The sequence below is a fragment of the Bos javanicus genome, chromosome 14 (assembly GCF_032452875.1).
Source record: "Bos javanicus breed banteng chromosome 14, ARS-OSU_banteng_1.0, whole genome shotgun sequence".
Lineage (NCBI taxonomy): Eukaryota > Metazoa > Chordata > Mammalia > Artiodactyla > Bovidae > Bos > Bos javanicus.
In genome coordinates this window covers 69,175,349-69,236,296 of record NC_083881.1, presented here as the reverse complement: position 1 = coordinate 69,236,296, position 60,948 = coordinate 69,175,349, and the positions used below count along the sequence as shown (strand labels likewise).

The following is a 60,948-nucleotide window of genomic DNA, read 5'->3' as shown; positions in this document are numbered from 1 at the left end:
GGCAGAAGAAGCCATAAAGATGCTGTGAAAGGCCTGGGAGGCCTTCATTATGCTCATTTGGTTTAAAGTCGACAGGAAGAGAAGGCTGGAGTGAGTGGGTGTTTTTGAAAGTTATTTCCACTTACATGAAAATAAAGCTAGACGTGTTTATATTTACTAGAAATAAGATAAAATGACAGCAGAGTAGGTTTTCACAGATTGAATGTTAGGGAATGAATAAATGTGATCAAATGCTTTACTGTAAGAAACATGTGGTAACAATTAATTTAGATAGAAGGAAGAAGAGTGAGAGCATTTATTAAGCACTTTTTCTGAACACCATACTATGTCATATCATTTTCACATGTATATAATTTAATCTTCACAACAAGCTTACAAAAGGGATATCACCATTCACAAAGATGAGGCAAATAAAGCCCCAAGGTTAAGTAGCTTTCCAAGGGACATGACTTCCAACTCTGATTTTGTAACACTTCATATTGTCACCCATCTTGGGGAAAGTCTGAAAAAAAATTTAATTATCAACCATACCTATATATTCCATGCCACACTTTAACATAGGGTACATCGGGTGTCACAAACCCAAATAAATGTGATACAATGTAAAACCTCAAAAGAGACTGTATATTTTGAAATTTTTCGTTCCTTTCAGAATTACCTTAAACAATACATAAAGCTAGTATGGTGGCTGATAGAGATTTCATTTAAAACCCAACATCTGAAAAAAAAAGTCAGCATTTGAGTTACTATTAAGCTTCATTACAATACTTATTAGATTTAAGACCCTTCCCTCCCACATTAAAAAATATCAGGTGAGTAAGAAAAGGAGGGAAAACCATTAAAAATCATAGTTTGATGCATTTCTTTGGCCCAAGAAAAGGAGAGGTATACAGACATCATCGTATGGGTCTGGATGGACACCAGCCACTGTCAGCAGGCTCCTTCCTACGCTCAGACCTGTTCCTCTGGCTGCCACGCTCTCTTACACGTGCACATACACACACATGCTTACACAGGCACTGAAACATGGCATGCTTCTCTTCCTCAATGCAGATAAATCCATTCTCTGTTCGACTGGACAGCTCAAAACTTTTTGTTGATATTTTAAAGGAAATTATCAAAATTATATCACATTAATCCCCATTTGAATATTTATTATACAACAAAAAAAATACACCTAAATACAGAGTAAAGCTACTTATTATTTATTTACTTCTGGGCAAGATAAAGGTATGTGAGTACAACAGAGTTCAAATAAAGTAGCTACCTGGCTTGATAAGAAACAGACACTTGCTGGGACCTTCCTGGTGCCCAGCAGTCAAGAATCCATGCGATGCAGGAGACTCAGGCTTGATCCCTGAGCCAGAAACGAAGAGCCCCCATGTTGCCAAGCACCGAGCCGGCACTAGGGCTCTACAACTAGATGAACAAGTGGGTTTGTTACATACTGTGTTTCAATAAAGCTTTAATTAAAAAAATAAGATACTTGAAGGAAGTAGAAAATTATTATAAATATTGAAAACAAATGGGCAAAACATCTTGAAAGTTTTATAGACTTTGCATTTAAAAATTATAATTGATTACAAGCTACACTCTTCTACATTGACAGTAAAGTAGCTGCGTTTTGGCTAATAAGATACAACTGGTACTAGTCTACTCATTTGTATATAAACATGTACTTTCTACATTTTAGATTAAAAATTATACAATATTAAAAAGCTTATAAAGTAAGTTGTCAACAAAAATATGAACTCATTTACACATTTCTGACATTGGGGAATTAATTATTATAACTATCATGTTACGGACTGCTAAACATGGGCAATATATCTAAGTTACAGAATAGTTATAATGAAATAATAAAAGCAAAAAATTAAAATCCATAATTTAGTAAATTTGCTCATTTAAATTAAAAAAAATATCACCATTATGACTAAATGTGCCAAATTCCATGAGGTCCTGAATGTGCGGATCTTGGTGCTCTGCTATTTTTTGCAATAGGCAATTCAACCCAGATCCTCCTATGTTTCTGATAAAATTTTAGAGGATAAAACACTTTTATTGAAAGATAAGATCTGTAAACATATCCTTAATATAAGAATGTGAGCATCTGCCAGTGAGAGGTATCCTATCAGAATACTAGACTTACTAGAGCAAGTTATACACATATGCAAAAGTGTCACGGTTAGGAAAAGGATTTTAATGACCAGATCTTTCTTTGCTTGCGTAAAATGGTTGGAACAGATTCAGTATAAGACTAAACAGATCATAACTGTGTTTGGTTACTCCCTTTAAGGAAGCCTTGTGTCACATATCTGAACTGCATAATAGACACATGGGGTGAAGAGCGTCTGGCAAACTGGAATCTCCTGATGAGGCTGGGAGCTGGTAATTTTGAGGTAACCGCTTTTCCAAATGTGCTGCTTTGTAGGATTCCTCAGGTCTTAGTCATATTAAGGAGCCCAACAGGTTACCTGCTGGTTCAGCTATGCTTTATTTCTCTTTTCATGTAGTTATCTAATGAACAGCATGTCAACCTGATCCTTCCAGAAAAATCAACAGGCTGCCTGAGAAAATATCTTACTTGCTGTTCTCATATCTTACTTGCTGTTCTCTTTACTTAATGGAGTTTTAGGGCATTAAAGGCAAGAAGGTACTTGGGAAATCCAGCAGTGATCTGTATCAGGATTTTTCCTTGTAGTTTTAGGTGTATCAAAACAACCTTTTTTATATAGAAATGAGTATTTGCTAAAACACAAACTAGATACCTTTTGATATCTAAATGAACAAAAGGGAACTGGTAATATATACTGACTGTTGTGCATAGAATTGCTTTGGGTTTGTGAAGTAAGATCAGACACAGGCAGTGTTTTCACCTACAATTTGCCCACACTCTTGAAAACCCTTTCATCAGTCACTGACTATATGGATTCTGACATGCCTAAATTATTATTTTTGCTAACAGCAGATCTGACCAGAGCAGGTGTTGTATACCCCTCTCAGTGACCTCTCTGCAGGGCCAGAGGTCTGCTTTATCCCCTTTAACTGCTATAATGAGGAATGCTCATGCTAAGTGTATTAGCAGTCAGGAGTATGGCAATTACTAGTGAATGGCTATATATCCGTATGAAACTCCAGGAGACAGCCTAGCAAAGAAGTATTTGGATAACCTGTTACCTTACTAAGTGAAATGCTCATATATCAAAAATGAATAATTCCAAAATGTTAAAGCACATTATCCTCCCAAGTCCATTTAGTCCTTGACAATTTGTACAGCCATTAAATGGAACTTTGTCTTTTCCCAAGGGCATGACACTATGTGCCTTTACCGAAACACTGTGGCGATGAATGGAGACTGCTCTCATGGGTGCAGCTGTCTGAATGTAGGACGTCTGGATCCTTAGTGTTTGCCACAAACCCAGCGAAGCTGATGGTCGGTCTGAAGGTCAGTCAGTTCTTCAACAGCTCTCCAGCTGCACTGGCAGGCGTATGCTCGTGTTCCTTTCTTCTTTACCAGCTTTGTTTTTAATTTGTGGAATTCTGGCATATTGTTCCTGTTGGTAAAACAAGAAGGTTTTAGTATAATAGTTTTGTTCAGTGCTTAATGACTTAAAAAAAAAAAAAAAGAAATCCTCATTGCTTTATTTTCCAATCTTTACAACATCCAAACACTAAACTACTCCGTGTTTTCACATGCAAAACAGAAGATACACTTTGGTGTTCTCTTTCTGAGGGTTTCAATATTTTAAAATGGTAATCCTTTATGTCTGTTTATTAGGGCTGCTGTAGAACACAGCGACGTAAAGAGCTGAAGAATCACTGATTTGTCCTATCAGAGACCACATGATGTAAGAACAGAGTGGAAAAGACAGTGGTTCATCTCCAACCTCAAACGCTCACCCGTGCCATATTTTAAAAGCTTGCACATGGAGGGCATGTAAGAGGCATAAAGGAACAGGTTTCTGATATGTTAACTATGGAAAATTTTCATTAATATAGAAAAAGTGCTTGTTATTTCTATGTGTTGAATTCATATTATATCTCATTTGTTTCAATTTGTTCTTATTCACTTATAGTATCAGGAAAAAAAAAAAGCCTATCCTGAAATAAATTTCAATAATTTTAACATAATTGAGTCAATGGGCAGAACTCATGAAAAATGATAACCATCTGACTTGGTGCTATTATAAAAAAGACTACAGAAGTTAAATTTAATTCATAGAAATTAACAGAAAATCAACTATGATTTTCACAGTTCATGTACTGAATTTATGTAATGTAACTATTCCATGGCAAAAGAAGATGAAAAAATTCAAAGTGGAATGATGAAAAAATACACAGTAAAAATGATGAAATACAGTACAAATTTAAAGAAAAAGGGCAGTGCTGTTATTTGACGTTTGCAAAGGAAAGCAGGATGTAAAGTGCCCTCTGGCGGCCAACGGGCACCACACGCAGCACCGCACAAAATTCAGGCACAAGTTTGACGCTGACAAAAACCCGAGAGGCCTTCCAAGGCCAAGGGTCTGACTTCAGAAAACTGAGACTTTGAGCAGCTGAACGACTCAGCTAAGGTTACAGTGAGATAGGGGAGGAATGAGTAAGTTTTATGGGAAAGAGAACAGCTGAACAAAACTAAATATGTTTGATTAAAACTAAATGGCTACGTGAAGAAGTGTCCTTTATTCAATCTATAACATATTTTGACAGACTTAACATCTGACACTTGATTGGATTGAATCCTTACAGAGTTCAGGAACAGGAATCATGGAAGCCAAGGAACTAATTAATTAATACATTTCAAGTAGTGCATTATTTTAAAAGCTTCGAAAGAAAATATCATTATTTTCCATAAAGGAAATACAATTTAATAGAAAAATAAGAGCATTTTATTTAGCTATTACGGCAGGATGGTCAAGTATAGCTTACACTTCTTTTAGACAGTTCTAGAACTTGTCAAAGCTACACTTACTTACTTACTTACACTTATTGCCCTCACTTGTAAGATAAGGACAATGAAACAACTAAATGGGTTTTTACTGTATAACCAACATACAGATTGGTACCACTAAAAACGAATGGTTCCCAATGTCCTGCTGGGCATTCAGGGATACTCTTAGAACTTTTACATTGCCTTCAGTCATCACCTACTTCTGGTTTCCCCAGTGAACATTTCCCATCCTCCTCAAGTGTTTCATCTCCCCTCTACTTCTCTACTTTCAAGCAGATCACATCTTCATTCACAAAACCAGGCAATGAGATGTGAAAAGGCTTCCGTTTCCTAGCTTTCCCCCCAAAAGCATCAGCATATGACCACCTTCTACCCAGGCACAGAGCAGGCCTCTTCCTACCCACAGCTCACTTCCATCAGCACTCTGCACCAAAGCCTCCAGGACCTTGCTACTCACATAACCTCCCCTTCCAATGTCTTCTCTCCCCTCCACAATAAAAACACCAAAGCATCTCCTATCTTAACTAAATAAGCCTTTAACTCTGCACTCACTGACAGGTTTCCAAATCACCTTTCTGGGTAACATCTTCCAGTCTCATGGTTCTGACTACCACTGTACAGACATTTCTTATCTGAGCTTCAGAGCCACAGGTTCATCAGCTCCCATAATGAACGTATAGACGCCTCCTTCAAAACTGTTCTTAAATTCTATCAATGGACTGTATCGTGGCCCATGTTAGTAAACCAAGACAGAAATCCAGGACCCATCCTGAGTGACATTTGTCTCTCATCTTCCAGTAAGGATTACCTCTAAAATAGCTCTTGAATCCATCTCTAGTCTATCCTCCCCACTGTCATAACTCAGATCCTCATTTCCTTCCCACTGGATTACCACAATATCCGCAATCAGTTCAGTTCAGTCGCTCAGTCGTGTCTAACTCTTTGTGACCCCATGAACCGCAGCACACCAGGCCTCCCTGTCCATCACCAACTCCCGGCGTTCACCCAAACTCATGTCCATCGAGTCGGTGATGCCATCCAGCCATCTCATCCTCTGTCGTCCCCTTCTCCTCCTGCCCCCAATCCTTCCCAGCATCAGGGTCTTTTCCAATGAGTCAACTCTTCGCATGAGGTGGCCAAAGTATTGGAGTTTCAGCTTCAGCATCAGTCCTTCCAATGAACACTCAGGACTGATCTCCTTTAGGATGGACTGGTTGGATCTCCTTGCAGTCCCAGGGACTCTCAAGAGTCTTCTCTAACACCACACTTCAAAAGCATCAATTCTTCGGCGCTCAGCTTTCTTTATAGTCCAACTCTCACATCCCTACACGACCACTGGAAAAACCATAGCCTTGACTAGACGGATCTTTGTTGGCAAAGTAATGTCTCTGCTTTTTAATATGCTATCTAGGTTGGTCATAACTTTCCTTCCGAGGAGTAAGTGTCTTTTAATTTCATGGCTGCAATCATCATCTGCAGTGATTTTGGAGCCCAGAAAAATAAAGTCTGACACTGTTTCCACTGTTTCCCCATCTATTTCCCATGAAGTGATGGGACCAGATGCCATGGTCTTAGGAATCGCTAATTCCTGTGATTCTAAACTGATCTGGTTCCCATAAATAGTGAACAATCTTTTATAAACTCAAATATTCAGATCTATCCCCTGATTAAAAACCTTCAGTGGTTATCCACTGCCTAAAAAAATTAAGTCCAAATTCCTCAGCACTTCTTCTATGCCTCTGCTCTTTTTGATCTCTTGCTCCTACTTCACCTCTTGCCAAGTTCTGCTCTTATATCCAAAACTCCACACAGTCCAAACTGCTTGGAAGTTGCCAAACACACCATGCGGTTTCACCTGTGTCTTTAAAAATATCCCCTAAAAGACCACCAGTGTCCACATGGCTTGCCAGGCAAACTCCTGGTTATCCTTCAAGGCTCTGAGGCTTTTTCTGATACCTCAGGGTGGAATGCATCCACCTTGCCCTGTGAAAGTCCTCTTTCACATTTATCACGTGATGTAACAGTGTCTGTCTCTCCTTCTCAAAACTGAGCACTGCTTGAGAGCAGGCACTGTGTCCTATTCATCTTGTGAGCCTGGTATTTAACAACGCTACAGACTAGGTCCTAAAGAAAGCCTGATGAAAAGAAATGCTAGTAAGCTCTACGGAGAAGGCAATGGCACCCTACTCCAGTGCTCTTGCCTGGGAAGTCCCATGGACAGAGGAGCCTGGTGGGCTACAGTCCATGGGGTCGCGAAGAGTCGGACACGACTGATGCGACTTCCCTTTCACTTTCATGCACTGGAGAAGGAAATGGCAACCCACTCCAGTATTCTTGCCTGGAGAATCCCAGGGACGGGAGCCTGGTGGGCTGCCCTCTATGGGGTCACACAGATCTGACACGACTGATGTGACCTAGCAGCAGCAGCAGCAGCAGTAAGCTCTATAGAATATCATATCGATGATCTATATCCTGATGGGGATTCACAGCCTCTCCTTTATTTGTTCCATTCATCTATTTTTAATAGTGTAATGAATCTTCTAGCTCTATCTAGAAGTCTGTAGTTTTTAAAAACCAGGCTGCTCATAGCTATGGGCTTCCTAGGTGGCGCTTGTGGCAAAGAACCTGCCTGTTGATGCAGGAGATGCAAGAAATGTGGGTCCGATCCCTGGCTTGGGATGATCTCCTGGAGTAAGAAATGGCAACCTGCTGCAGCATTCTTGCCTGGAAAATTCTGTGGACAGAGGAGCCTGGCGGGCTACAGTCTATGGGGTCACAAAGAGTAGGACATGACTGAGCGAGTAAGCACAACAACCACCAGATCTACAGTACACCAACTGCGACTGCTCTTGATAACTCGGAGACACTGAAAGCTCCTCAAGTACAACTACATCACCAACAAGCTTCCTTTATGCCTGTGCTCATTGACATTTTGATGGTATACACATTCTATTATACTAGTTTTATAAAAATTGGCGGTTCATCTTAGTGATATATGTGGACTATTCCCCATGCATTGTATCAACTAGAAGAAAGACTATAGCAGAGGGCTTAGATAAGTCAGAAAAGATGAAATGAATCTGAAATTAAAAGCTAACTTTTCCAACAATGGGATTAAAAAGTGGACTAACACAAATCCAGGTCAGGAATAAGGGCTCCTGACCTGGATTTGGGGATTACACTAGGCTTTTTTGGGGTTGGGGACCATGAAATCTCTCAAATTGTAATTTTTCTATGTATTTACATATTTGAGTTTTTCTTTGCATATATAGAGAGGATTCAAAGTTTTCACAAGATTTTCAGAACACTTTTTAATGTGAAAAGTTTAAAAACTCTTACATTAACACTAGAGGAGACTCCTATAGATCTACATGAGAACAGCTACCAGAAAGGTGTGAAGAAAGCCATTCACCCGTTTCCCATGCTACAGAAGAGTGCTCTAATAATTCTGATTACTTGTATCTGAAAATATAGTCTTTGTTTAGGCACAGGTCTGGGGGCCCCCAAATGCATGATGTATGTACTTTACTAATTTTTAGCCCTTAATTTTTACTTGAAAACGTGAAGGTATAGCTCAAATATATATATATATACACATATATTTTTCAAATATATTTTTATAACTTAAAAATATTAGGCATTCATGGAACTTCCCTGGTGGTCCTGTGGTTAAGACTCTGAGCTCCTAATTCAGGGGGCTCAGGTTTGATCCCTGGTCAGGGAACTAGATCCCACATGTCACAAGGTATAGCCAAAAAAAAAAAAAAAAAATTAGGCATTCAGTAAGTATTACAAAAACATGAGTAAAACATTATCTCAACCACAAGGAGGGAGTCAGACATATACCAACCTAAGAGTTTTTTAACCTTTTATTACAGTTAAGTACTGTAACAGGTACAAAGTGCTGTGGCCACATGAAAAAGGATGAGTTTAATTCCAAGTTGAGAGAGTGGTAAGGGAATCATGGAAAATGAGCAATGAATTGTACCGAGGGACATGTAGGGTTTAGGTAGATAAAATGGTGGGAAGATACCCCAAGAGGCGGAGAGTTTACACCAAGTCATAGGGAATGGGAGCACTGAGTGCTCTGACGTAGCTATAATCTTGTGAAGGTGAAGACTGTATGGTGGAAAGACAAACAAAGCTGGGTGACAGACAGATGGGGACTGACTCGTGGAGGGTCTCATATGCCATGCTAAGGAATTTAGACATTATTCTGTAAGCAGAGGGGTTTGGGGCAAGAGAATGGCATACTCAGAGTTATGCTTTAATTCTCAGCAAGTGAAGGGCGGTCTGGAAGAAGAGACTATACTCAGGAAAAATAGTGAGGAGGCTACGTCTGAGCTCTTGTCCAGAACTAACATGTCCTTAATTAGGCTGATAGCACAGATGGAAAGGAGATGATGCGAAAAATATCAAAGAGCACAGGTCACAGAGTCTGGCCAAAGGCACCAAGAGGCATCACAGCACAATAAGAAATATAAAATTGCATTAAGTACATTTTCACAGAGTGAAGTTTTTAGGAACATACCTGAAAAACAGGTAATCACATGATTTGTCCCACCTATAGTCATCGTAGCTTTCTACCCAGAAATCACAGGCTGTACAACGCAGATGGTCACATGCTCTGTTCAGAGAAAAAGAACTGTACATTAGAAATGATTGGTAAGTTTAAATTTGAAAAGTTTAAATCTGGGACCTCCCTGGTGGTCCAGTGGCTAAGACTCCATGATCCCACATGCTGCAGCTAAGACCTGGTGCAGCCGAATAAATAAATAAAATATTTTAAAAATGTGAAAATCTGCTGATTAATTCATAGACTATACCATACATTACAGATTACTGAGTAAACAACAGAAATACAAAAATGAATCTAAGTTTTTATACTAATGGACTGATTACCTATTTGAATTTTTAGGTTAAATTTCTGCATAAACCTACCTATTTTACTAAGATCTAACATACTGATATATATATATATATATATATATATATACGTACACATATATATTTACAGATTTAAAGAAAAAAACTGATGTGTAGACCTTTTAGTTTTTAAATTGCACCTGAGTAGATCTTCACTTAAGATAACTTTTTAAGTGTTTCCCTTCCTAATGAAATTTCAGGATGCCTCTATCACAGAACTGCCACACTGTATTGAAATGAATCTGTTTCTCCTGTAAGTGCTGGGACAATATCTTATTTGCTTCTGTTTCCCCACTACTTTGTATTAATGTATTCATTCACTCACTTAAAAAATATTTACTGAAAGCCTACTATGTGCTGGTGAGATTCTGTCCTCATATAGCTTAGATTCTAATTTGAGAATAAACAATATTTATAATAACTAATATACTATATTAGATGATAAAAACGCTTTAAATAAAATAAAAAGTAGAGTCGAGTCAATAAAACTGGAAGCACTGGGAGGAACTGTACTGTAATTTTAAATACAGTGGTCTGCATAGGTTTCACTGGGAAGGTATGTCTATATAAGCAGTTTCTTTAGATGAAGTGGTAGTTGTAAAGGAAGTGGGATTAAGAAATGCTTATATTTAAAAAAGATGGAAAAAGAACAGGCTTGTATGTTGATGGCAGAGATGCAGTAAAGAGCCAAATGCTGCTGATGAGACAGGACAGAACTGCTAAAGCGATACTTAGCACATAACAGGTAGTCAGTGACAACCTGAGGAACTGAAATGCCAAGCAGATCTCAAAATTCATGTACTATACGGTAACGACAGGAGTAAAACGATAACATACAGTAAGAATTAGTAATTGCTGCTGCAAACAATTTGACTTGTATAGTAACTGTGATTTACTTTAAAGAAATCTCCATTGTTTGAAGTATTTTAAAACTAGAATCAATATAGATACATTTGATCACCTAAAAATTATAAGGAAATAAGAGTTTTCTAAGATACCAAAAACAAAGTGAAAAGACCAGTAACAGAGTGAAAGAAAACATCTTTAACACATAATCAAATACTTATACTGATAAACAGTGCTTACAAACTACAAAAATGAAAAAAAAACCTAAAATATACTCTCACTAATATAGGTAGCATAGATGAGTGGTTAAGAGTGCAGACAGGATTGCCTAGGTTCAAATGCTGATTCCCCAGCTGTGTAATTATAGTCAAGTAACTTCTCTGTGACTCAGTTTCCTTATCTCTTAAATGGTGATAATACTTACACGCTCACAATTAGTAGGAGCTAACCAAGCTAATACTGATAGTGCTTGTAACAGTGCTTGGCACACAGCATTTGTTAAAGTTAAAACACTATATAAAGAATTAAAATTTAAAGCAACTATGGAATATATATTTAAACCAATTATGTTAGCAAAAATTAGCACTCTCAGACATTTCTGGTGGGTATGTGAACTTATAACCTTTTGGGGAAAATCTTAGTATAATTTAAAATTAAAATTATACCTAGCTGTTGTGACAGCAATCCCGTTTTGGGGACTCTACAAATAAAAGTACCAGAATATAGGCATATATCTCAAGAATTTCTACTGCAATATTGTTGAAATGGCAGAAAAACAGGATATCACCTGTATAGCTATCCAAGAGGGAAAAGATTGAATAACATTTATACCATGGAATATCAGGTAGTTGATAAAGAGAAATAATTACATTTACTTATTGACCTAAAGGTGCACAAAGCTAGGTGCACAATAACATATATAGCATGATCCTGTTTTTGTAAAAACTACTGCCCAGATTTTCCTGTACAGGTGTTTATAAGTTTATAAAAACATTTTGCTGTTGTTCAGTCACTCAGTCCTGTCTGACTCTTTGTGACCCCGTGGACGGCAGCACGCCAGGTCCCCCCGCCCTTCACCATCTCCAAGACTTTGTTCAAACTCATGTCCATAGAGTCGGTGATGCTATCCAACCATCTCCTCCTCTGTTGTCCCCTTCTCCTCCTGCCTTCAATCTTTCCCAGCATCAGGGTCTTTTCTTTTTAATTTTTTTATTTTTTAACTTTACAATATTGTATTGGTTTTGCCAAATATCAACATGAATTGAAAAAGACACATGTACCCCAATGTTCATGGCAGCACTGTTTTAATAGCCAAGACATGGAAGCAATCTAGATGTCCATCAGCAGATAAATGGATAAGAAAGCTGTGGTACATAATACACAATGGAGTATTACTCTGCCATTAAAAATAATACATTTGAATCAGGGTCTTTTCTAATGAGTCAGCTCTTTGTATCAGGTTGCCAAAGTAGTAAAGCTTCAGTTTCAGAATCAGTCCTTCCAATGAATAGTTAGGGCTGATTTCCTTTACGATTGACTGGTTTGATCTCCTTGCTGTCCAAGGGACTCTCAAGAGTCTTCTCCAGCACTTCAGTTGGAAAGCATCAATTATTCAGCACTCAGCCTTCTTTATGGTTCAATTTTCCCATCTGTACGTGACTACTGGAAAAACCATAGCTTTGACTATATGAACTTTTGTTGGCAAAGGGATGGCTCTGCTTTTTAGTATCCTGTCTAGGTTTGGAAGGAGATTGTTATCTTTCTCCTTATATACACTTTGACCTTTGTTTTTTTTTTCAATAAACATATAATACTTCTACAATTAAAAAATAAAGTCCATCATTATATTATTTTCATTTTTGTTTTTTTTCAATAAACATATAACACTTCTACAATTATAAAGTCCATCATTATATTATTTTCATTTATTTCCCTCTAAAATTCAGATATGTCAACTTCAAAATTACAAATATATTCTGGCCTGAAAGTTTGATAATGCTTTATATTTCTAAAAATATTAATTATAACAATAACTAAACATTTAAAATCTATACAAGCTTGAAAAACAATTCTATATTTTCTCTTGAACCGTTAGAAATCTATGAAATTGAATTTGTACATATGGAAATTCAACACACTTATATTTGTACACATTTGAACTTGGATTTTGAATGTACAGGTTAGGAAAATGCAAAATGATGGTTCCCAAAGCTGCTATAACTGGCTTTCTTATGCATATGTAGTTTATTACATGACTGCACAGAGTGTTAACTTTAATGCCTTAATACATATGTGCAATTTGGCTGAATTACTGCTGTTGTGGGAACTATAATTTAGAATTTCCTGACATTTTGTATGTGTAAAATTTCAACCATAATGTTAAATACAGCTTTTTAATTTAAAATTTAGTAGTTTATTCAAATCTATTCACACTACCACATTTTCCTACAAACACTGTCCTCTGAGAAACATAAAACCAACTTGCAGCTAAGAAATCATTCTGCTGCTACGATTCACTCTATTAGATCATAATTAGTACCAGTCTATGGAATACTCCAGTCTTGCAAGTAGTTTAAAAAATGAGCAGGGTAAAATTCAGTTTGGCTTGAAAATGACGCCTTGGTTTTATCTATACCTTATCAATGGCACCACGCTTTGCTATTACTCTTCCTCCTTTCCACCAGCTGGGTAAAAGACTCAAATCTTTACACTCTAAAATCATTCAGGATTACTCTCAAACCTGAGCTTTATCCAAAATTAAACAGATTCAACAGGTAGAGCAGACCTTCCTTTATACCCTCGGCATGTACATCAGGGCTTGTTTTCAGAGCTTAAATATATTTTTCTTTCCTAACTACATATAAAAGAATATCTAACATAAAGTCATGGTTCCAATTAAAGATACCTGTCAGGTCTTTCCTCTAAAATGTGAGGAAATACAAACATGAAGGTGTCACCAATGGCTTTGTCCTTTTATCTGGCTAGTAAGTAAAAAGATGTTAGCTGTGGGAATGTCCAAAACACAGCCCAATACAGTCTTCTGCACAGATTCTGAGGTTCTCAGTCAGAGCCACATAGTGCACTGGGGAGTCTTGCTGTTTGGGCAGTTGGAAAACAAGAACAGAGCTTCCTTCTTGCATACATTATATAATCAACTGGTATACTAGAAAACATAATGGACTAGGAATCAAGTTACACAGGTGAGTCCTTGCCTTGGGCAAGGAACAGCACTTGGGAGTCATTTTTGACAACCTTCTCTCTGACCTCCAATAGCCATTTAATCACTGAATTCTGTCATTTATATATTTTAAGTATCTCAAGTGACACCCCTTTTCCCTACAGCCACTGCCAGCACGTAGGTCACCGCGGCTACCGCTGTCTCTCTCCTGGACCACTGCTAACTACTGCTTGTTGACTGGTCTTCCAGCGTTCCCTCCTGTCTTGTCCTTCCAAGTTCCAATCCATTTTCTAATCTAGAACCAAAATTTATTTAGAAACACAAATATGAGTATGTCACTTTTATTTGCTTAAAACAAAACAAAAAACAAATCTAACAACCCAATGGCTTCCACTGCCCTAGGACTTGTTTCTAAAATCCTCCTCAGGGCCCCAAACCAAACATCCCTTGACTACCTCTCCAGCTCCTTCTGGAGCCATCCTTTCCCCGACTCGCCACACTCCAGCTCACCTGGCTGCTCCCTTCCTCCAGAACCTCCGGCTTCTCCAGCTCAGGATCGCCTAGTGTGGTGTGCCCGTCTAATGCGGTGCGTCCTCATTTAACACGGTGGTGCCAATGCTCCCCTCTCTTTGCTTAATTCCTACTTACCGCATCACAGTCTGATTAAATATTATTAGCTTAGGAAAGCATTCCCTAACTTTTCATATTAGTTAGAATGCCCATTATCCATGTGTATAGTATCCTGCACTTATCTTTTACATTACATATTATGTGGAAATTAAATAGTTATTTGTAGAATTAAAGTCTCTTTCCTTATCTAGACTGAAAGCTCACTGAGGGAAGGGAAGTGTCCACTTATTTGTTTGCCACAAGGTGTTCACTTAAAACCTAGGACTCAGCAAGCACACGATGAATTAGTATATGTGTAATGAAAATAACACCAGTGCTTCAATGTCCTCATTTACAACAAGGGGTTAAAAATTCTTGTTCTATCTGCATCTTGGTTTTTTCCTGTGAGCAGATGAACCAATACACATACACAAAAAAAGTACTCTGGACAGTATAAAGTACTTCGCACATATAATGTTTTACATGCACAGGAATAGGTACGTGCTTATCTTTCAGTGGGTGCTGATTTGGGTCATGAAGAGGGTGGTCAATGATTGATATCTTTATGATGGGTGAAGAAGATCTCTGAATATAAACATTTACCTGGCATATAAATGCAAATTCTATGTGTGTTTTTCATTCTAGACACGGAAAAAAGGTAAAAATACTCAAAGGCAGAAAAATGTTAAGTGGAAAGTATTAATAGAAGCAATTACAAGTGTTCTACTGGAAGTAGAGTATCTGACCTAAGCTTCAACTGGAGGTAAAAGAACTGAAAAAAGAAGAGGAAGAACAAAGACACCAGTTTGGTAAGGCAAACAATGAGTTTAGAGTTAATATGAGACAGATTTCAGCTCTCATTTTCCTTCTGAACAGGGGAGAGGTGCTCAAGGCTGTATGTGAGGGATCTTTTCTTTGATGCTCTATGTGGCTGAGACTACAGGAGACAGAAGTGGATGGTAACTAGGAGACCTTCGCTGTACAGTTCACGGGTGAGTTGAGAGAAGCCTGGATCCAAGGCAGAGTGGTCTGGCAATGGCTGAGACAAGTCCAGCTGGGCTGACACAGGTAAGTTGGGACTGACAGCAACCAGACGGAATTCTTCTCTAAGGGCAGTCTGTGTCTCTAAATCTTTGTACAGACAGTCCTCAAGGCAGGATGAGTCAGGTGCTATCAACACTTATTTACAGCCCTCACAGCAAGCATCTTTCCTGTGGGCTGCTGCAGCCTGTCCACGGCCTGGTGTTCCTGGTCTAGATCCCCAGTTTCCCTCCCACAGCCCTTTTTTCTGAGCCTCCAAGGTCTAGGCCAGCTGCACCCTCCAACAATGTCTTTTTGGATCCCACTTTTATTATTCAGTACAATGATTATCTCTCCTGAAGTGTGATTGTGTCGTCATATAGCACAGTCTTTCATTTCTTAAAAAATTACCAGAAAATGAAAAAGTGTTTTAGAAATAATTAGACAAAACATAATAATTTAGTTAAGTAGGCTTCTGTAAAAGCAGAACCAAATTTACCAGGAGAGTAAAATGATTTGCTGAACTATTTAATAATAAACAACACATGGAAACAACCTAAATGTCTATTGAGAGATGAATGGATAAAGATGTGGCACATAAACACAATGGACTTCCCTGGTGGCTCAGACGGTAAAGCATCTGCCTACAATGCGGGAGACCTGGGTTCCATCCATGGGTCAGGAAGATCCCCTGGAGAAGGAAACGGCAACCCACTCCAGTACTCTTGCCTGGAAAATAACATGGACGGAGGAGCCTGGTAGGCCAGGGTCCACAGGGTTGCAAAGAGTTGGACACGACTGAGCAACTTCATTTCACTTCACATATACATAATGGAATACTACTCAGCCATGATAAAGAACAAAATGATACCATTTGCAGTAGCATGGATGGGCCCAGAGATAATCATACTAAATGAAGTTAGAAAGAGAAAAACAAATACCGTATGATGTCACTTATATGTGGAGTCTAAAATATGACACAAATGAACTCATCTTCATAACAGAAATAGACTCAGACAAGAGGACAGACTTATGGGCGTCAAGGAGAAGGGGTGGGGGGAGACGGCTTGGGAATCTGGGACTAGCAGACATAAACTGTTATATATAAATGGATAAACAACAAGGTACTCCTGCTGTATAGCATAGGGAAATATATTCAGTATTCTGTGATAAACCATAATAGAAAAGAGTATGAAAAAGAAGGCATATATATGTATAATTGAATCACTTTGCTGGACGGGAGAAATTAATAACATTGTAAACAACTATACTTAAATAAAAAAAGATTCACTAAAGATCAGTCTGTTTCCCCACTTTATGACAAATTACAGCGGAGTGGCAGTCTGAGACTGCGGGGGCTTGGAACAGGCAGCACCGTGACTGTAAGACCACCCCAAACCAGGTCCTGAGAGAGACACTGGGTAAAAGGTGGGCTGGGGAAGAGACGCCAAAAGGAGGGCTTCTGCTTTTGAAATATGTAGAATCAAGAGACTCTGCTTCAGAACTCTGGGTACTCCAGACCCACAGCTTCTCACGCTGCTTGGCCAAGGCAGGGTGCACGGCACATCATACAGCACATGGCTGACTGTTCTCCTGTCCACGCACTGGCTTCCAGTGCCTGGAGGAAACAGGGCAGAGCAGAAGCTCAGCTCCTGGTGTCCTGTGGAAACCAAGCTGGGATGGAAGTGAGCCAGGCACTTCAAGTGGATCTTAGAGAAGGTGTCAACACAATGAGCAACACATACCCAACACCACAGCTTTCACACTATCCCCTACGAATAAGACACATGTCAGTAAAGTGTCCTTGGACTGGCTAACAAAACATACCTCTTATGATGAAACAGACTCATGCCAAGATGATAAGAACTATGTTTCAACAGGGTATCAATTTGGAAAGACCTAATTAACGTTAATGTATTTCTGACATCTTACCTTGGTGAAGCATTTGTCCCAATCCCACACGGAACGGTGCTTCCGCCAATGTACACTGGGCTGCAGCTAGACATGTTCAACAGAGGGGAGAAAACCAAACCAAACCATAAAAGCAGCATGAGAAGTCAATTTGGCCTCATTGACTCTACATTCTTGAAATCAAATTGTATATTTTCCTGAGCAAGTCAACTATTACAACGAAGAGGTATTCATTCTAGGGTTAGTGCTTTATTGGATAAAACCTGTACATTCAGGACCACTCAAAGAGTTAAAATGAGTCAGAGGAAAATGTGTTTGCCAAATAATGTAAGGGACAAAGTAAATACTGAAGAGTATAACAGCACATTAATTCTGAGAAACTGTTCACACTTTTTTTTACACAGCAGAAAATTATTTACAACAGCAATAACCTGCCATTTACGTTCCTTTGCACTAAGGAGTCACAGACCAGAAGAGCACCGAAAATGCTGCTATTGGGTCTTTCCCCTGAAAACTAACCAGTGCTTTGTTGCTCAATGTTAGTAAATGGTAACAAAATCTACTAGACCATGCTTAGCAGTGGGTGTAATTCACTGAAGCAATCCCGACTTACCTTTTACCAAGGCCTTGAATGGAAGCTCTGACAGATGTGTTACCTGAAGATTTAGATTTTAATTTCTGTTAAAAAAAAACCAAAATAATAAAAGACCACAGGTAACTTGGATAATTGTAACATGAAAACTAATATTCGTTATTTTGTAACAAAAGTATTTTAAAATGGCTTAAATAAAAATTTCCTATGATTTTAAAGTTTCAGAAATAAAAACAACGATCAAAATCTTTTAAAAGCAAAAGGGAAGTAGACCTCCCTGAGGAATTTACAAATTACTACGCTAACATTTAGTCTAGAAAATTGACATACTGCCATTATTAGCAAGCTAAGATTTAGAATCACTTTATAACTCTTCAGTTAATACTAGAGTTCAATGATTTAATATGAAGGATCTGCTATTTAAAACTTCATCCTGGAAAAATGCAATTGAGGAAAAAAACCTCAGACTCATTTTAAAGGCTGTGAATGGTACTCACCTGAACTAAAAATAAATTAACCAAACTCCTGGGTAACTTCAGGAATATTAGTTTTGATCAAACGGAATGGTATCAACCATGAGATATTCAATGAAAATGTAGAGCTACCTAGTCACAGCCATACAGCAGTTCCTATATGGTTACATAACGTCATCATTAGCAAGCATTTATTAAGTGTTAACTGGTATAAGGTACCAAACAACATAAGCCAACCACATCCTAGGACCACCGCCAAGGAGAGGAAATGAGAAGGAGAAAAGGCAATTTAAACTATGCGGAGACATGCCATCATTTACCTAGTAGGTGAGGAAATTTAATGGAGGCAAAATACTTTGTTTTACTATTTTCTCTTAACTCTTTTGTTAAACAGAACTGGAAATATTTTTGGTGCACATCTGACAAGTACTAATGTGCCTGAGTCTCTTTTTGTCTTTGGAAGCATGCTCCATGTGCCATCCTGGCTCGCGTTTATGACTCAAAGCTGGCACACTGGGACAGCTGCAGCTGTTTCCGGGCTTTCCTGGGTGAGTCTGAAAATGGTTAATGAACAAAATAACTGGCAAATAACATAATACTGTAAGTCAACTATACTTTAACTAAAAAAAAAAAAAAAAAGAAAGAAAGAAAAACACCACAATGGGTGGGCAATGGGGGAGGGAGTATTGTTCTCAGGAGCATAATCTGGCCTCTTAGGACAAGCTGGGCATGGACTGGCAATTCACACACTTCTTTTCTCATCCAATCAATGTTTGACATCAACCTGCTTTTCTCCAGAAGTTTACTTGGGTTGCTTTCTCTCCTGCAGGTTGGAAAACTGAATATAATCACTAACTTCAAAAAGGGAGCATACAAGGACTTCCCTGGTGGTCCAGTGGTTAAGATTCCAAGCTCTGAACGCAAGGGGTATGGATGGGTTCAGCCCCTCGTCGGGGCACTAAGATTCTGCATGCTGCAACGTGCAGCCAAATAAATAAATAAAATCTGTTTCCTCACCCTCAAAAAAAAGAGAGCACACAGAAGAAATGTGTAAAAGTGTATTTCTTCATGATTATAAAAGCTACTTTTGTTTCAAATTATCTTCTCTAATACTTCTTTAGAAAAGTACTTCCTTCTCTTTCTGAAATGCCTTGATCTGAAGATACATAGCTTCTGGTAGTTCAGTGGCACCTTCACTACTTTGGCCCCGGTTCAATTCCCAGTGGGGGAACTAAAATCCCGCAAGCCACGCAGTGTGGCCAAAAAAACCCAAAAAACAAAGAAGTAAATCTGGGAAAATGTTAGGGTATGTTCAGTATGAGTAGTAAATATACAGGTGGCTGTTACATTATTTTACAAGCTTTTATAAAGTTGTCACAGATACACAAGTATTTAAAAAATTAAAATATTACCAACTAACTCATTAGTTCAGGGATGAGAGCAATGGCAAAGCATCTGAGATGCTAAGCACATTCCTATAATGCAAGCTGATTTTAATCTTTTAGCAGAGTGCTCTTAGAGTCTACAAATAAATGCAAGTAATCAACTTCATCTGTAAGTTGCATTTTGTTCAACGCCTTTTCTAATTTATCATTCTTGATGAGAAATAAACAGCAAAACACACACAGTTTCTAATACTTTTTTCCTGTATAAATCTAAGTGGAATAATTTCTTTAAGCAATTTTACTTCTCGTAATTCAGGACTATAGATACTTGTAAATTCTATAAGCTTTCAGATTATTCTAAACATGTCTTGAGATAATGAAAGAATTGCTGTTACCTTTATGACACTTTACTTACAAAGTGTTTTTTGTCGAAGTGGGGCTCTTCAAATATTTCATTAATGAGACTGTCAAGATCATCTTCTTTTTCAAATGTTTCTGCTGATCTGAAAAAACAAACAACAACAACAACAACAACAAAAAACCAAGAAAACATTTGAAGCTTAAGTGCAGATAAAGTCAGCCAAGTATCCGAAGAGTTTTGTTTCAGTAAAGTCTATTGTTAGAGTTGATAACAAAAGAATTGTGATGCAATTTTTTTTGTACTATGGGCACAGCCCAAGTTTCTTGAGAAAAAGATGTAGTTTATTGAGTATAAATTCACATGTGTACTTTTACATACTTAAAATATAACATTTAAAGCCATATGATATATAAGAGAAAGGTAGGTATGTACTTTTCCAAATTATATCAACCACTTATTTAAGAATAAAAAATATGTACAATTTTAAGTAGAACCTGAGAATTATACACAAAGATAATTTTCATATGTCTAATTTTCCCCTAAGGGTTCCATTGTAAGTCAAATAATAGTCTCTTTACTACAGGAGCCAAAGGTTATATAACCAAACGATCAATTACAAACCCACACAGAACAGTGTTAGTTGCTTGATGGAGTACCTCAACTACCTCTTTATCTTCTGCAGGTAAAGCCATCACAGGATTACTGACTAACTGTTACTGCATGGGACTTCTATTTTACAGCTAACATTTACTAGATGTTGGAGAAGGAAATGGCAACCCACTCCAGTATTCTTGCCTGGAGAATACCATGGACACAGGAGCCTGGTGGGCTGCTGTCCATGGGGTCACACAGAGTCGGCCACGACTAAAGCGACTTGGCATGCATGCATGCATTGGAGAAGGACATGGCAACCCACTCCAGTATTCTTGCCTGGAGAATCCCAGGGATGGCGGAGTCTGGTGGGCTGCCGTCTATGGGGTCGCACAGAGTCGGACACGACTGAAGCGACTTAGCAGCAGCAGCAGCAGCATTACTGAATGTTACGGAATTCAGTAACATTTACTGAATACACAGATGTGAAAAGATTAAAAAACGTGCCCAAGGTCATATAAATAGTGGGAGGAGAGGCTTGGAATTGAATCTAGGGCAGTTCAAGATACCTAACAGTAAAGGAGATTAACTCTCTTCAGAGTTGCTATTGTACAGATGCTATCATCCTTAGTACTTTATAACTTCACTGGATCATGAAATTATTTATTTTAAAAGACAGGCTTTTCAGTCTATTTCTAGAAACGTATTTGCTCTGAAATTTTTAACATCAGGACTACAGTCCTGATAGTCTGTGATACTATTTGTGCTGTGCTGTGCTGTGCTTAGTCGCTCAGTAGTGACTCCGCAGAGTCCGACTCTTTGTGACACCATGGATTGTAGCCCGCCAGGCTCCTTTGTCCATGGGGCTTCTCCAGCCAAGAATACTGGAGCGGGTTGCCATGCCCTCCTCCAGGGGATCTTCCCAACCCAGGGAGGGAACCCAGGTCTCCCCAATTGCAGGTGGATTCTTTTACCAGCTGAGCTACCAGGGAAGCTCCTGATACTGCTGAGCGTGTGATACTTACCTGACTTAAGAGAATGCAGAGGCTGCTAACACTGAATGACTGACTCCATCTCTGTATAGACTCTGCCTTTTCAGTTTTTCCCTTTCTAACTTTTACCTTTATTATTTTCCACTCTACATTTCCTTCATAGCTCAGTTGGTAAAGAATCTGCCTGCAATGCAGGAGACCTGGGTTCGATTCCTGGGTTGGGAAGATCTCCTGGAGAAGGAAATGGCAACCCACTCCAGTATCCTTGCCTGGAGAATTCCATGGACTGAGGAGCCTGGCGGGCTACAGTCCATCGGGTCACAAGAGTCGGACACGACTTAGCGACTAAACCACCACCATACTGGTTTCTTGCCAAGGATGCTTTCCTCTTCACAGAAGCACTCCAAAAACCCTCTGGCAGCTGCCACCCTCTCTTATCACTACTGAAGAGTAGTTTTTATCCATTATTCTACCTCCTTACAAGTATTAATATACTGGATTTAGCATCAGCTGGTGACCTGGCTGAGGGCTTCTCAACCTTAGCAATACTGACATTTGGACCAGATCATTCTTTGATGTGTGTGTCACAGTGGTAGGCTTGTGCACTGTAGGATGTTTTATAGTATTTTTGACTTCTACCAGCTAGATGCCAGTAGCACACCCTTCCTCAATTGTGACAATCAAAAAATGCTGTTGTCAAATGCCCCTTGAGTGGTAAAGTCATCAACAGTTGAGAACTATCCACCTAGTTTAAATTAAGCTTATGGAATTTAAGCTTAAATTAAATTTCCATAAGCTGTTGTGGAAAAACCCAAATGAACTTTTTGGCCAACCCAATATTTAATCTCTCTGAATCGCCTGCAATGCAGGAGACCATGGTTCGATTCCTGGGTTGGGAATTTCCCCTGGAGAAGGGATAGACTACCCATGCCACTATTCTTGGCTTCCCTGGTGGCTCAGAGGGTAAAGCGTTTGTTTCTTGGGCTCCCCTGGCGGCTCAGATGGTAAAGAATCTGCCTGCAATGTGGGAGACCTGGGTTCCATCCCTGGGTTGGGAAGATGCCCTGGAAGAGGGCATGGCAACCTATTCCAGTATTCTTGCCTGGAGAATCTTCGTGGACAGAGGAGCCTGGTGGGCTGCAGTCCATGGGGTCTCAAAGAGTCAGACACGATTAAGTGACTAAGCACACAGAACCTCAGACATTTTGTACGTAACAAGCAGATCTAGACAACTACTTAAAACTTCTTCCAGGTGTAATACGCTGCCTCTGGCCTCTATATCCCTCAGCTACAATGAAACTCCTTTTTTGCCCCCAAAGTCTCTACTGCCCAAATCATTACATTCAATGGCCTTGCTCAGTAACAATCCTTTTAATCTTTCAGAAGCACCTGACACCAATTCCTTCAATTTCTATTGTGACAGCAGGTTGCTAAAATGTCCCTGAGAAATTCTCTCCTTTGGTTTTCAGGATGTTCTCTCTGGATTCCCTTCTCCCCTGCAGTTTCACAATTTCAAGAATCAGATGCATTCAGATGTTACCAGTCTACTCAGTACTGTTAGGGGTTTGAACTACCAGCTTACATTAAGACTGGTCTGTTATTAGAGCACACAATTTTATGACGGCTATGCTTACCTATGTTTTCCTATAGAAGTGGGAAAAAAATGCCATCATTTCACTGAGAAAACATATACATTTTAAAGGACAATATAATGTTGTTTGGTTTTTTGATGCTACAATACAATAATCTTTATCAAAGGTTAATAAATAGCTATTGGTTCTCTGATTTTGCTTCTTATATTGAATCTTGATTTAAAATATAGTTTCTGTCAAAAATAAAATACATATTCTACATAATACAGACAATTGGGGTTTAACACTTGAACCACAATTAAATGTGAAAGGTATACAAAAAAGCTTATATCTAGGTGTACAATGTCCTAGTAGACTTGGAAACATGAACTTGGGCAAGTAACTATTTTTCTAAGTCTTGATTTGGTCAGTTAAATGAGTGTAATAATAGCATTCACTTCATAAGGATTTGGAAATTAAATGAAAAAACACACATAAGGCTCTTAGTATACAGAAAGGATTCAATAAATGTTGGTTATTATTATACCTATTATCTAGGAGGTTATGATATTATCTGTAAATATTCCCCATCTGTATCATCCTGAACCACATTATTCTTATTGCAGTTCAACTCACATCAGTCTTTAAAAAAAAAAAAAACACTAATCATATATTTCTCTTTATCATTTTGAAGTCTTCATCAAATTGCTATGTTCTGACTGTTTATATTAGCAGCTGTTCCTGATATCCAGATGTGGCACAGTCATGTATTAGTTGCAGAACTGTCATTTTAAAGACACAGTTCCAGTATTTTAACTCTTTTAAGAAAAAGAGATACAGGCTAAATCACTGTACAATTGGCAGATAGTCTCCTATTAATAAATTCATAATATAAGTAGGTTCCTAACTTTCTGGTATCAATCTTGGCTCAGGATAAAATTTTAATGTTTGACATTATATATTGCATTTATATTTAAGTTTAGGGTCTTTGTTGGTGCTTTCTGTGCAGTTTACCTTTATAAATATACTGCCAAGTGAAAAGTTTTAACATGTGAATAACAGTAGCACTGGCTTGCTACAGCTTCTGTAAATGTATTATTGAAGAATTTGATTTAGTATGGTGGGATGGGGTACTAGGATTACGGATGGATTTTACAGACAGAGGCATAAAAGGACCTGTGCTTGGAAAGGATCTGTCCACCTTACTAATCCTTACCATTTTCAGCAGCTAGCTCCAAGTCGTCCTATCCCTCTGTGCTAGTTCTAAGATGAATAGGCTCTTGGAAGGCTCTTTGATAAATTCTTTCCATGCTCAAAGGAGTGAATAAAAAGAACAAAGAAACTGCAAGCTAACACTGCTGTAGGACAGGAATGGTAGATCTGCTGGAAATCAGTATAGAAGGATGTCCAGCCTTCAAGATAACAATACACAAATTAATGAGAGTGATATTTGCATATACAGTCAAGTGAGCCTTAGCCCATTCAAAGCAGTCATTTTAGTTGGCTCAACATTTATTTCTTAGAATGCTGCCCAGCACTCAACTAATTTTTAGAGCTTCTGTTTCTGAACTTTAGACTCTTTGGAATGTTTTTATTGTGAAGGCGAGTTTTTAAACAAACATCTGTCATTGGAGGTAAAGCTAGTAAATTGGGTAGCAATGGTGCCGGGCTCTGGGAAATCACATAGAGGTGCACAAAAACAAAACAGAATCCACAGACGCAACCATAAATGAACAAGACTGAATCTCTTGGTTTGTTCCAAAGCTGCCTCCGTGTAATTCCACAAGGGTTTCCAAGAGATTCAAGCAAGAGTTGTTGCAGAGCCTCCCAAGTTATCACTTTGAAGGCCTATACTCACTCTGGCAAAAATGGAATTGAGGGGAAGTGGAGATAAGAAGAAAGTCATTGCTATTTAATAATTACATAGAAAAAAAAAAAGACTGACAAATATGAAAGATACTTTTTTAGATCAAAAACCAAAACTTTAAGAAATTTCCCCAAATTTCAATTTGGATGCCTGAGATCCTCTGCGACCCTTAGTTGGGGCCCTGGGTAGAAGGATGGTGGTGGGATTAATAGAGTGTGACCAATAACTAAATCTTTTTTCCTAAATCCAACCTCATTCAATTCTGAGCTTCAAAGGGAAAAACAACAACAACAACAATAACTAATGATGGACCAAAATGCAAACGTTTTCTCCAGCAACTGGCCCAAGGATTATTCTGCCTGGGGAATGGGGTCCCCGCACCTGAAAAGGGGACGAGAATCATTCACGCACACGGAGGCCCGGGTCACCGTGACTCCCTCAGGGTTCGAGAGCAGGGGCCTAAGATGCACCCCCTCTGCCCCCTGGCAGCCGCGGGGATGTGTCCGGGTGGAACAGACCTGGGGAAGCCGCGGGCTCTCAGAGGCGGGGCCTGCTCGGGGGCGGAGTCGGACCTCGGGGAGAGATGCTAAGATCCTCGAGGACGAGGCGCGGGAGTACGTGCGGCCCCGCGGGAGTGAGGGACTGAGGGTCTGGGCCGGAACACGGAGAGGAGCTGGAGGTCGTGGGAGGGGCGGGTGGGAGTACGGTTTTTTCGGTCTGGAGGCGGAGGGGTGGCCTTAGGGCCTGGAGCAGGCTTCACCACAACAGCCCACCCCTCCCGCCTGTTAACCTGAGATTCTCTTTCGCCTCGGCTCGGTTCTGGTAGTGGCCGAAGAAGCCGCCTCCGCCGCCTCTGGGCCGCTCGACCGTACCCAGTCTCAGTGGGTCTGGTCGGCAAAACTTGGACTCCACCTCATCCAAGAGCTCGTCTAGGTCCTCCGCCATCTTGTATTCTCACGTCTTGCTCACGGGTTGTTCTGGCAACCGGTGGTTTCCAGGGGCAACGCGAGGACCGCCCCCCCACCATCCCTTCCCGGGGCGCGCGCCCCGTCGCCCCCGCGCATGCGCGCCCCGTTTCTGAGCCTCGCGAGGCTTGGTTGCTGACGAGCTCGCGCGAAAAGACGCGGTGGGGTCGAGAGGCCCCCAGGCGGGCGAAAGTTCCGGCGGCGGGGCGGGAGGTCGGGGTTGTCCGTTTCTGCGCTACTGGCTTTCCTGTTCCCGATTGTTTGAAGTGTTTTGTCCCGTCTCCCTCTCCTTCTGGACTCAGGTTGTAACCACAATCGCCCGACTCCCTAGCTGTCATCTCCTCCTCGTCTAGCCCCCTTGGGGTCCCAGTCGTATCCCAGCCGTTCATAAATTCTTCAAATGGTCTGCGGAGAAGCCTGGAAAAGAGAAATAAGCACCTGTGTCAAAATGTTGACTTCCCGTAGTCGGCAGGATTCGAACCTGCGCGGGGAGACCCCAATGGATTTCTAGTCCATCGCCTTAACCACTCGGCCACGACTACTGCTGGTGGTTTCCTTGGCAGTGAAATCTATGTAGAGCTTGCACACTAGTTACAGGTATGTTTGCATCTCTACAAAGGTTTTCTGTCAGTTTAAGCGCACATTTGAATGTTTTAGTTATTAATAATTTTAGCTTCTCGGAGGGGATCTTGAGAGTATCGCCAATCATAAAAAACTGAATTTTAGTAAAATCGCTAGTTAGAAAACAAGAGAGAGGGAAGAAAGGTTGGTGCTGCTGTACACTGGCTTGCCGAGGTGTGCATTTTTCCGGCGATAACTGGGAATCGTAGGGCCCCGGATCAGCCTCCCGGCCTCCTTGCGTGATCAGCTCGACTTCCCCGCCGCTGTCTAAGCACAAACAGCCCCAGGACTCTTTTTACCCACTACGCACTAAAGTAGTACTCCCCACTGATTTAAATTCACTATGCAGGGCTAGAATGTGCCACAGTGTCTTAAAGACACTGCTCGGAAAAGTATGATGTGTGATACACCTGCAAGGTATTGTCTGTCCTGTAAATACTACGTATGCACACTGAAACCTGAACTTTTGAGTATTTCTGAAGGGGAATTGCAAAGAGGTTGGCAACCTTGGAAACTCTGGAGATACTATGATCGAAATGAATTAGAAGCTTCATTTAGTTGGGTTTTTTGTTGTCTGTTCAGAATATCTATTAAAGATATTTTTTTTAATTGTAATTTTTTAATATTTGTTTTCCAATAAAAAAATTACAATTAAAAAAAAAAGATATTCTGATAGATATTCTGAACAGACAACATATGATGGCGCAAATGTAGAGCCAACCTTTAAATATTCATGACTTTTGGGAGCCAGTTGTTAAATGCAGCCACTGTGAAAAAATTAAATTATGTAGACTTACAGTTAATTATATTAAAAAACAAAAACAATAGTCAAAATTCACCACGGTCTGGTTATTATCCTATATTTTATTATAATTTATGTTTGAGGTTATTTACATCTGTTGTATCTGCAATAGTTTACAGTGGTCTATTGTTGTGAACCTCTTCCTAACTTCCCATTCGTGATGTCACTTGGGTAGCTTAAAATTAGGCTTCCTGGGTGTATTTACACCAGGATATTGCAAATGGTACAAAATACTTTTCTTGCTAGAGCTAGTTGTCAGGCACTTATCAGCATGTCAGTAATGTTTCAGTTCAGTTCAGTCGCTCAGTCGTGTCCGACTCTTTGCGATCCCATGAATCGCAGCACGCCAGGCCTCCCTGTCCATCACCAACTCCCGGAGTTCACTCAAACTCATGTCCATCGAGTTGGTGATGCCATCCAGCCATCTCATCCTCTGTCTTCTCCTTCTCCTCCTGCCCCCAATCCCTCCCAGCATCAGAGTCTTTTCCAGTGAGTCAACTCTTCGCATGAGGTGGCCAAAGTACTGGAGTTTCAGCCTTAGCGTCATTTCTTCCAAAGAACACCCAGGGCTGATCTCCACCACCAGGCAAATCTTGAATATTCCCAGCAAGGCAGCATTCCCCTTACCTGTCAGGCTTCCCTGGTTGTTATTTTAACTATCAGAATCTTGTCCTATAGTATGACATCCCACTCAGTATATTGATATTTTATTTTGTTTTTCCCCTATTTACCTTGCTGGGTGATTTCTACTCAGAACTGACCTCCAGCAGAAAGACAGGAATAAACCACTTGATACTGAAATTACCCTTGCAGTATGGTTCCAGGGGGAGTTATGCATAATTGGCATACAGTTTAATACACTTAATAATTTGATTTTTCTTTAGAAAAGATGAAATCTGAGGTATACCATCAGTAGTTGAAAGACTTAGCATGTAGATTTGCATGAAGGACTATGAAAGATAAAAGAGGAAGGTTTCTAATTTTGTGTTTTGTTTATATGAATATTAGAAAAAATGAAGCTTATTTCCTTCTTCCTCCACTTCCACCCCCATTTTAATGTGTAGATATCATGTGTAGATCATCCAGAGGTAGGTATTTTGAGAATTTCACTTAGAGCGTATCAACTCTTCTTTGGAACTTCTGACTTCAGTTGTGTTGTCTTTCTGGCTTTAGAGAAAGTCAAGTTCAATGTCTACAGTGAGAAATGCCATATACGCATATGTGGATGGCTGTGTGATAACCTGGAAAATGAAAGCACACTACTAAAAATCTCCAGGGACGTCCCTGGTGGCCTAGTGGTTAACATTCCAGACTTCACTGTCGTGGCCCAAGTTCAAGCCCTGTTGGAGGAACTGAAATCCTGCAAGCCACACAGCATGGCCAAAAAAAAAGAAAAACTCCGGATGTCAGGAGCAATACCAGGTGCACTTCAGTGGACTCTAAGCAATGGAGGTGGTTGTACATGGTGAATGTATACATGGCTTTGGAAAATTCATGCAAATCATTTTAGAAAACAATTAAAAAAACATATTTTTTCATTTTTTTCCCAAAATAAAGAGTCTTGTTTATTATCTCTATAATTGTTAATATGTGTTGACAGTGGTGTGAATACTTGTCCCCTAACTCTTTCCCAGTCTTGGAAAGCATGCCAAGCGTCAGATGTTTCATAAAGGAATATAGCCAAGAGTCTTCAGACAATAGTTATTAAATATGGTAAAAGTGGCTTGCTGTGTATTATTACATTTACTTAGCATTCCAAGGAAGTATTTTAGGGAAAAGGTGTCCAAAATAAGAAAACAAAGCCCTGCTGACTTTGCCAAGTAACTGAAGACTGCTCGGAACCTGCCTTCTTGCTAGCACTGATCTAAATGAGTTAGAGGTGGTAATACAACCGGTTCTGTTCTCACACAAGGTCCAGGCCAACCTGTTAAGTTACAAGGTGTTCTGTAGTCGTCCTAGCTGTTAACATCATGAATTAATTGCAAGGCCTCTTTGGATTCCCATATATTAATAGGGTATTCCCTGGTGGCTCAGACGGCAAAGAGTCTGCCTGCAATGCAGGAGACCCAGGTTCAATCCCTGGGTTGGGAAGATGCCCTGGAGAAGGAAATGGCAAGCCACTCCAGTATTCTTGCCTGGAAAATCCCATGGACCGAGGAACCTGGCAGGCTACAGTCCATTGGGTTGATGTATTAATGCTTTTTCTCCCCCTACACCAAAAATAGATACTGCTGGGCAGTGACAGCGTCGTGGGTGTGAGGGGAGGCATCTTCGCAGAACAGTCGCCAGCCTTCCAGCTGCTAATGCTGGAGACGGAATAGCACTGGGGCAGCTCTGATTCTTGCAAGTGGTCCCCGAGTTAGGCCTCAGTGCCCCGTAGGTAAATTCAGCCCAGAACACGCAGAATCTTTATTGGAATTTGTACACTCGTCTCTCACAGCTGTGGAGAGTTTAGACTAATCACAACTCTCGCTGGGATCCTATCATCTTTGTAATTTGAAAAAGGATCAGGAGCCTGCAGACTTGGAACATCTTGAGAAAACTCTGGCTCTGAAATACATCATCACACGTGGGGGACACCACTTGTGGCATCATCGCAGAGAGCTGAAGAATGCTGAAATCGAGTATTTCTCTGGCGTGATTTCAAATGGCCTGAGAAATCCGAGAACTTTTTTTTTTTTTAACTGCAAAACAGATTCTTTCCTCTTCCATCAACCCTGTTGCTGTCAAAGTGTCCCATGTTAGGTGCCAGAAATGAGCATAGCCTTTTAATGATAGCAATGCCAAGGTTAACACGGCTCCCAGCACTCTCTCAAGAATCTGTTAGGGTGTATTTTGATCCACAGACATGTTCCAAAGGTGTGCATCTGCTTAGTCTTTCTAGTTTCAGTACATTTCTCTTCAGCAGCAGTGACAAACCCTGTCACTTTTTGTCAGAACTTCTCATGCTTTCTGGCCCCTCGAACACTATTTTTCACAGACCCCCATGAGTCCATATGGTAGGGCTAGGCTCAAAGTTGGTATTTGGGAAGCAGCCTCTGACGGCACAGAGATCTGGTGAACTACAGTCATTTGTTCAAAAGGAGTATTCGCAGATGTGCTCTAAGAGGGTAATACAATTTTTGATCCCACCCAAATGGATATTTTATCACCAATCCACATAGCAACCAACAAACAGATCAACCCGAAGAGGCAAGTGCTAATTCCTGTGGCTCAAACCCATCAACCCCCTGAGGAGTCAGTAGTCCAGCCTTTGTTTGAGGTTTTGACATGAAAACAATTTTTTTTTCACTTCTATAGTTCTGTGAGTCCAGCTCCCTCTTCCCTCCTTGTTTCAAATAAATTTTTGCTTCATGATTTTCAGCCTTCAGAAAGTTAAACCTGATTCAAGGAAAAAAAAGGATCAGTTGGGGAACTATGTGGGGAAGTAAAAGTTTGAGCTAGATGTTATAATGAAGGCAAAGAAAGAAAGTGAAGTAGCTCAGTCATGTCTGACTCTTTGTGACCCCATGGACTGTAGCCTATCAGGTTCCTCCATCCATGGGATTTTCCAGGCAAAATACTGGAGTGGATTGCCATTTCCTTCTCCAGGAGATCTTCCCCACCCAGGGATTGAACCCAGATCTCCTGCATTGTAGGCAGATGCTTTATGGTCTGAGCCACCAGGCAAACTGAGAACCAGCTGGATGGAGGCCGTTAGAAATGTCTTGCAGGCCAGGGCTTAGGTTTAGTGCCTAGTGGTCTTCCTGGTCTCCAGTTGGCCATAGTGCCTCTTAGGGAGGAACCCAGTGTTTTAGGCAGGCCACTTTCCTCTATTTCCTCAGCCATACTTCCACATATCAACCAACCTTTATAGCTTAAAGATTCTTACAGCTTTCTGAAAAATCCTAAAGCTTCCCCTATTTGAAGACCTCACAGAAGTCCCTAAGGATAAAGCCAACAAAAGTATCTCTCTTACAATAATTGCCCAAGGAATATAAGGGGACTGGAAAAGACTTTAGTGATTGTGTATAAAATTCATTTTACAGATGAAGCAATTGAGGCCAGAGAAGTGAATCAATTTAGAAATTAATTATTAGATTTTCATTGCAACTGTTACATTATCTTATTTCATTATCAGGCTGGCTATTCTAGTGGTTATAAGACTTTCTAGTGGTTATAAGATTAAAGATTACATTTTCACATTTTGGAATCCTTTCATACCTGGATTGATGTATCAATAAAACCTGTTTTGTCCCCCCTAGTTCTTTGTCTCTGATTGTCAGTGTTATTTGAAGGTACCCACTGTAGGAGACCCAGAATCTTCCTGGGTCAGAAAGATCCCCTGGAGAAGGAAATGGCAACCCACCCTAGTATTCTTGCCTGGATAATCCCATGGACAGAGGAGCCTGGCAGGCTACAGTCTATAGGGTCGCAAGAGTCGGACACGACTCAGTGATAGATACCAGTGCTCTATAGTTTTAGTGATTATGGCTGCTGCTGCTGCTGTGTTGTGTGTCCGACTTCAGTTGTGTCCGACTCTGTGTGACCCCATAGACGGCAGCCCACCAGGCTCCGCCATCCCTGGGATTCTCCAGGCAAGAATACTGGAGTGGGTTGCCATTTCCTTCTCCAATGCATGAAAGTGGACAGTGAAAAGTGAAAGTGAAGTCGCTCAGTCGTGCCCGACTCTTAGCGACCCCATGGACTGCAGCCTACCAGGCTCCTCCTTCCATGGGATTTTCCAGGCCAGAGTACTGGAGTGGGGTGCCATTGCCTTCTCCGGATTATGGCTAGTCCTCATATTATGTGTGAGGACACAAATTCTTGAGGGACAGACTGGAACGGATGCATAGTTGTTTGTCCTATATTGCCTAGGAAGGTGGGGAAGAAGAGTGCATTTTGAGAGCATCTAAATTTAAATCCTCTTACGTGACTTTTAGGGACTAGGAAATCCCTATTGTATGTTAACAGTAAGGCTGGTTCTCTGACTTGTGAGTTAGAAGCCTGTAGAGATGGTTAGGTCTTCCTTTCCCCGATGCCTGTTAACACAGATGCGGAATGGTCTGTTCAAGCCTCAGAAGCTCTCGGCTGAAGGAGAATGAATCTTCTGAGCCTTCAGGGAGGTCTCAGCTCCAGGAGGGGCTGTGAGGGCTATCGAGGAGGGTCAGAGCAGACCTCGTGCTTACCTCCACACTCCCGTGCTGGCATGTGCCTAGCCCTTGAATGAAGGGACAGATTCCTTCCATAGAAGGAGCAGCATATTTTCTGGTCTTTCTTTTTTTTTTTTTTCCCTGAAAACGGATATCATCTCAGATTGCATGCAGCCAGATTCAACCAGATATTTATGACTGGCAGAACATCTCTGATTGCTCTGTCAGTTCCTGCTTGCCCTGCTTGGTACTGAAAAGTCCTACCTGCATGATGAACCCCACCCTGTCCCCGCCCCTCCCCCACCCCCCCAGTCCCTGAGTCACTCCAGGACCTACTCACTCTTCTCCATTAGGAAGACCAAGAGGAAGGTCCATTAGGACCTACTCACTCTTCTCCATGGCTAGATTTGGAATTGGTCTGGGATGGCCTATGTCTAATGGGGCTTCCCAGCTGGCGCTGGTGGTAAAGAACCCCCCTGCCAATGCAGGACATGTAAGAGGCACCACTTTAATCCCTAAGTTGGGAAGATCCCTTGGAGGAGGGCAGGGAAACCCACTTCAGTATTCTTTCCTGGAGAATCCCACGGACAGAGGAGCCTGTTGGGCTACGGTCCACAGGGTCTCAAAGAGCAGGTTATGACTAAAATGACTTGGCATGCCTGGCTGCCCTATGAACCAGTGTGTGATGGATTTCTTTTACTTCTTTAAAGTTTATTTTAAATTTTTCTGTATTTGTTTTGGGCTGTGCTAGGTCTTCATTGCTGATCGTGGACTTCCTCTATTGTGGTGAGCAGGGGCTGCTCTTTGTTGCGGTGCTCGGCCTTCTCACTGTGGTAGCTTCTCTTGTTGCAGAGCACGACCTCTAGAGCACAGACTTCAGTAGTTGTGACCTATGGGCTTAATTGCCCTGCGGCATGTGGGATCTTCCCCGACCAATTCCTCTGCATTGGCAGTCCCTCTCTTCTACTTTTAGATTGAAATCCCATTTGTATTCTGAGGCTGAAGTTTTGTCCAAAGCCCACACCCTCGTCCAGGGCTGTAGTCGTTTCCTAGGGCTTCCAAAGATACATCACCACAAACTTGGCACCTTAAAACAACAGAAATCTGTTCTCAGTGCTGAAGGCCAGAAGTCTGAAATCAAGATGTGGCAGGACCACACTCTCTCTGATGGTTTCAAGGGACAATCAGTTCCTTGCCTCTTCCATCTTCTGGTGGCTATTAGCATTCCCTGATGTGTAGACTCATCACTCTAGTCTCTGCCTCTGTCTTCACATTGCCTTCCATGTGTCTTATTTTATGAGGATCCATCTAACTGCCTTTAAGACTCACCCAAATTACCCAGGGTAAGCTCTTCCTTTCAAGATTCTTAAGTTAATCACATCGGTAAAGCTCCCTTTTCAGATATTTCTGGACAATTTGGGTGAGTCCTAAAGAGAATTAGACTCTAGGGATTTGACATGATTATCTTTTTTTAGGGAGGAAGAAGTCATTACTTAGTTTACAAAGGTTCTGATATCTCTGGGCCCGTGTTGGCTCTTCTTCCTGAGGGATGAGCCCCTTGTCTTTCTTATTTCTAGCTATGAATATGTTCATGTATACACAACTCAGTATAAACATCTCTTTGCTATCTATCTCTCTATTCATCCATCAATCTACCTCTTTATGTTATCTATCTAAAATGAGACAAAAATTTTATGAAATTATATTTTAATCAATGTGAGATGTATTCTGATATTTCCTATACTATCATTTTATTCAGAAAAAAGTGCTAGTCAAAACCTACTTTAATTGATTCATAATAAGTAGTGACCTACAGTTTGCTGTATTCTGTTCTTAGAGCACTGCTCTGATTATATCCTGTTTCTTACTCTCTTTTTAAATCTGTTTTTTTTATATTTATTTATAGCTGTGCTGGGTCTCCACTGCTGCAAGAGGGCTTTCTCCAGTTGCTGAGAGCAGTGACTGCTTTGTGGGCTCTAAGACACACGGGTAGTGCAGGCCCAGCTGCCTTATGGCATGAGGGATCTTCCAGGACCAGAGACTGAACCACAGTTCCCTGAATTGGCAGGCGGATTCTTAACCACTGGACCACCAGGGAAGCCCCTTTGACTAACTCTCTGATGGTCTTATGTTGCTTTCCATCTGAAGTCCAAGGTCCTCATTCTGGAAGGCTCCTAGTTCCCCCTCAGATCCATTATCCCTGGCAGGAGGCAGCAGACTGGGGGCTTTGGACCTGAAGGCTGGTCTGTGGCACTTGGAAGTGCTGTGGCCTTAGACAAGTTAACTTTTTTATGTCCCTGTCTCTTCACTTGTAAAAGAGGATCAGGGTGCCTTCCTTCCTGGGCCGCTGTGAGGGTCAGATGAGAGAACACGCACTTGGTGCTCAGTAAACATTAGTGGGGAGGGTTTCTGCCCAGGACATGCTCTGGTTCCCAACATACTCCACTTTTGGCAGTTTTCCAGAAGAATTTGGTGCCCTCCTGCATCTGTCCATTTGTTCATTCTATTACCCCTTCCTGACCCAGCTGCCCTTTTTGGAGAAATCTTATCAGTCTTTCTTGACTCAGTCAAAATGTCACCATTTTAATCTCCTCTGGTCGATGAGTGGGAAGTGGTCTGGTCACCCTTGTGAGTCTGTAGTCTTATAACCATGTTTTGGTGCTTCTTGTCTGTCATAGTTCTCTCTAGTGTCCTTTACAAGAACGTAAGAGCCTTTTCAGATGGGGAATGTGTTCACCCCATGTATACTTTCCCCATGCACCCCCCCAAAACACTTAGAACAAATAATATAATATATTGGGTGATTTAGTGTGTAAAACTACCACTTGCTGTAGGAAGCTGGGATAAGTATGACTCTTAAGTTTTCCAGTTAATATAGAATGTTTGATAACTGTGTATGTAACTGAGGATGTCTTGCCTATCTTATGTTTTAAATTCCATCAGAAATAAAAAAAATAATCCTTGGTTTATCTGAACTTTTCATATATACACAGCTTGTATATATGAAAGTGACCAGCTTGTATATAAGTAATAAGTAGTAATATATAAGTAGTAACATGTACAAGTAATAATGCTTATGTATAAATAAGTGACCAGCTTATAGCTGGTTTTATATCAATGATGTCAAAGAAGTTATTGATCATTCCTAGGGTTATCTTATATGCATGTGTATGTGTGTGCTTTAATCATTGTATCAGTGCATGGTAAAGGAAAATTAGTTAGCAAAATAAAAGAATGGTATAGTTCTAGAAGATATCTCAGCTTAACAGTATAGATTGAAGGTTATGAGCTCAGGGTCTGGACCTAAAACTCTTGAATTTAAACCCTATTTATTATAAATAAAATTCATTCATTTATTGGTTGTGCTGTTTAATCTCTCTATGTCTTTGTGTCCTCATCTGTATCAGATCAGATCAGATCAATCGCTCAGTCGTGTCCGACTCTTTGCGACCCCATGAATCGTAGCATGCCAGGGCTCCCTGTCCATCACCAACTCCCAGAGTTCACTGAGACTCACGTCCATCGAGTCAGTGATGCCATCCAGCCATCTCATCCTCTGTCGTCCCCTTCTCCTCCTGCCCCCAATCCCTCCCAGCATCAGAATCTTTTCCAATGAGTCAACTCTTCGCATGAGGTGGCCAAAGTACTGGAGTTTCAGCTTTAGCATCATTCCTTCCAAAGAAATCCCAGGGCTGATCTCCTTCAGAATGGACTGGTTGGATCTCCTTGCAGTCCAAGGGACTCTCAAGAGTCTTCTCCAACACCACAGTTCAAAAGCATCAATTCTTCGGTGCTCAGCCTTCTTCACAGTCCAACTTTCACATCCATACATGACCACAGGAAAAACCATAGCCTTGACTAGACGAACCTTTGTTGGCAAAGTAATGTCTCTGCTTTTGAATATGCTATCTAGGTTGGTCATAACTTTCCTTCCAAGGAGTAAGCGTCTTTTAATTTCATGGCTGCAGTCACCATCTGCCGTGATTTTGGAGCCCAGAAAAATAAAGTCTGACACTGTTTCCACTGTTTCCCCATCTATTTCCTATGAAGTGGTGGGACCAGATGCCATGATCTTAGTTTTCTGAATGTTGAGCTTTAAGCCAACTTTTTCACTCTCCGCTTTCACTTTCATCAAGAGGCTTTTGAGTTCCCCTTCACTTTCTGCCATAAGGATGGTGTCATCTGCATATCTGAGGTTATTGATATTTCTCCCAGCAATCTTGATTCCAGCTTGTGTTTCTTCCAGCCCAGCGTTTCTCATGATGTACTCTGAATATAAGTTAAATAAACACGGTGACAATATACAGCCTTGACGAACTCCTTTTCCTATTTGGAACCAGTCCGCTGTTTCATGTCCAGTTCTAACTGTTGCTTCCTGACCTGCATACAAACTTCTCAAGAGGCAGATCAGGTGGTCTGGTATTCCCATCTCTTTCAGAATTTTCCACAGTTGATTGTGATCCACACAGTCAAAGGCTTTGGCATAGTCAATAAAGCAGAAATAGATGCTTTTCTGAAACTCTCTTGCTTTTTCTATTGGGGCTAATAATAGTATCTACATTTTGGGGACTATTATGAGGATTAAAATAGTTAATACCTGTGAAGTACTTGCATACTATCTGGACAGCATCTACCAGTAGAACACTATGCATACACGATGTTCCACTTCTGGGTACATATCCAATAGACATGAGTACAGATATTTACCAAGGGACATTTACTGGAATGTTCATAGCAGCATGGTTTATAATAGCCCCAACTAGAAGCTACCCAAATGCCCATCAATAGTACAATGGATAAGTAAATTCCATTTTTTGTATATATTCTATACAAAATATACAAATATTCTATTTTTGTATATAATAGAATATTATAACATGTAACAACATGGATGAATCTCACAAATGTAGTAAAGAGTGAAAGTAACCAGATGTGAAAAGGGAAATATTGTATGATTCCATTCATGTAAAGATCGAAACCAGGCAAAACTAGAAAATAGGATAACGATTGCGCTCGTTGGGGAGAATTGACTAGAAAGTAGCATGAGGAGAGTATCTGGGGGTGCTGATATGCTGGCTTTTACGTTGTGGGAACAGACTATGTGGATGTACTCAGTTTGTGAAAATTTACCAAGCTGTGCACCTGTGATTTCTGTACTTTCCTGTATGTTAATTATTTTTAAAAAGTTTTTAAAAACAGTGTTGACCTGAAATGAATAGACTGTTAGATATTTTTCCAGCAAAGATGGGTTTAATCAGGATTGGCAGAGAGTTGCAGTTTCGGCACTGCAACCATGACAAGCCATGCAGATCTCTACATGACAAGAGAAGGAGAATGCTTTTAGACGGGGAAGAAGGAAGCTGGGAGGGCTATGATAAACAAAGTCCATGGCTTCTCATTGACTGAGTCTTGTCAGGAAAAAAGAAAAGTCATTCTTGTTCCTGTTGAGCTCTGCTATCATTGCAGGACCTGGGAGCTCCCTCTTCTGATCTCCTTCATCTATTTAACTGAGGTTTCCGTTTATTAAGTTTTTATATTTTCCCCTTTTGATCAAGATCTTTCTCTGAAGGCATCCCTGATCAAGAGTCAGATTTTCAAGTTTTAGTGGCTTTTTGTCTCCTGGTGTTAAGAAAGATGTGTCAAGTTGGAGGGAAAGTGAACAGACTGGAGACTTATTAAGGTCACATTTAATTAACAGGAAGGTAGGAGGGTGAATGCTCAGGCACTTTTTATATAAAGTTCATATGTTATCAAGAGGAGCTTTCCAGGTGGCACTAGGGGCAAAGAACTCACCTGTCAATGACATGAGACATGGGTTCAATCCCTGGGTTGGGAAGATCCCCTGGTTGCATGGCAACCCACTCCAGTATTCTTGCCTGGAGAAACCCATGGACAGAGAGCCTGGGGGGCTCCATAGGGTCTTACAGAGTTGGACATGACTGAAGTGATTTAGCACACACAGAGGCATGTTATCAAGATTGTAGACATTAGAGATCATCTGAAGTGTTGCAGCATCATCAAAGTTTGGCAACAAACTTCCAGCAGGCCATCTGAAAGTCTTGGGGAAGCTGTGCCATCAGTCGTCTTCTGCTTCAATTCAAGGAAATCTTTACTTTCAGGTCACCAGATGACGTGCAGTTCCAGCCACAGTTCATTGCTTTCTTTATGTATTTCACGCGAATCCAAGAGTTTATTTCCTGGAATTTGGTGACATGTGGGTCACTTAGCAGTACCTGATAGGAGCCTTTGCAGCAAGATTGAAGAAAGTTCTTCTGGAAATATCTTTGCTAATACACAAAACCTCCAGGTTGCAAGGTGTGATGCTTAACATCTTTATCTCCTGACAAATTTAATAGAAGTAGTTAGGCCTTTGCAATATTAGACTATCTCTTATCAGTTGTGGGTTAAAAGAAGCAGGAGTCAGGTGCATTGGGCACCATGTGACTATCTCAGGAGAGACTTTATGAGTTCCAAAAGGTGTGGATCTGAGATTTAGAAACATTAATAGTAATGTGATAAAGGACAGAAATGGTAAGGACCTAACAGAAGCAGAAGAGATTAAGAAGAGGTAGCAACTCTGTGACAACCTAGAGGGGTTGGATGGTGTGGGAGGTAGGAGGGAGTTTCTAGAGGGAGGTGACATATGTATACCTGTGGCTGATTCATGTTGATATGTAGCAGAAACCAACACAATATTGTAAAGCAATTATCCTTTAATTAGAAATAAATTAAAAAATAAAAAAAGAAGAAATGGAAAGAATATACAGAAGAACTATATCAAAAACAAAACCTTAGCAAACAGATAACCACGATGGTGTGGTCACTCACCTAGAGCCAGACATTCTGGAGTGTGAAGTCAAGTGGGTCTTAGGAAGCATCACTATGAACAAAGCTAGTGGAGCTGATAGAATTCCAGCTGAGCTATTTCAAATCCCAAGACATAATGCTGTAAAAGTGCTGCACTCAATATGTCAGCAAATTTGGAAAACTCAGCAGTGGCCACAGGACTGGAAAAGGTTGGTTTTCGTTCCAATCCCAAAGAAGTAGAAAGTGAAAGTCGCTCAGTTGAGTCTGACTCTTTGTGACCCAAGCCAGAATACTGAAGTGGGTAGCCTTTCCCTTCTCCAGGGGATCTTCCCAACCCAGGAATCAAGCCAGGGTCTCCTGCTTTGCAGGCAGAGTTTTTACCAACTGAGCTATCAGGGAATTTCTAGAAAGGCAATGCCAAAGAATCCTCATACTACTGTACAATTGTGCTCATTTCACATGTTGGCATGGTTATGCTCAAAATCCTTCAAGCTAGGCTTCAGCAGTACATGAACTGAGAACTTCCAGATGTACAAGCTGAGTTTAGAAAAGACAGAGGAACCAGAGATCAAATTGCCAACATTCATTGGATCATAGAGAAAGCAAGAGAATTCAGAAAACACCTGCTTCATTGACTATGTGAAAGCCTTTGACTGTGTGGATCACAACAAACTGGAAAATTCTTAAAGAGATGGGAATACCAGATCACCTTACCTGCCTCCTGAGAAACCTGTATGCGGATCAAGAAGCAGCAGTTAGAACTGAAGAGGTACCAACTGACCAATTCAAAATTGGGAAAGGAGTATGACAAGGCTCTATATTGTCACCCTGCTTATTTAACTTCTATGCAGTGTACATCATGCAAAATGCCAGGCTGGATAAATCACAAGCTGGAATCAAGATTACCAGGAGAAATATCAATAAACTCAGATATGCAGATGACACCACCCTTATGGCAGAAAGCGAAGAACTAAACAGCCTCTTGATGAAAGGGAAAGAGGAGAGTGAAAAGGTTGGCTTAAAGCTCAACATTCAGAAACTAAAGATCATGGCATCCAGTCCCATCACTTCATGGCAAATAGATGGAGAAACAGTGGAAACAGTGACAGACTTTATTTTCTTGGGCTCAAAAAGCACTGCAGATGGTGACTGCAGCCATGAAAGTAAAAGATGCTTGCTCCTTGGAAGAAAAGTTATGACCAACCTAGATTACATATTAAAAAGCAGAGACATTACTTTGCCAACAAAGGTCCATCTAGTCAAGGCTATGGTTTGTCCAGTAGTCATGTATGGATGTGAGAGTTGGACTATAAAGAAGGCTGAGTGCCAAAGAATTGATGCTTTTGAACTGTGGTGTTGGAGAAGACTCTTGAGAGTTCCTTGGACTGCAAGGAGATCCAACCAGTCTGTCCTAAAGGAAATCAGTCCCGAATATTCATTGAAAGGAGTGATGCTGATACTGAAACTTCATACTTTGGCCACCTGATGTGAAGAGCTGACTCATTGGAAAAGACCCTGATGCTGGGAAAGATTGAAGGTGGGAGGAGAAGGGTTCGACAGAGGATGAGATAGCTGGATGGCATCACCGACTCAGTAGACATGAGTTTGGGTAAACTATGGGAGTGGGTGATGGACAGAGAGGCCTGGAGTGCTGCAGTCCATGGGGTCGCAAAGAGTCGGACAGGACTGAGTGACTGAACTGATGATATTAATTAGGTGATGGAAGTCAGAGAAATCAGGCGGTTACGTTTGAATGACTCTGCTGCATTTTGCAGCAAATCTGTGATCTTTGGTTACTTTGAGAAAGTCTGACTATGGCTTGCAGTTCAGCTTTAGTCCAGGTAGTATAAAGGCTTAGCCTCTAGACCCCTAGGAGGCTTAATTTTAATGGGACAGTTTCTGATTGGTTCAGCGGAAAAGGGAGTGAAGAGAATTTCAGAGAAAGGGGGTTTGGTGAGAGAATTAATATGGCAGAACTGAAGTAGAAAAGAAGGTGTTGGCAGTGTAGATGGGAAGAAGGAAGATGGCGCTGGAGGCAGAGTCTAGATGTGAACAGCAGAAAGAAGACAGACAAGGTGGCTCTGGAAGCAGAGCCTGTGCCATCAGGAACCATTTTATTTCTCTTAAATCAATTGTTTGCCTCAGTTAATCTTAAAATTTCATTTTGCAGAGAGGCAATTTTTAGATTCCTGATTACATTGGGAAACCTTAAAATACCAATTGAAATAAGCATTCCACTCAATTCTGGAAAATTTTGAGCTGTTGTAGTCCAATTTGGCTTTAAGGAAATTAAATTTGAGGATTTGAAAAAGCTCCCCATGATGGCCTTTGATACTCTAGATTGCCTTTGGTCAGATTGGCCCTTTTAGTTAGAAATGTGCAGGAGGAAAGGACATATTGGCTGCATTTATCGTGTAGGGGGGCACTCTCAAAATATTTTGATAACTGGGAACCCATTTCTCAGAGGTTTTTCTCTAATGTAAAAAGACAGTTTTCAAATGGTTCAAATAGCTTACAGGTCAAGTCAAACAGCTTGCAAGTCTGAATATCAGCCAATTCAAAAGAAACAGCGTGGTCCTGGAGAAGTGGCCAGGCCAGAGGCTTTTCAGCCAGTTTCCAGAAGATAGCCCCTTACTGAGGAATAGGCTGAAGGCTGAATGGCCACAGTTTTATTTGAAGCAGCTTTCTCCTGAAGGATGAGCCAAAAGCATTTTCAACCACCTTGGCTGAAATATCAATAGTTTGACCTCAAGATGAGACCAAAGTGCTAAATGAGTTCAGTTCAGTTCAGTCACTCAGCCATGTCTGACTCTTGGCAACCCCATGGACTGCAGCACGCCAGGCCTTCCTGTCCATCACCAAATCCCAGAGTCAACTCAAACTCATGTCTGTTGAGTTGGTGATGCCATCCAACCATCCTATCCTCTGTTGAACCCTTCTCCTGCCTTCAATCTTTCCGAGCATCAGGGTCTTTTCAAATGAGTCAGTTCTTCACATCAGGTGGCCAAAGAATTGGAGCTTCTGCTTCAGCATCAGCCCTTCCATTGAATATTCAGGACTGATTTCCTTTAGGATGGACTGGTTGGATCTCCTTGCAGTCCAAGGGACTCTCAAGAGTCTCCTCCAACACCACAGTTCAAAAGCATCAATTCATTGGCACTCAGCTTTCTTTATAGTCCAACTCTCATGTATAGTCCAACATCTGTACATGACTACTGGAAAAACCATAGTTTTGACAAAAAGGACATTTGTTGGTAAAGTAATGTCTGCTTTTTAATAAGCTGTCTAAGCTGGTCACAACTTTTATTCCAAGGAGCAAGTGTCTTTTAATTTCATGGTTGCAGTCACCATCTGCAGTGATTTTGGAGCCCCCAAAATAAAGTCTCTCACTGTTTCCATTGTTTCCCCATCTATTTGCCATGAAGTGATGGGACTGGATGCCATGATCTTAGTTTTCTGAATGTTGAGTTTTAAGCCAACTTTTTCCACTCTCTTCTTTCCCTTCCATCAGGAGGCTTTTTAGTTTCTCTTCACTTTCTGCCATAAGGGTGGTGTCATCTGCACATCTGAGGTTATTGATATTTCTCCCGGCAATCTTGATTCCAGCTCATGCTTCTTCCAGCCCAGCATTTCTCATGATGTACTCTGCATATAAGTTAAATAAGCAGGGTGACAATGTACAGCCTTGATGTACTCCTTTCCTGATTTGGAACCAGTCTGTTGTTCCATGTCCAGCTTTAACTGCTGCTTGTACACCTGCATACATACAGATTTCTGAGGAGGCAGGTCAGGTGGTCTGGTATTCCCATCTCATGAAGAATTTCCCACAGTTTGTGGTGATCCACACAGTCAAAGGCTTTGGCATAGTCTGTAAAGCAGAAGTAGATATTTTTCTGGAACTCTCTTGCTTTTTTGATGATCCAATAGATGTTGACAAGCTGATCTCTGGTTCCTCTGCCTTTTCTAAAACCAACTTGAACATCTGGAAGTTCACGGTTCATGTACTGTTGAAGCCTGGCTTGGAGAATTTTGAGCATTACTTTGCTAGCATATGAGATGAGTACAATTGTGCGGTAGTTTGAGCATTCTTTGGCATTGCCTTTCTTTGGGATTGGAATGAAAACTGACCTTTTCCAGTCCTGAGGCCACTGCTGAGTTTTCCAAATTTGCTGGAATATTGAGTGCAGCACTTTCACAGCATCATCTTTTAGGATTTGAAATAGCTCAACTGGAATTCCATCACCTCCACTAACTTTTTTCATAATGATGCTTTCTAAGGCCCACTTGACTTCGCATTCCAGGATGTCTGGCTCCAAGTGAGTGATCACACTATTGTGATTATATGGGTCATGAAGATCTTTTTTGTACAGTTTTTCTGCGTTTTCTTGACACCTCTTCTTAATGTCTTCTGCTTCTGGTAGGTCCATAGTGTTTCTGTCCTTTATTTTGCCCATCTTTGGCATGATAATTTCCTTTGGTATCTCTAATTTTCTTGAAGAGATCTCTAATCTTTCCCATTCTATTGTTTTTGCCTGTTTCTTTACATTGATCACTGAGGAAGGCTTTCTTATCTCTCCTTGCTATTCTTTGGAACTCTGCATTCAAATGCATTTATCTTTCCTTTTTTCCTTTGCCTTTCGCTCCTTTCATTTTCTCAGCTGTTTGTAAGGCCTCCTCAGAGAAGCATTTTGCCTTTTTGCATTTCTTTTTCTTAGGGATGGTCTTGATCCCTGCCTCCTTCCTGTACAATGTCACGAACCTCTATCCATAGTTCTTCAGGCACCGTGTATCAGATCTAATCCATTGAATCTATTTCTCACTTCCAGTGTAATCATAAAGGATTTGATTTAGGTCACACCTGAATGGTTTTGAGGTTTTCCTTACTTTCTTCAATTTTAGTCTGAGTTTGGCAATAGGAGTTCATCATGATCTGAGCCACAGTCAGCTCCCTGTCTTGTTTTATCTGACTGTATAGAGCTTCTCCATCTTTGGCTGCAAAGAATATAATCAATCTGATTTCTGTGTTGACAGTCCGGTGATGTCCATATGTAGAGTGGTTTCTTGTGTTGTTGGAAGAGGGTGTTTGCTATGACCAGAGCATTCTCTTGGCAAAACTCTATTAGCCTTTGCCCTGCTTCATTCTGTACTCCAAGGCCAAATTTGCCTGTTACTCCAGGTGTTTCTTGACTTCCTACTTTTGCATCCAGTCCCCATATAATGAAAAGGACATCTTTTTTGGGTGTTAGTTCTAGAGGGTCTTGTAGGTCTTCATAGAACCATTCAACTTCAGTTTCTTCAGTATTAATGGCCGCGGCATAGACTTGGATTACCGTGATACTGAATGGTTTGCCTTGGAAACAAACAAAGATCATTCTGTCGTTTTTGAGATTGCATCCAAGTACTGCATTTTGGACTCTTTTGTTTACTATGATGGCTATTCTATTTTTTCCAAGGGATTCTTGCCTACAGTAGTAGATATAATGGTCATCTGAGTTAAATTCACCCATTCCAGTCCATTTTAGTTCCCTGATTCCTAAAATGTCAATGTTCAGTCTTGCCATCTCCTTTTTGACCACTTCCAATTCACCTTGATTCATGGACCCTCACATTCCAGGTTCCTATGCAATATTGCTCTTTACAGTAATGGACTTTGCTTCCATCACCAGTCACATCCACAGCTGGGTGTTGTTTTTGCTTTGGCTCTGCCTCTTCATTCTTTCTGGAGTTAGTTCTCCACTGATCTCCAGTAGCATATTGGGCACTTATCTGCCTGGGGAGTTCATCTTTCAGTGTCCTATCTCTTTGCCTTTTCATACTGTTCATGGGGTTCTCAAGGCAAGAATACTGAAGTGGTTTGCCATTCCCTTCTCCAGTGGACCGCGTTTTGTCAGACCTCTCCACCATGACCTGTCCGTCTGTGGTGGCCCTACGTGCCATGGCTCGTAGTTTCATTGAGTTAGACAAGGCTGTGGTAAATGTGATCAGATTTGTTAGTTTTCTGTGATTGTTGTTTTCATCTGTCTGCGCTCTGATGGAGAAGGATAAGTGGCTTATGGAAGCTTCCTGATGAGAGAGACTGACTAAATGAATACTCATATACAAAACAGGGCCTTAACCAGAAAGATGAAACTTTAAAATAGATCCCAAGTAAAACCTGGAAATCTTTAAATGCAGAAAGGGAAAGCGTTTGCACTGAGGATCAAGGAATACTTCAAACTGCAGGGTTGCTGAGAAAAATAGTGACAATGGATTCAATTTTGAGTATTACACCTGTTTGCTCATGAGACCCAGAGCTGTCAGGGGTCTTCTCCGGTTCCCATACGGGCCACTAAAATACTGACCTGAAATAGACTGCCAGATATTTCTCCAGAAAGGAGTTTTATTCAGAATCAGCAAAGAATTGCAATTTGGGGACTACAAATGATGATGAGCAACACGCAGGTCCCTGCACAGCAAGGAAAGGAGAACACTTTTATGGAGGGGAAAAGGAAGTTGGGAGGGCTAGAGAAAATGAAGAGTCGATGGCTTTTCATTGTCTGAGTCCTTGCCAGGAAAGCAGATGAGTTGTTCTTGCTCCTGTTGGGTTCTGCTCTGGTTGCTGGGTATTGGAGCAGTCGCTTCTGGTCTTTTAGCTCTGTTTAATCGAGGTTTCTGTTTATTAATTATTTACAGTACACAGTGAATAAAAAGTGCTTAATAAAAGTTAGTTACTACTATTAGTCAGAAAGACCAGGTTTTGAATACTGGCTCTGTGGTCACTGAGACTAGGGGTTTCTTAAACTCTGTTCTTCTAAAATTATAGGTCAAGATAATGATAATGATACTTGCCTTGAAGAGATACTAGATATTATTGAAAACTGCTGAAATGAGATGTTTAAAATGGTGTCAGCCTCTTTAATATCCAGCAGTAGCCTTGGAGCAGATTTTTTGTGCTAGTAGGAAAAAATCACTTGAGTGCTTTCTTAGTTATATAAAAATGTAAGGCCAGTAGATATGTGTTATCCTTGGGATAATATTTTTAAGAGATTTCTGTTCATGATCTGAAAAAGATAGCCCCCTTACTATAGTCCTTGGTATACAGAGCTAGTTTTGAGCAGGAGTTGTTAGTTTTTCCAAGTAGCCAAGGAACCCTCTGGAAGGAAAGGAATAAAGTCCTTGGTCTTTCTCTTTTAAGGGTTAATGTCATTAGACATTGATGTACTAGACTGATATTTGTTGGAAAGAAAGAACGCCAAGGGTCCTAGAGTGGAATTCACCATGGGCATGTCTAGCTTGGATTCAGGGTCAGGGTTTCGTGGGGCCCTGGGACTATGAGAAAGGGTGTTCTACAGCACTTGGGTGAGGCAGGCATTGTTTTATCCTTAGAGATGATGACTGAGAAGATGCATTTGACTTAAAATGATGAGTGGAGTGGAGGCTTGATTATGGCCTGGGTGAAAAAAACACATCTGCATGGCAGGGAAAATCAGCCACTGGACTGGGTGTGACCAGGTCTGGTATGACCATGAGGTAGTCTCCAAAGCAGTGGTACTGGTGAGCTAGTTGAACTTTCTAGTTGTTTCTCTCACCTGGGATTCTCAGTTCTCTTTAGAACTGAGAAAGGCCCTAGGGATGAAAGAATGGAAAAGGCCTCAAGGAAGGAATTCCATGTTTCCTGCTGGTAAGGTCTTTGGGTCTCAAGGAATTTACTAGAAGGATAGAATAGATGAAACAGTGTTTGTATTCTAAGCTTGAGGAGCATACATCCTTGTTATAATAATAGCTCTAACAATAGCCATCATCTGGCACAGAGACTGATCTTTGTTCTTTCCTTCTTTGATGGGAGAAATATCAATAACCTCAGATAATCGGATGACACCGCCCTTATGGCAGAAAGTGAAGAGGAACTAAAGAGCCTCCTGATGAAAGTGAAAGAGAAGAGTTAAAAAGCTGGCTTAAAACTCAACATTCAAAAAACTAAGATCATGGCATCCGGTCCCATCACTTCATGGCATAGATGGGGAAACAATGGAAACAGTGAGAGACTTTATTTTTGGGGGCTCCAAAATCACTTCAGATGGTGACTGCAACTATGAAATTAAAAGATACTTGCCCCTTGGAAGAAAAGTTATGACCAACCTAGACAGCATATTAAAAAGCAGACATTACTTTGCTGACAAAGATCCGTCTAGTCAAAGCTATAGTTTTTCCAGTAGTCATGTATGGATATGAGAGTTGGGCCTTAAAGAAAGCTGAGCACTGAAGAATTGATGCTTTTGAACTGTGGTGCTAGAGAAGAGTCTTGAGAGTCCCTTGGACGGCAAGGAGATCAAACCAGTCCATCCTAAAGGAAATCAATCCTGAATATTCATTGGAAGGACTGATGCCAAAGCTGAAGCTCCAATACTTAGGCCACTTGATATGAAGAGCTGACTTCTTGGAAAAGACCCTGATGTTGGGAAAGACTGAAGGCAGGAGGAGAAGGGGACAACAGAGGATGAGACAGTTGGATGGCATCACTGACTTGATGGACATGCGTTTGAGTAAGCTCTGGGAGTTGGTGATGGACAGGGAGGCCTGGCGTGCTGTGGTTCATGGGGTCACAAAGAATTGGACACGACTGAGCAACTGAACTGAACTACCATGTGTCTGGCATGGAAACTGATCTTTGTCCTTTTCTTCTTCCCAGACTAGACAAAACTAGATATCCCAACATCCTTTGAATTAGATGTGGTCCTGTGGCTAAATTCAGAAAAGAAACACTGTGTAGGACTTCTGGCCTTAGGCCTCAGGATAATAGGTTTTCTTCCAGTTCTCTCTCCCTGCTGCAGGTTGCAAACTGAAGTGGTCCAGCTTTGACCAGGTAGGTGTTAATGTCCTAGGGGGCCACAGAGCAACAGAAAGGAAGGAACCTGGATCCCAGTTGACTGTGTGGAGTCGTCTTCCCTGCTATCCTGGACTTTTAGCCTTGTAACTGTTCTGGGAGGAAAAATAAGCTTTTTTGTCATCTAAGCTTATATTTCTCAAACTTCAGTAGTCCTTGAATGGGGGCTTGAGTGGGGTTTGAGAATCTGCATTTCTAACAAATTTATGCTGCTGCTAAGTCACTTCTGCTGCTGCTGCTAAGTTGCTTCAGTCGTGTCTGACTCTGTGCGACCCCATAGATGGCAGCCCACCAGGCTTCCCCATCCCTGGGATTCTCCAGGCAAGAATACTGGAGTGGGTTGCCATTTCCTTCTCCAATGCATGAAAGTGAAAAGTCAAAGCGAGTCGCTCAGTCGTGTCTGACTCTTAGCGACCTCATGGACTGCAGCCTTCCAGGGTCCTCCGCCCATGGGATTTTCCAGGTAAGAGTACTGGAGTGGGGTGCCATTGACTTCAGTCGTGTCCAACTCTGTGTGACCCCATAGACGGCAGCCCACCAGGCTCCCCGTCCCTGGGATTCTCCAAGTGACATTAATGATGTTGGTTCAGGATCTCTAATTTAAGTCCTTCCCCAGGAATTTTGATTTAATTGCTTGCAGTGGAGTTCTGGGACAGCTGGAAGAAACAAAACAAAACAGACAAACAAACAAAAAACAACCCTACTCAGGTGATTCCAATACACAGCTAGGGTTGAGATTCACTGCACGGGAGGAACATTTTCTGGGAATGCAGGAATCCTTCCCTGGTGCCCTTCAGCAGAGGAGACAATTCCTTCTAGCTGTTCTAAACAGACTTGTCATCCTATCTTATTATTTATTAACCACTTATGGATAATGCTTCTGGTTGCTTGTCTGCACTGCTGGGAGTACTTGTCTTCCTAAACTTCATTTCAACCAGAAACTTCTTTTTTTGACTTCTTCTTGTTTGACATCTTATTTTGGATGCTGAGCTTTGTCTTTGAACAAAATAATTCAAGATGATGATGTATAGAGAAGCCGATTGTTGGTTTTCCCCAAAATCTGCCTTTAGGGACCACATATCGAACATTTGATCTTCAGCACTGCAGCAGTGGTCTCACTTGAGCTTTCAGTCCTGAGACAGACAGACGCTCGCCATTACTGAGATGGATGATGTAATAATTAAACTACTATTTTGTGCAATCAGTTTCACTTGAAGTTTCCAAAGTCTTAAGAACATCTGGTGGCAATTTGTAGTTAACACAACATTATTTTGCATTTATTAAGTGTTGATAATGCAATAGGAGTTGTACAGAATACAATCTCTGTTCAGAGGTCAAGAGAGGGCAAATATGTCCCTAAAGAGTGTTATGGATTTTTCCTAAAAACTCCACCTGTCTAGATTAGTTGAAATTTTATAATTTTGGAAAAAACTGTCATTTATATAAAATTTCTGCAGTTTATGAAGTCTTTTTACATAGATTGATCTTTAGCATTGTTGCATTGTGATCTAGTCAGTAGCAAGCAACTGAAAACCTGACTCAAACTGCATCAAACAATAAGAAAAGTTATGATTGGCTTAAGTCCAAATCCAGAGGTATCATGGTTTTGGTTTGTTAATCCAATGGGTTGATGAGGACTTAGGTACTGTTAGGGGAAGCACACTGACTGAAACTGCCCACCCTGGCCAGGCACCATAGTAACCATTCGCACGAGTTTTTTTTAGGACAGGAGGTCCTGGTAAGGAACACAGAACTAATAAGCCACCACCAACTGGAAGAGTGTGGGAAAGTTCAAAAGGAGATGCCCCGTGTTCTTCTACCTCCCAGAATCTTTCTCGTTGGCATCCATCTTGCCTGAGCACTGTGTGTACGACCAGGAAGGACCCTGAGTCAGAATGATTGACCAAGGACAACCTGGAAACTAATCCCATCACCATAAAACCTGAGACTTTGAGCCACGTGGGTTTTCTTACCCTCCTGCTCTCTGCCTGGGCACTCCTTCCCAATAAAGTCTTTTGCTTAGTCAGCATGTTTGTCTCCTCAGACAATTCATTTCTAAGTGTTAGACCAGAGCCTCCTTTTGGGCCCTGAAAGGGGTCCCCCTTTCTGCAACAGTTCTCCTCTCTCTCTTTCATGCTGTTAGCCAGGGCATCATCAGCTCAAGACCACTTTCCCTTATGGTAGTTAAGAACTACCTCAGTAGCAGCTGGGGCTACCCATCTCATTATTCTAGCTCAAAAGATGAAAAAGCTTTCACCCAAGCATGGAAGAGAAATGCTTCTCTTATCCTGAATAGTCAAATTAGACAATGTGTCTATCCCATGGTTGGGGGGTCAATGAGGTGGGGTGGTGACCTACAATGACTGCTTTGGGTTCCTGGACCAATTATTGGCAAGGAATTGTGTCCGACTCTTGTGACCCCATGGACTGTAGTCCGCCAGGCTCCTCTGTCCATGGGATTCTCCAGGCAAGAATACTGGAGTGGGTGGCCATTTCCTTCTCCAGGGGATCTTCCCAACCCAGGGATTGAACCCCGGTCTCCTGCATTGCAGGTGGATTCTTGACCATCTGAGCCACCTGGGAAGCCCTACTGCCAAGGAAGGGTGGGGTTACTGTGATTGGCATAGACCAGTCAGGATTCTTCCCTGGAGCTGGACAGGGAGTCTGTTTCCCTTGAGTCACATGGAAGGGGTGGATGAACAGACAAAGTCTAGTCTCTCTTAGGAAATAAGCAGAAGGGAATGGATACTGGTAGCACTCAACAGGATTTACTGCCAGTATTTGGTGCTAATTTACAGAGGAAAGGGCTTCCCTGGTCGCTCAGATGGTAAAGCAATGCCTGCAATGCGGGAGACCTGGGTTTGATCCCTGGGTCAGGAAGATCCCCTGGAAAAGGAAATGGCAACTCACTCCAGTACTCTTGCCTGGAAAATTCCATGGACGGAGGAGCCTGGTAGGCTACAGTCCATGTGGTTGCAAAGAATTGGACACAACTGAGTGGCTTCACTTACAGAGGAAAAAACAGGGTTATGGAAGTTGAAGGACGCCCAAGATCTCACAGTTCAGCAGTGGCGGAATTGACACTTCCAGTTGTCGAACTGTTGTGCACTTCAACAGCGAAACCAACCCAAGACAATACTCCAAGCAGACGTTTGTCTGCAGCACCTCCCCCTCCTCCGCCCTTCCTCTGCCCCACCCCTCTTCCTTGCTTATCCTCTTTCCTTCACAGCTTAGAAAACAGTACTCACTGGTCTTGTTGTGGGGTTCCAGCTTATTGACGGTGATGCTGTCTGCTGGAATGCCTGAGGCACTTGGCAGGCCTGGCCAGCATTACTTGTAGGGAACTCCCCTTGCCCCAACCCCAGACATTCCCCGACTCCAGGCCAGTGCTGTGGCTGGAGCAACCCTTGAGGTTCTTTCTGTCCTTGCAGGATGCACTTCAGCCAAGACACCAGGGAACTTTGCTGAACAAGACTTATTACTTAGGGGTCCTGGAGGGTCCATGGCATGCCTGAAGGCTACACAGCCCAGAAGACGGGAAGAGAGGGAGAAAGAGGGAACCTGGGGCTCCGCCTTCATTAGGGCCCAAGGGTGGGAAGTCTAGGCTCACTACTGACCACTTTAAAGGGTAACAGGGAGAACTGGGGCACAAGAAGGGAGAAGTGAAGTCACTCAAGCTGTCAGTTATCTAGGTGACCTGGGGCTTTCTGAAAGAGGGACCTGCATAGGTGAGGTCAGTCTAACTTACCTGATTTTTTGCTAGTAGCTGTGTCAGACAACTGGTAATATATTTATTACAGATGGATGTCTTTGAAATGGATGCCTCAGCAATCAAAAGCTTAATGTCAGGCATTTTGACCTTACAGTAATGAAGATACCATTTCTGCACTGTCCTGAACCCTAGAGCCTTGGGCACCTTATTTTGTTTCTTTGGGCTTCTATTCTTCAAGGAAGGCATTAGAACTCTCATGGAATTTGCTAAGAACTCCAATTTTCATGAATTTTACAACTCTTTCTCCCTCGTCCTCTATTTCTCCTGCAGCTTCTGCTTATCAATGGTTTCAAACTTTTTTGGTAAATATACACGGTAAGATGTGGGTTTTATAAAACAACTCGGTGTACAAACACAAATACATACACACCGTGAATTAAAAGTTTCATTGAATAGGGACTTCCCTGGTGGTCCAGTGGCTAATCCTCTGGGCTCCCAATGCAGGGTTTGATCCCTGGTTGGGGAACTAGATCCCACATGCTGCAACTGCAATTTTGAATGCTGCAACTAGAGATAACAGAGATCAAAGATCCCCCCTTCCCGTGCTGTAACTACAACCTGGCGCAGGCAAAATAAGTAAATAAAATAATAAATAATACTAAAAAAGTTTCATTGAATATTTATCCTAGTACAGAAGGTGATGCCCTTGTCTAGTATAATCTGCTGTAGTCTATATCCTGTGCTGTGCTCAGTCGCTTCAGTTGTGTCCGACTCTGTGCGACCCTTTGGACTGCAGCCCATCAGGCTCCTCTGTCCATGGGACTCTCCTGGCAAGAATACTGGAGCAGGTTGCCATGCCCTCCTCCAGAGCATCTTCCTGACCTAGGAATTGAACTCACGTCTCTTCTGTCTCCTGCATTGGCAGCTGGTTTCTTTACCATTAGTGCCACTTGGGAAGCCGTCCGTGGACCTGAACCCTTAGTGAAGCTTAAGGGTCAGCCTTCAGCTGACTCCTTGGGCCTTAACTTGGCAAGTCTTCATTCTCCCAATCTCCCTATCCACTCCCCAACTCCCAGTAAGATTTCTGTATTTTACATTTCATCTCCCTGGGATCCTGGCTCCTATCGTTACTTAGATATTCTGACATTTAGCTCAGCTGTGTGCTAACAGTGTATTCTGCCCAGCCTTCTCTGGTTCAAGCAGTTATGAAATCCCCTGGTTAGATCTGATGACCTGTACAATCTGATTTCTGTACAATCAGATTCTCTTCTCTTTCTCCCTCTCTCCCTCCCTTCCATATTTTCTTCTCCTCAGAGTGAGGTGCTCAAGTCAAGACTTAGTTGTGGTGTGTCCACTTATACACTAACCCTGTTTATCACAACTGTTTGATGTTAGCTCAGCCTGTAGAACTATAGCTCTGCCCAGAGTCCCTGAAGAAATGCTGGATTCGTGCAGGTTCACCAGCAACTTTCACCCCCAGAAATCAAGTCCAGTCTAGCTATTCATAAGTACATAAATCATTTTAGGGAAGGTGAAAGTTCATCTGGCCCAATATTTCTCCTCTGTTTTTGGTTTATCTTAATCCCGTTTTGCTATTTTTTCACCACGCCCTCAATCTTCTCTGTCTCCAAAAGAAGCATAGCTGCCCCTCCTCAACTTTTAAAAATTCTGTAAGAGCCACTTTCTTCAATAACTTATTCCATATGTTGCAGACACAAGCTCCGTCAGGATCCTTCCTCCCCCCGCCGCTTCCTCATTTTTGTCTGGCATCCCTCAGTGTTTGAATCATTACAAGTAAAAGGAGAGAATACTCTCCAACCCCAGCCCAGTGGGGCCTTTCTTGGTGCGTCCTGTGTGTTGCATCATTTCAAAGGTTTTATGGGAGTTTAACCCAGTGAGAAATGGCTGCTCTGCCTTTATGGTTCCATCTTCTCTTGAAAGCCCCTCATGGCTTCTCTGCTCAGGACACCAGGCTTCCTGGGATAAAGGCACAAAAAAGCCCTCCATCTTCCTTGTGTGTGTGCTAAGTCGCTTCAGTCGTGCCCGACTCTTTGCAATCCCATGGACTGTAGCCCGCCAGTCTCCTCTGTCCACGGGAGTTTCCAGGCAAGGATACTGGAGTGGGTTGACATTTCTTTCTTCAGGGGATCTTTCCACCCCAGGATTGAACCTGTGTGCTCTATATCTTGCATTGGCGGGCAAGTTCTTTATTGCTAGCACCACTTGGGAAGCCCTCCATCTTCCTTAGTGGGGTCCAATAAGAACTCTGAGCAAACAGAGGACACTTCTCTGGTTTTCCAGATAAAGAAAAAAAAAATCTATTTTAAAAAATCAAAGGCCCTATGCCCACCTGCAGTTAAAAACAGCTGAAATCTGAGAGTATGTTTGCAAAGGAAATTGACTGGCACCCACTGTTGGAGCCAAAGGGGATTTGATAGAGTCCTTTGTCTCTTGTTTGACCCCATAGTGCATTATTTAAGGGGATTCTTTGGCCTTGAATATAATTCAAGCAAATATATATATATATTCAGGAAAATAAGTGAATATATATTCAGTCAAATAAATGCTGATGCCATACTGCCCAGATAGAATATTCTAGCTTTGCTACCTAATTGCTGTGCATCTTGAGTAAGTTACATAATCTTCCTGTGCCTCGGTTTCCTCATCTGTAAAATGGAGCTGATAACACTGCTCTCCTGTGACTGAGATGCGTTATGCATGGGAATGCTTAAGAAGAGTGCCTAGCACACTGTGAGCACCCAGACTATACTGGCTTTTATGATTTGACACTTTCATGTTCTGGCTCCATTCTCCAAACCACTTCCCTTAGGAGCACTTCTATGAATGGACATTGGTCCTTGGAACTGTATTCTTTTTTGAAAAATCTCTGGTTTTGTTTTGCTAACTTCTGAGATCCTAGATCTGTGCATAGTATGGGCATAGGATTTTTGCGTCTGGAGCTCTTCTGATGGGCACGGTGACTCCCCACAGGGAAAACAAAAGAGGTTTTCAGCCTTGTCTATGTCTTTTCAGGAAAACAGCTGTATCACTTCCCTGGTTGCCTTGAGGGAATCAGTAGGAACCAGCTCCATCCAGTTGTCCCTTCCCAATTGCCTGGATTACCTGCTCTGATTTAGCTGTTTCTTTGGTATTTATTAATTATTCTGTGACTGGTCTTTAAGGTATGTTTTTGCTTATGCAGCTTAGCCAAATTCACCTTTTGGGGGAACACTAATTATAGTAATACTGGCAGGCACGGTGACTTGGCTTTCTAAGCTCTTTCCATACCTAAGTTTTAGCTTGTCTTGGTAATTTTATGAAATGGGGTAAATCACTGTCTAACTCTCGTATCTTTCCCTGGGTGAACTTTCATTCTCATTTTTTGGGCAATGAGCTAAAGATAAAGGCTGGGATTATAATAAAAAATGTTTAAACACTTTGACCGAATGGGACACAAAGTTAACCGAATCTTATACTAAACTGGCAAGTTAATTGAATTAATTTAGTGAGATTAATTTGTTGGTTCCCTCAGCCAACTTTTCTTGAACAGTGGATCTGTTATCATATAGATAGAGCCTACAACAGTTTCACTTGCCCTAACCCTATGCAAACCCAAGTATTAATTTGCTGTGGTTCTTTGTTAAGCAGTACTTGCTCTTAAAACCCTGCTACTGGGGATACTTTCAGGCACCATGACACGGGCTGTCTTTGCATCTTCTTTTGTTTAGTGTGTCAACTGGCTCAGCAGTATGACAGGTGTGTCTGAGCTCCTAGATGGTTTCTCTGCCTTGTGTCACTTGCCAAATGGTTTTGACTTTATAGGGCAAAACTTAGCATTGGTTTGTGTCCTTTATCACCAGGCAGACCAATGACCAGTTTTCTAGGGCCTTGGAAGTGAGAGACATCTCAGAGGCTGTTTCATTTCTCAGCTTGGGTCTGCTAGTGTGTCGGTCCTTAGGAGTAACTCATTTCTTACAATTACAGAGTCTTTCTCCTAAATTTACAAACCTTCACATTTCTTTCATTAATTTCCAGGCTGTAATAATAACTACTACAGAACTGTTATAGTGTGAAGGCATGGTTCTAAGTTGCTCCTGTTTAGTCGCTAAGGTGTGTCCGACCCTTTTTGTGACCCCATGGACTGTAGCCCATCAGGCTCCTCTGTTCATGAAATTTCCCAGGCCAAAGAATACTGGAGCTGGTTGCCATTTCCTTCTCCAAGGGATCTTCCCAAACCAGGGATCGAACCTGTGTCTCCTGCATTGGCAGGCAGATTCTTCACCACTGGGTCAGCGGGGAATCCTGTAGTTCTAAGTACTTTAGATATATTACTCCATTTAATGCTTTGGCAGTTGTTATGAGGTAAGTTCTATTATTACACCCACTTTACAAATGAAGAAACAAAAAATGCTTCAGAGAGATGAGGTTCTTGCCTGAGGTCCCATAGCAAGTGAGTGGTCATATCTGGGGTCCCAGAGCTGGTGAAGGTAAAGGATTTAAACTCAAGAAGCCGGGTCCTGGAGTTCAGTTCAGTCACTCAGTCGTGTCTGACTCTTTGCGACCTCAAGGACTGCCTCATGCCAAGTTTCCCTGTCCATCACCAGCTCCCAGAGCTTGCTCAAACTCATGTCCATCCAGTCAGTGATGCCGTCCAACCATCTCACTCTCTGTCGTCCCCTTCTCCTCCTGCCTTCAGTCTTTCCCAGCATCAGGGGCTTTTCCAATGAATCAGTTCTTCGCATCAGGTGGCTAAAATATTGGAGTTTCAACTTCAGCATCAGTCCTTCCAATGACTATTCAGGACTAATTTCCTTCAGGACTGACTGGTTGGATCTCCTTGCAGTCCAAGGGACTCTCAAGAGTCTTCTCCAACACCACAGTTCAAAAGCATCCTGGAGTTATAACTATTATATTCTACTGAAGGATAGACTTAACTGTTGCTGAAACCAGAATGGAGACTGCCTTATTTATAACAAGAGATATAATAATCATGATAATAAACATTGATTATTTTCTCTAGTCACTGAAGTGACCACTTAAAGGAGAAAATCCATTTAAATGTCCAAATTATGATCAATTGTTGCTGCTGCTGCTGCTAAGTTGCTTCAGTCGTGTCTGACTCTGTGTGACCCCATAGACGGCAGCCCACTAGGCTCCTCTGTCCCTGGGATTCTCCAGGAAAGAACACTGGAGTGGGTTGACATTTCCTTCTCCAATGCATGAAAGTGAAAAGTGAAAGTGAAGTCTCTCAGTCGTGCCCAACTCTTAGCAACTCCATGGACTGGAGCCTACCAGGCTCCTCCGTCCATGGGATTTTCCAGGCAAGAGTACTGGAGTAGGGTGCCATTGCCTTCTAGATGAGCATAAAACCAGAACAAAGAAATTTAAAAAATTAATCAGATTGCATGATAGGGAACTAGGAGCATTACTGGTCCCTCTGGGCTTCAGACTGGGGCTTCCCTGGTGGCTCAGCTGGTAAAGAACCCACCTGTCAATGCAGGAGACACAAGAGACTTGGGTTCAATACCCGAGTGGATTGGAAAGACCCTTTGGAGAAGGAAATGGCAACCCACTCCAGTATTCTTGCCTGGAAAGTTCCATGGACAGGGGAGTCTAGAGGGCTCTAATCCATGGGAGTCAGACATGACTGAGCACTAACACACACATGCATGCTGGGCTCCAGGTTACATGGCCCCAGCTATTGTTTTTGGAGACACATCAGTGTTAGGAACCATGAGGTGATGCCTAAATCCATGAAGTCTTAGGTCAGTGCTAAGAGTCTGGGGCACGGTTACCAGCTCTGCCCTGGGAAATAAGCAGAGAAGGAGCCAAAGTGAGACGCCAAGAGAACCGAGAACATGTGTGTTGTGTGAAAAGGCTCTAAGCAAGCTATGGGGAGGCATTTTGGAAGAGTTTCCTGAGCCAGAGTCCAGTGTTTTCCATGGCTTGTTATGTGTACCTCTGGTGTGGGCATCCTGGGAAATGTTAAAAGAGCTGCCAGAGAAGAGACTTCATTTCTAGGACTCTAGGAAGCTGCATGGATTGCCCTTCCTCCTTCTAGGGATGTGCTTAGAACTCTGACAGTGACCAGAATCAGACCACCTTCCAGTGGGTGGATCAGAGTCATCATAACATTCTTTACTCTCAGATTATTAATACTTAGAAAATGTTTTATTTTGAAATAATTACAGATTCATAGGAATTTGTAAAAAGAGTGCAGAGCAGTCCCTCTAGTGGTACAGTTTCCCCTAGTGGTACTGTTACCTAACCAGAGCACAGTACCGAGCCAGGAAATTGATGTTGACATGGTCCATTAGACCTTTTTCAGATTTCACCAGTTTTATATGTGCTTGTTTGTGTGTGTGTGTGTGAATAGCTCTATGCAATTTTATCATATGTGTGCGTGTGTGTGTGCTAAGTTGCTTCAGTCGTGTTAGGCTCTGTGCAACCTCATGGACTGCAGCCCGCCAGGCTCCTCCATCCACAGGATTCTCCTGAAAGAACACTGGCGTGGGCTGCCATACCCGCCTCCACAGTCACATACAGAACTCTTCCATCACCGCAAAGATCCTCGAATTCTTTTTTAAGGAAGAAAGCTCTACCTCTGAAAGAACTATTAGCTCATGTTGCTACAGTGCAACTGAGCAGGTTAGAGTTTCCTTTATAGCCTTTACATTCCATTAATATTTTTGTGGGAATACATCCTATTGACCTTTAAGGACCTAGCAACACTTGGATCTTTTGACTGGATTGGGAAGTTGTGTTGCTCCCATTCCAACATACCTTTTAGGTAAGCCACCTAAGGAGGTGGGAGATTGGTCTGTCATATTTACCACAGTCTGTCCAGCACCTCGAAGAAGGTCTAGCACACAGAAGTTACCCGATAAACATTTCTGAGATGAATTAACTCATGCTGTTAGATAGGGGGTCTCCCACAACCCCAATCAGTTCTGAAGTAGCTCCTTGATTGACCTTAATTTGAAGTCTGATTCAATAGCAGAACTCTTAGTTCATTGTTATTTTAATGAATTTTTGTCATTACTGGACTAGCATGCATTTTCCACAAAGTTGAAAAAATTAAAACAGGACTTTCCTAGTGGTCTAGTGGCTAAGACTCTGCACTCCCAATGTAGGGGGCCCAGACACAGCCAAAATAAATAAATAAATTTAAAAAAATAAAACAATTTTAAAGAACACAATTGCAGTTAAAAATTGTTTAGCTTCAAGTAAATGTGTTTAACAAACATACACGGGTAGTGCTCATGCCTACCCCCTCCCTCCTCATCTGTCTACTAGCCCATGTCTTCTTACGGCCATTTCACTGGGCTAAAACATCTTGCAATTGAATGACATTCATGTCAACCACCCTCCTCTCCAGGCCCCGAATATAAGTTCTCATGGAAATCTCCTTAGCAGAGAGGTGGAGTAAATTACATTTTTTTTTTTTTTGGATCCTAACTGTTCGAGTTTCTTTATACCTGCAGTGTGGCTCTTGTTAAGGTGACGTATGTCTAGTCACCAGCCACATGGATCAGAGCTTATTTTCATGATCAAACTAGGGTTATCTCATAGTTACTGAATGTCCCAGTCAGAGGGACTGTTAGCTGCAAAGGGAATACTCTAGGTGTAAGGTGATAGGAGGGGTGAGCGGTGGAAGGCCAGGATGGAAAATGACTAAGAAACTCACTAAGAGGGATTTTTTTTTTTTTTGACAACTGAGATAGATACCTGACTCCTGTCTCTGATACTGAAAATCCAGCCAGCCTGTTTCCATGCCAACGAAGTGCAGGCCTCAGATGGACACTGGCTAAGCTGCCATTTGAGCTAGCTTTTCTTTCCACTATTAGTTTTGGCAGAGCTGTTACCTTTCCTGTTCTGTTAGCTGATATCTAGTTGGAATTCTTTATGTTTAGTATACCAATTCCCATTGGTCCTTCCTCTGACACAGTCTTCATCTAATGTCTGGATTCTTAAAACCAAACGTCTCAATGCTATCCTGACTTTCAGAAACCACCCCTCTCTGCTTATACCCCTCTATCCATGCTGCCCATTATTTTTAGTTGAAACTTAAAAAAAAAAAAAAAGTGCTTTAATCAAGAACCTATGGCTGCCCATTGGATCAATCAAGTCAAGCTCCTGTCATTTCATGGCTCTCCTCTTTAACCTGATTCCCTCCTCTATGTCTTTAGGGTCTGCTCCATTAATGGTCTCCTTCACATACTCCTATTAATATATGCAGTAAGGAGGTGTGAAATAGGTGGTGGTTAAAGTATAGTAATAATTTCCTAAGACTGCCCAGACTTGGAGGCTTAAGCAACAGAAATTTATCCTCTCACATTTCTGGAGGTCAGATGTCTAGATGTCTAAAATCAAGGTGTCAGCAGGATTGCACTCCCTCCAAAGGTTCTAGGGGAGAAGTCTTCCTCACCTCTTTTGGTGGCTCCATGCATTCCTTCTGGAGGGGTTGGAAGACAGGAGTAGAAGCAAGGTTTATAGTAAGTGAGACGAGAAAAAAAGAGAGAAAGCAGCTGGGATCAACTGGGGAGAGGGAACGCCCTGAGGACCTGCCTTGGTAGGACAGCGGGACGGTGAACTGTGCGGAGTCAGTTCTGTGTCAGGAACAGACTCACCACCTGAATCAATGCCTCCTGGGCGAACACAGGCAGGGATACCAGGATGAAATTCTAAGGGACCAAAGCCTGAAGGATGCTGCCCTCCCCTGGGGGGTAGTGGGAGAATCTGTGGACGGAAGGTCTGCAGAGCTGGAACTGGA

General features: G+C 41.5%; 1 protein-coding gene and 1 non-coding gene across 2 annotated transcripts; both read right to left on the bottom strand.

The window, feature by feature from the left end:
• Positions 1-1,133: 1,133 nt before the first annotated feature.
• CFAP418 (cilia and flagella associated protein 418) lies at positions 1,134-26,861 on the bottom strand. The gene is made up of 6 exons (XM_061439325.1): positions 26,064-26,861; positions 20,307-20,394; positions 18,055-18,119; positions 17,463-17,528; positions 9,483-9,578; positions 1,134-3,554 (listed from the first exon to the last, which is right to left on the bottom strand). The coding sequence occupies exons 1-6, from the start codon at positions 26,216-26,218 to the stop codon at positions 3,401-3,403; spliced, it is 624 nt and encodes a 207-aa protein (XP_061295309.1). The 5' UTR covers positions 26,219-26,861; the 3' UTR covers positions 1,134-3,400.
• TRNAS-AGA (transfer RNA serine (anticodon AGA)) lies at positions 26,699-26,780 on the bottom strand. Its single transcript has one exon. It is a non-coding gene; the product is annotated as a tRNA-Ser (tRNA).
• Positions 26,862-60,948: the final 34,087 nt, after the last annotated feature.

Coding starts and splice junctions, on each gene's coding strand:
- CFAP418 (XM_061439325.1), bottom strand. CDS start 26,218: ATGGCGGAGGACCTAGACGAGCTCTTGGATGAGGTGGAGTCCAAGTTT. Junction 20,395..26,063: donor GAGGCGAAAGAGAATCTCAG/GTTAACAGGCGG, acceptor TTGTTTTTTCAG/ATCAGCAGAAACATTTGAAA. Junction 18,120..20,306: donor ACTTCGACAAAAAACACTTT/GTAAGTAAAGTG, acceptor TTTTTTTAACAG/AAATTAAAATCTAAATCTTC.